The 72,089-nt window shown below is 40.9% G+C and overlaps 3 protein-coding genes across 4 annotated transcripts in view; 2 read left to right on the top strand and 1 right to left on the bottom strand.

Moving 5' to 3' along the window:
* Positions 1 to 17,295: 17,295 nt before the first annotated feature.
* On the bottom strand, positions 17,296 to 33,741 carry adssl (adenylosuccinate synthase, like). The gene is made up of 13 exons (XM_084075065.1): positions 33,429 to 33,741; positions 30,484 to 30,586; positions 30,110 to 30,178; positions 29,955 to 30,005; positions 29,436 to 29,502; positions 28,941 to 29,048; positions 28,508 to 28,589; positions 27,129 to 27,255; positions 26,532 to 26,686; positions 24,571 to 24,695; positions 23,977 to 24,074; positions 19,843 to 19,992; positions 17,296 to 18,092 (listed from the first exon to the last, which is right to left on the bottom strand). Exons 1-13 carry the CDS (start codon positions 33,666 to 33,668, stop codon positions 18,040 to 18,042), a joined length of 1,428 nt encoding a protein of 475 aa, XP_083931191.1. The 5' UTR covers positions 33,669 to 33,741; the 3' UTR covers positions 17,296 to 18,039.
* An 11,173-nt stretch (positions 33,742 to 44,914) lies between these two features.
* Positions 44,915 to 67,033, top strand: kif4 (kinesin family member 4). Of its 2 annotated transcripts, none has more exons than XM_084074783.1 (31): positions 44,915 to 45,048; positions 47,052 to 47,193; positions 47,774 to 47,888; positions 48,913 to 49,103; positions 50,056 to 50,145; positions 50,644 to 50,810; positions 51,211 to 51,305; positions 51,716 to 51,835; positions 52,427 to 52,602; positions 53,432 to 53,493; positions 53,909 to 54,041; positions 54,391 to 54,449; positions 54,699 to 54,804; positions 55,148 to 55,288; positions 55,750 to 55,899; positions 56,240 to 56,334; positions 56,555 to 56,699; positions 57,393 to 57,503; positions 57,648 to 57,731; positions 57,894 to 58,007; positions 58,473 to 58,628; positions 58,916 to 59,010; positions 59,941 to 60,070; positions 60,744 to 60,914; positions 61,459 to 61,569; positions 62,040 to 62,117; positions 62,873 to 62,971; positions 63,182 to 63,334; positions 64,161 to 64,280; positions 65,336 to 65,455; positions 66,567 to 67,033. In XM_084074783.1, exons 2-31 carry the CDS (start codon positions 47,074 to 47,076, stop codon positions 66,687 to 66,689), a joined length of 3,630 nt encoding a protein of 1,209 aa, XP_083930909.1. In that variant the 5' UTR covers positions 44,915 to 45,048; positions 47,052 to 47,073; the 3' UTR covers positions 66,690 to 67,033. The 2 variants fall into 2 exon arrangements, with proteins under 2 accessions (XP_083930909.1, XP_083930910.1); XM_084074784.1 differs by having other exon boundaries at positions 44,915 to 45,066.
* A 3,050-nt stretch (positions 67,034 to 70,083) lies between these two features.
* Positions 70,084 to 72,089, top strand: part of ammecr1 (AMMECR nuclear protein 1) — a 19,661-nt gene continuing 17,655 nt past the window's right edge. Inside the window, exon 1 of the mRNA XM_084075200.1 lies at positions 70,084 to 72,089. This exon is cut by the window's right edge and continues 499 nt beyond it. Within this exon, the coding sequence (XP_083931326.1) occupies positions 72,005 to 72,089 (85 nt within the window). The 5' untranslated portion in view covers positions 70,084 to 72,004.

Raw genomic sequence — 72,089 nt, 5'->3', positions numbered from 1 at the left:
TAACTCCAATTTTTGTTTTGTTTTTGTCATTTCCTGAAAAATGAACATTTTGGAGTTGGCTGGTTTCTGCCGGACAGCAGAGATTCAGCATTACAACATTACAGATGACTTTGTTTTGAGATAAAACCCACCCAGTCTTTTCAGAGTGAGCCTGATGGCATCCATACACAAAACATTAAAAATGCATTCAATGAAGGATAGCGTACACAATTATAAAAGACATGGCACACCAAGGGGAGTGTCTGCTGTGTATATGAGCAGCTTTACATCAAGAAGAGTGAATGAGAATCTCTGATCATTTCATACATTTAGCTTGTTATGGGCCTGTTTGGCTGTATAAATGAAAGGGTTCAACAATGTAAACAGTCTATGGCTATATTTAGATGTGCAGCAAAAGTGAACTAAAAGCATCTTCAGTTAGGGGAAGTGTAAAGCTTCCTATAGCCTACCGGTACATGCTTACATTCCCTTACAAGAGTTCTGCCCAAAGACTTATTTTGTATTTTTTAGATTGCATGGGTATACAAAATAACTGAACCAAATGTAAGCACAATATACTGCAATGCATTTGTAGTAGCATTCCTGTCTTATAAATACATTTATTTTTGCCACCAGCAGTTTATAATTCGATGAATCAAGGAGTATTTGTAATTGGTAATACAATACATTGTAACGCATTTTCCCCTTCTCCTCTTGCAGATATACAGTATTACCTTAACACTATTTGCCGAAAATCAGGATGTGATTTGTGAAATGCACTCACTAAATAAACTATAAAATACACTTTAGCTCCCTCAATTCAATCTGTGTAAGAGCTGCAGTCTGCTAGCAGTCTGCCCCTTGCTCACAGAAACTGAACAGAGTCCAAACACTATGAAACAGGTGTCTTATTACTTTGTCTGAATAAATCACTGTAAAGGCTTGCGCACAAAGACAGTACTATGCACTGCATAGTACTGTCTTTGTGCCATATATCTAGTGCATAGTCTTTGTGCCAGTCTTTGTGCCATATATCTAGTGCATAGTATGCACTAGATATATGGCTTCGGGAATTTCAAGGTAAATAAAACGGACCCAGGGATCGGAAAAGTGAAGATGACACATATCTCTGGCAAACTCCATTAGAATTACAAGCCTAATTCCAATTTACACTTGCCTGCTTACCGAAATGACCCTCCATGATCATCTCTAAATTAGACATTTTGAAACATAACCCAACAATAATCAGATATACGTAAATACATTCAGTCCAAATCATGTCACTAGGGCTTATTTCAGTGCCTTTTGCATTACGCCATGTCCTTCCTTTTCTGATCCGACGCAGCAAACACTTGATGCTGAAATCCCACTTTCTGCTGAATACAGACAGCAATTCATGTAAAGAATTTAGCCAGAAAAAAGTAAACAATCCTTACTTTTTGCTTCTTCTTTAAACTCCATTTGCTTTCTTATAATTCTCTCTGGTTATTTGCCACGATAAAAGGTGGCACATTAGTGGTACAGTAGATCCATGGTAGAGAAACGAGACTGCTAGAGATCAGGGGAACCAAGCAAGAGAAGAGTAATCGACATCTGCACAGGTATAGCCACAATGGAGTGAAACACTGAAATTGATTGGCCTGATGGACAATACTCAATCCATTACATAGGAAGAAGCCACAAGAGGAAGGTGGTAGTAAATCATCAAAACATGAGCAAGGGGGGAGAGAGAGTGAAAACATGAGGATGATGGCTTCTCTTCTATTACAAGCACTTTTGTTTCAATTAAGCCTCCTTGCATCCATCTACTGTAAGCTCTCTTTCTGCGTTTTCTGATGATGCATGGACTTCTGGGTCTGGAAATCGATTAGTTAGCAAACGTCTGCAATTTTGTTAAGTTAACTGAAGATGCACTTTCAACAGCACAATGGAAATGGATGCAAGTGAACTGGGCCCAGGTGCAAAGTGGCCCCTATGTTTTTTAAGCCTATCTATGAAAATCCTGGAAAAGCCTTAATATGGATTTTTTTGTTCCAAACTGGCCTTAAAGACAGCCCTCTCTGTGAAAGCAGGTGTGGGGCGTGACACGTGACTCAGGTACTTCATTCTCATCACCAGGCCAATCACGTCCTCTTCAAAGGCTTGAATAAACATGCCGTGCCTGTAATTCCCTGCTTAAAATTATTTTCTGTACTCTGATTGGACAACAGAGACCCACATGACAGCAACAAGTAGGAAGTGATTGATTGATTGAATATATTAGAAGTTTGCAGAAAAAGCACATGAAAGTAGGTTAGTAACTCCAACAGTGGAGTTGGAACTAGGAAGTAAATAGAGAAGCATGTGAAAGAATCATGGCTCTAGTCAGCCGTCGCTGTGTGTGTGTTCCCTTGCTTCCCTCTGTAAATAACAGATTCATTCCTTTATAGGCCTGCCCGTTCCAGATGTATGCTCTCTTGAACGGTGTCAAATACCGCCAATCTACAAGCTCACAACGCGTCACATCCACGACTCGTTGTGAGGTTGTAGATCGGCTCAATGAACCATGCAGAATTTTCCTTCTAGGCACAGTGTCCAATGTATTATGACACAACTAAGTTGCTATATTTACATTGCAAAAAATATATATTCAAAATGTTGAGCCCTGATAAGGCATAATTGGTCTAATATTGCATTTTGCCATAGTGACAGCCTACATGTGTGACTGAGGATGTGTTTTATGTATCATTATTATTATTAATTAAGTAATTAATGGGTCACAGGCCCAGATAAATGGATATCAGAGGGAGGATTTGTTACAAAGTATAGTTTTTAATCAAATGTAACCCTGATTCTGTACATCTATGACCCTGCAACAGGTTTCTCCAGGGCCTAGTTCTCCTGATGTCATTAAAATAAAGTAAAACAAAGGATATCATTTTATAATGATCAGAGAAGTAAATGATAATGCCTTTCTACAGGAACTCTCTTTTCTAACAGTCATTCTAAATAATTCTAAACACACATCCTGGAACACAATAACCCCAACTAACAGTTCGTCCCACATAATAGTGAATCAATAAGCACGATATAATACAACAATAACATGGGCGCGTTCCCAAGGCATGCTGGGAATCCTTCCTCGGCCAGTTTAGAGCCCGATACGCTACAATATGAGAGTATATCCTGAGGATGTGATGTGGGGGCAGTGGTGTAAAGTAACCAAGTACATGTACTCAAGTACTGTACTTAAGAAACATTTTGAGGTATTTTTACTTTAATGGAGTAGTTCCAAATTTCAGTACTTTTACTTCTACTCCACTACATCTCAAAGGCAAATATTGTACTTTTACTCCACTACAATTATTTGAAAACTTTAGTTACTAGTTACTTTGCAATTATCAATTATTATATTATAAAACATACATGAACCACTTTAGCCCTATTTCATAAATAGGCTATTTGAAAATAGCTGATCTACAAGCTCACAACGCGTCGCGATGCGACGTGTTGTGAGCTTGTGGATCTGCTATTTTCAAACATTTTAGTACTTTTAGTACTTTAAGCACATTTTGATACCAATACTTTTGTACTTTTACTCAAGTACATTTTTAATTCCGGACTTTTACTTGTAACGGAGTATTTCTATAGTAAGTAAAATATCTGAGTACTTTTTCCACCACTGTGTGGGGTCTTATGCCGAATGTCTTCATCCAGCCTGAGGCTCAGACTGCACAGGGCTCCAACATCATCTGTACAGCCTCGGGGCGGCTGGAGAAATTGAGCATGGACCACAGAGGGTGGTGCAGACAGCCCAGCACATCGTCTGTCCCTCCAGGACATACCATGCATATAGCCAAGGCTAAGGAGATCATCAAAGACACTTAGCCTCGATGTGGTCACACTGCTTAGGCAGTCGATACTGCTATGCAGTGTCAGGGACAGTTTCCACAGCCAAGGCCATCAGGCTGCTAAATAGGCACCGTCACTCTTTAACATGCTCCCATTACAATGGCACTATCAGTATCTGTAAGTCCTAGTATTTACACACGTGTGCATACATATATATATGTCGGGTAGAAACCAGCAATCTCCATTTTTGTTATTTAAAAAAAATGTATCGATCAGTGCTATTGAACATCCTTCAGTGTCTGTGTGTGGGCTTTACAAATATTGAACCAATGAAAAGTATTAAAAAGCGCTTCTGACTAAACCTAACTCCATTGGATAGTTGTTTTTTCCATCATGGATTAGAATGACGAAGTCAGACGGGAAAAAACACATTAATAGTCAAAAACCTCCTAACTAATAAGTTATATTTTTTGGACATGGTTTCTGCCCAACAGCAAATATATATGTGTGTGTGTGTGTGTGTGTGTGTGTATATATATATATATACACATTTATATATATATATGTAGCACCCCAACGGTCTATGTGGGGTGTTTGAGTTCGAATAATCTATAGAATACCTTAATGTTTTAAATAATTGACCCAGACAACGTTGTTGAAATTTCAGGGAATCAACTTTACTGAAGGTTTATGTTTTTTGTCTTTTTAGTTTTTATACAGTAGAAATCCCTCTTTAACTTGCAATAAAATAATAAACAATAAATGAAATTAAACAATGAGAAATGACACACTAACAAATATTGGACCAAACTAAAAATAACCACAAGGCTTAAAAACCCTGAATAAGCATAAATGAATTGGCTGTGAGCACAAATACTCAAAAATTACAACAAACCAATTGTCTTTTACCCAAATAACAACACTGGAGCAAATCAATGAATTATACTGCTGAAAAGTATTACATTGAAATTGAAACAAAAATAAAGTTCCCTCAGTAGTTTTCACAAAACCCTGGTTACCTATCTAGTTATTAATTCAACCCTTCTGTAAATATAGCGTCAACTTAAAGTGAAACCATGACCTTAATCCTTAATCAACCATGAGCTTAACAATAACGTCAACCATAAACACTGTGGGCCCACACACGCACGCACACCCATGCACACACACACACACACACACTACGTTGCAGGCCTGTGCGTCGCTCCCGCGATGCGGTGATTCCGGTCCTCAGTGACTCCAAACAGATACAGTTCAACTCACAGTTCTTTGTAGACTCATGTAGAAACAGTTCGTGGATACAGTACTTGGGAATAAGGCGTTTCAAACGGCCACGGAGCTGGACTCCCGGTCCGGAACAGTCCCAGCCGACGTCTCGACTATCACGGTGCTTTCCAGCCGGTTGACCAAGCGCTCCACTCGCAAACACTGACTCTCTTAACCAGTGTTTACGCACGTTACCGTCACGTCTTTCTCACCAACACTTGCGTGTCCAAAGTAAGTGTAAACTGTTGTTTTTAACTTCAGAAACAACTGTACTAAAGCGTCTTCACAATTCAGTCTTTATCTTTCTTCTTTCTCCTTTTTCTCTCTCACAAAATCTCTCCTCGTTCTTTTTCCTCCTCTTCCTCTCTCCTCTCTCCTCTTCCTCACTCTCGCTCCCCGCCTCTTCCTCTCCCCCGCGGCCAATGACCGCAGGTGATACTACCTGGAACCCCTCACATCCAATCCACCCACTCATACCCACATTCACACAACATAAACCACACTCTGTAGTCTTTTATCAGCTAAAGGTATTTGGTTTTTCATATTGAATGTAAAACATGAACTAAGCATTATCTTCTCATAGTTAAAGCTTGAAAGAGTCAAACAGGTTAACCACTTATTTTTTGGAACTAAATTACTTTCAGTTTCCTAGACTAATTTATTTTAACCCTTAAAGAAAGTAGTGACTTATCACCTGGGCTACACTCTCCCCCTTCTAAAGGATTTGATGTCCTCATCAAATTAAAAGTGTTTAACCCCTAAGTTTTCACCCAGGCTACACTCTCCCCCTGCTAAAGGATTTGATATCCTCATCAATTGAAAAGTTTTAGATCCCTGGCCTGAGGAAATTACGCTAAAACACTCAGGACACAATGCAAGAGGATGGCACCAGACTGTTCGGCATGGGTTGCACCTGGAATCTCTGTAGGTACCGCTTCCCACCAACACTTCATGGCTGAGGACCATCAACGTCTGGTTAGAGGGTTCTCCCAGTTCATCATAACACAGTTTTACCACTGGTTTCTTCACTCTCCTTGAGCGTTCAACTGGAAGCTCCTCTTCTTCTGCTAATTCGTCCTCCTGTACACCTGCTTCCCCTGCTATATCACTCTCGGAATCAGAAGTAGAAAGTAGATCAGCATCATCCGAATCGGGAATGGAAATCTGATCAGCATCTGGAATGTCGACAGGGTCTCGACTTATGTCTACTCCTGCTACAGTTCTGGGTGAGGAAGCAACCTGCACTTCATTTGCGACTTGATCTAATGGTCTAGTGCAACCCTCGGGCTGTAACAACCAATTTCTCCACTCTAAAGCTACTGGTTGTGATGGCTCATTATCATCATCATCAGACTCTGACACGATTGCGGCATCATCATCATGAACAATCTGTGCTGGGCTTTGAGCTATTCTCTGCTGTGCTCTAGTCACGGCCTTCGGTGGAGATTCAGGCTCATTACTGTCTGCTGGCAGCCTCACTAGATAACCAATGGGTAACAAATGATTGCGATGCACTGTCTTCACAACCCCCGTTCCCATTTCCGGTTTCACATGATAAACTGGAAGGTTAGGCATCTTTCCAACCACAATGTAGGGCACAGACCTCCATTTATCTTTCAGCTTGTGCTTCCCAGTGACCCCAAAGTTTCTCAACAACACCCGGTCTCCTTCATCCAGGACTTGTTCTTTAACAAGTTTATCATGGGCGTGCTTGTTCCTGTTGTGATTCTTGTCAGCAGCTTCGATAGCAAGTTGGTATGCTTTCTGAAGATCTGTCTTCAACTTGGTAACATACTGCTGGTGTGTCACAACCTTGTCACTCTCCTGAGACACTCCGAAACAGATGTCGACCGGCAGGCGGGCCTCTCTCCCGAACATCAGCAGATAGGGTGAGTAACCAGTTGCCTCGTTTCGAGTGCAATTGTAGGCATGCACCAAGTGGCTGATACTTTGACTCCATTTCTGCTTTTGCTTCGGGTCCAAAGTTCCCAACATGGATAGAAGTGTGCGGTTAAATCTTTCAGGTTGTGGATCTCCCTGTGGATGGTAAGGTGTGGTTCTTGACTTACGGACCCCCAACATTTTCAGGAGGTCTTGGATTAGCTTACTCTCAAAATCCCGCCCCTGGTCTGAATGAATACGTGCGGGTAGGCCATAGTGTACAAAGTACCGCTCACAAAGAATCTTAGCTACCGTTGCAGCTTTCTGATCTCTTGCAGGAAACGCTTGGGCGTATCTTGTAAAATGATCGGTCACAACAAGGATATTCGCCAATCCCTGAGAATCAGGTTCAAGGGACAAAAAATCAATACAGACCAGGTCAAGGGGACCTTTACTGGTTATCTGGTTCAACAGTGCTGCTCTTTGCGGGAGTGTCTTTCGTGCAACACATCGGCCACAGTTCTTGATGTATTGTGCCACCTCTGCTCCCATCTTTGGCCAATAAAACCGGTCTCTTACAAGTTCAATAGTCTTGTCAATGCCCAGATGTCCAGACTCATCGTGTAGAGATCTGAGCACACTGGGAACATACTTCTTTGGAAGAACAAGTTGATGTACTTTCCTACCAGATGGTCTCTCTGTTACTCGGTACAGCAGCCCATCCTCTAGTAACAGCTTTTTTGCTTCTCGCTGCAATAGTGTGATGCCAGGATCCTCTCCCTTAACTGAGTGGATCGGGTGCCCTTCTTTGACTGCTTTCTTCACAGAAGAGATGACCAAGTCTGTATCTTGAGCTTGGATAATGTCTTGGCAGCTTATCTGGGTCAAGCTACCAACATCCACCCGGGTGGGAAACGCATAACCCTCGGGGATGGCATCAGGGGAGACCCCTAATACTTCTGCACAGTTGAATAACTCTACTGCTGTTTTTCCACCTCTGATCGGTTTACATAGTGCTTTGACACTTTCAGGGGGAACATTCTGCCACTCAACATCTGAATCTGGCAAAGGATTGCGGGACAGTGCATCAGCATCTATATTGCTGATCCCTGGCTTGTACTGGAGGGTGAAATTGTATGTCGAGAGTGCAGCAAGCCAGCGATGACCAGTCGCATTCAACTTGGCGGTGGTGAGGATATAGGTTAGGGGATTGTTGTCAGTCCTCACAGTGAAACTCGCTCCATACAAGTAATCATGAAATTTATCGACCACAGCCCATTTCAGCGCCAGGAATTCGAGCTGATGAACAGCGTAGTTCTTCTCAGATGAACTCAACTTCCTGCTAGCAAATGCGACCGGTCTCCGCCCTTCAGGGTGTTCTTGGTTGAGCACAGCCCCTAAGCCCTTAAAGCTGGCATCAATGTGTAAGACATAAGGCTTTGATGGGTCAGCAAATGCTAGGACAGGAGCATTTGTGAGGCATTGAATGATTTTAGTGAAAGCCCCTGTGCAGGACTGATCCCACCTGTCACCAAAGGGTTCATTCACCTTGTAGTAGGTCTTTTCTGGTATCTTGGCTGCTTTCTTCTTCTTTTGGGTTGGAGGATAACCCTGGCAGAGTTCTGTAAGAGGTTTGACTATGATGGAGTAGTTTTTTATAAAACGGCGAAAATACCCACAAAATCCTAGAAAAGATTGTAACGAGGGAAGATCGGTGGGCTGATTCCAGTGGGCTACCGCGCTGGTCTTGTTAGGGTCGGTGGCAATTCCGTTCTCAGAGACAATATGTCCCACGTATGTGACTTGTGCCCTGCAGAACTGACACTTGTCTATGGACAACTTCAGACCCATCTCCTCCAATCTGTCGAGCACCTTGAAGAGTCTTCGCTCGTGTTCTTCCAGGGATTTGCCGAATACAATTAAATCATCCAAGTACACTATGACCTCCAACATGTGCATGTCCCCCACAGCTTTCTCCATCAGTCTTTGAAAAGTCGCCGGGGCCCCTGTAATCCCCTGTGGCATCCGTTCAAACTGATAGAACCCCAGTGGACAGATGAAGGCGGTCTTCTCCTTATCCTCTTCTGCCATTGGGATCTGGTAGTACCCACTGCGCAAGTCTAGGACTGAAAACCACTTGCTTCCAGCCAAACTGTCCAGGGCATCATCAATGCGTGGCACTGTGTACTGGTCTGGGACGGTTCTTCGGTTCAATGTTCGATAATCCACGCACATGCGTAACTGTCCTGACTTCTTCCGGGCGAGAACAATGGGCGAAGCATAGGGGCTCCTTGATTCCTTTATTAAGCCTGCTGCCAGAAGTCCTTGAAGATGTCGTCTAAGGTCATCCAGATCAGAGAGTGATATGCGCCGAGACCTTTCTCTGAATGGGGTATCGTCATTTAGGCGGATACGATGTGCCACTCCCTTGGCCTCTCCCACGTCCCATTCCTCAACCGAGAACACGTTGGACCTCTCAGAGAGTTTCTGGCTTAGTCGTTCTTTCCACTCATTTGTGATAGGTGAATCTCTCAAATCAAACAGTGACACATCCATCTTAGGTGGAGTCACTGCCTTTGTACTGGAACCCTCTGTCACCATATCGGCTACCTGCAGATACGCAATCACCGTGCCTCTGGGAATGGAGGTTGTCTTTAAGGACTCATTCCTCAACAACACTAAAAACTGGTCCTTGTCCATGTTTTTGGCAAACAGGACGGTCGGCTGTACAAACACACTTGGAGGGAGAGCAGGTGAGTGAGCCCGTTCTGTGATGAGGATGCTGTCCTCTACAAGGTGTTTCTCTATAACTCTACATGCAGCTATATGCTCACTGCCGGCAGGGATTACAAGGGGCCCAGGGCCGGACCACTTCACTTCAGCTACGGGGCCGTCCACAGGATGGACTTTGTGAAGCGTGGTGGCAGGTAAGGGATGGTGCTGCCCTGGAACACACACTCTTGCTGACCCAATGTTAATGATGTCTCCAGTGGAAGAGAAAGGTCTGACTTTGTGTACATTGGTCCCAATCAAGACAGGAACGTTATCAGAACAGCGAGGATCTGGGCAAACCAAGGCAAGAACTGGGACTGACTTGGCCTTGCAGGGTGTCTTCTCTGGGATCTCCAATTCAACTTGGATGTAGCCTCTGTAAGGATAGCTGCCCTCTGATTCACTAAGACCCCAGATGGATAAACCACTGACTGGATGCAAAGGTACATGTGACAGGTGCTTGACATACCAACTATCAAAGATTATCGTGACCTGTGACCCACTATCAAGCAGGGCAGTGCAGGTTTTGCCCTCAATTTTCACGCAAGCAGTGGAGGGTGGCCCTACTAGCCCATCTGGCAGACTGTTAGCCTGGACGTTCACAGCACTCCTCCGCACGCTTGCGTGAAGTTGGGGGTTTTCTGCACCGCTATCAGCCCTTGGGTCTTCCTGGTTGGCCCTCCGCGGTCGTTGAGAACGTATCAATTTCTGTATCACCTTTTGGGAATTTTCAGGGGCACTACATTTAGTGGCAAAATGTCCATCTTCACCACATCGGTAGCAGAAAAAACCACTGGAGTCCCTTGGTGTCGAAACTCTCTGTTGACGAAGGGTGGGGAAAGAATCTTGGCCCGGTTGTGCTTGTGTGGCTACTGCAGTAGGTCGGACTGATCTAACTGAGACACGTTTCCTCAGTTTTCTCACCTCCTTCTTTAACGCTTTGATGTCTTTATCTCCACCGGAGTCGTCGTCCTCAGTGTCGACGGACGATTCTGGAGCAAGTCGTGTAGGGGATCTTGAAAAAGGCTGGACTGTTGGCGAGGCTGTCAGCTCAGTGACTTTGGCTTTCAGTTCTTGTATCTCTGCTCTGAGATCTTTCATTTCCCCCTCTGCTGATGTTGTGACAGATTTAACATGTACTGATTTGGTGGGGTTCAACTTGTGACGGGAGGCTTCATACTCCTCTTCAACACGGATCTCATTTAACAGCTGCAGAAAAGTAGGCGGTTTCTCTCTGCGCTCTCTAAGGCGGAGATTGAGGAGCATCATGTCAGACCTAGTGGCTCCTTTGATCAGTTGGTCTAGGCGTGCTTTATCTGCGGAGGAAAGTGGCAAGCCTCCCTTGTGGACGACTTTGTTCAGAGCTTTCTCCATTCGTCTCAGAAATGCTGAAAGCTTCTCACTTGGTTGCTGACATAGCATTCTAAATGTAAAATAGAGTTCTTCACCCGTTTCGACTGTGCCAAATGTGTTTTCAATCACATCTATGTACTCTGTAGGAGTTGCATCAGGGTTGTTGAAACGAACCGCTTGCAGGATCTCTAATGCAGGACCCTTTACACTTTCCATTATCTTCATTCTTTTTTCTTTGTCTGGTCGATCGCACTCCTCAATCATGAGTCGTGCTTGCTCAATCCAAGTGTCCAACTGCTCTTCTCCAGACGGTGTGGGAAGGACACCAGAGAAGGTTCTCAGCCTCCGGTATAAACCACTGTCACTGGTGGGCTTACATGTTCTCAGCATTATATCTCCCACTGCTCTAATAATATCTTCCGGTGTGGACCCTTGGAGTGTAATAGCAGGACCAGTTAACTGTGGCTCTTGGACAGCCTCTCCGGTCAGATTCTCCGCGGAGGGTCCAAAAATCCTCCAGGGCGTACTAACGCCTTCTGGTAACACATCTAACGGAATGGCTTTAGTGTTCACTGGCTCTTTGCATTCACATAGGACAGTTAGTCCTTTACTCTGAGGGTCATACATCCTTCCTCTGACCTTAACACGTCCAAGAGCTTTTATGGACTGCAGTGTTTGTTCAATGAAATCATTCTGTGCGTCTTCTGGAACATCTTTGACCAACATGGCATGCACGGGGTTAAGGCCTTCTCCTTTACACCAGTGCTGTAGTTGTGCCATTGTGTCCTTTGTGTATAAACTGCACTGTACTGCTTGACTGGTTCTATTTTATTCAAGGTTTTAAGTTAAGAAAGTTAAACTTTTTTTATTTTTTATTTTTTTTATTTTGTGTTTAACTTTTTGTTGTTGTCTGGGTCAGACTCTAATATTAAAATTAAATTGATCTCAGCGGTGCCTCCATTTTATGTAGCACCCCAACGGTCTATGTGGGGTGTTTGAGTTCGAATAATCTATAGAATACCTTAATGTTTTAAATAATTGACCCAGACAACGTTGTTGAAATTTCAGGGAATCAACTTTACTGAAGGTTTATGTTTTTTGTCTTTTTCGTTTTTATACAGTAGAAATCCCTCTTTAACTTGCAATAAAATAATAAACAATAAATGAAATTAAACAATGAGAAATGACACACTAACAAATATTGGACCAAACTAAAAATAACCACAAGGCTTAAAAACCCTGAATAAGCATAAATGAATTGGCTGTGAGCACAAATACTCAAAAATTACAACAAACCAATTGTCTTTTACCCAAATAACAACACTGGAGCAAATCAATGAATTATACTGCTGAAAAGTATTACATTGAAATTGAAACAAAAATAAAGTTCCCTCAGTAGTTTTCACAAAACCCTGGTTACCTATCTAGTTATTAATTCAACCCTTCTGTAAATATAGCGTCAACTTAAAGTGAAACCATGACCTTAATCCTTAATCAACCATGAGCTTAACAATAACGTCAACCATAAACACTGTGGGCCCACACACGCACGCACACCCATGCACACACACACACACACACACACACTACGTTGCAGGCCTGTGCGTCGCTCCCGCGATGCGGTGATTCCGGTCCTCAGTGACTCCAAACAGATACAGTTCAACTCACAGTTCTTTGTAGACTCATGTAGAAACAGTTCGTGGATACAGTACTTGGGAATAAGGCGTTTCAAACGGCCACGGAGCTGGACTCCCGGTCCGGAACAGTCCCAGCCGACGTCTCGACTATCACGGTGCTTTCCAGCCGGTTGACCAAGCGCTCCACTCGCAAACACTGACTCTCTTAACCAGTGTTTACGCACGTTACCGTCACGTCTTTCTCACCAACACTTGCGTGTCCAAAGTAAGTGTAAACTCGCTCCCCGCCTCTTCCTCTCCCCCGCGGCCAATGACCGCAGGTGATACTACCTGGAACCCCTCACATCCAATCCACCCACTCATACCCACATTCACACAACATAAACCACACTCTGTAGTCTTTTATCAGCTAAAGGTATTTGGTTTTTCATATTGAATGTAAAACATGAACTAAGCATTATCTTCTCATAGTTAAAGCTTGAAAGAGTCAAACAGGTTAACCACTTATTTTTTGGAACTAAATTACTTTCAGTTTCCTAGACTAATTTATTTTAACCCTTAAAGAAAGTAGTGACTTATCACCTGGGCTACATATATATATATATATATATATATCTTTAGATTACACTCGCATACATTGTATGCATATTTGATATCTCAAATATGCTATTTGATATGTCTAATTGTCTAATTGCACAGGAACTCTTTATTACAAACTTGATGTATATTTGTTATTTTACTGTTATTTAAAATGTAACTCCAATCCATGGTAGCTTGCACTACAAAAATTTCACCCACTCATTTAGACCTGTAAATTTGAGATGTGACGATAAAGTAAAGTTGAATATGTTATTATAGGTTGGGGGTGTTGCAATATAAAAACGTTACTTCAGTTAAGAAAGGTTAATGTTATTACGCACCATACAATGAATTATACTTAAGACACAAGACTGCTAATCTTGTGGTTAAAACAATCACCACCAGACTCCAAGCATCTCTTAAAGGAGATATACCGCACCGTGTTCTTGGCAGAAAAACATTTAGCCTATCAGGTTTTCCTTCAGATAATTTGTCCAAAAGGCCTGACCACCTCCTCACACCCAGAGAGTGGAATACCTGAGAACCCCCCAGCGTGCTCCAACACCTCCTATCGATCTGCCCAAGGAATCACTCTGCACATTAATTTAATCCCTGCAAGCACTGAAAAAGCTTTTAAACCACAGAGGGGAGGTCAGCATGAGAGAGGAGATGAAGGAGTAAGAAAGGGCAAGAAAGGAATTATGAAGGTATTAGCTGACCAGTTGGAGGATGGTGGTGGCGAGGTAAGAGATTGCATGATACACGTGCAATATGCAATAACCCATCGATATGAAATGCTGCGACCTCCATCTTGGAGTTACGTACACAGTAAAGTGCTCAGGACTGTGACGTGTACTGTATGTACATTGCAGGGAAAAGGCCACTTGACTTTATGCCTGTATTACAACTTTACAATTGCAATTTAGGCATTTAGAAGATGCCAAAAGCAGAGTGCCAAGATCAGAGTAAATGGCATGAATCCTAGACCGTCAAATGATAGGGTTAATGGTCACGTAAGTGCAAAGAAAACAATGACTTGCTTCAAAGAAACTATGATGGCAGGCAAACAATAATATCCGTCAAAACAACATGCAAACAGTCTATGTGTTGTTGTAGTTGTATCCAAATATGTGACATCACACTATGTACAAAGTGTCATTAATCTGTCGTATTGAAGACATCTACCTGGCCAGGTAGAGGTCAAGGTGTTTCCAGTTTATTAGTGTTGACATGTCTGCACATACGTAAGCGACTTTGGGGTGTTTTTTAAAGTGTAGTTGCTTATTTGGGCTTGCTTCCTAACGTTTTTTAAACCAGTGGTTCCCACATTTTTTCATATCAAGGACCCCCAGAATAATATGCATTGTCCATGGACCCCCAGCTGCAAACATTGTGTGTCAGGGAACCCATACAAGATTTGTGTTGATAAAATGTTTCAAAAATATTATATATTTTATTTACTTTTTTTCCCCTGATATTTTTTGAAAATAACATATCTACAAGCTCACAACATGTGATGCGTTGTGAGCTTGTAGATCTGTTATTTCCAAATAGACAGTGTAAAGTAGTGAAGTAGTAGTTGCTTCTTTTGGGCTCGTTTTCATAGACCTGGACGCTTGTTTCTCTTGCCAAATCTGGCAACCCATTGATTACCTGCATTACACTTGCAGCCTATTAGGGCGGAAGAGACCAGATATTGAATTAAGAAGCATAAAAGGGCAATGGCGCAGCCCTGGAGAAGGACGCGTTACCTGATTATTGACTAATAAGTAAGCCTTGCCGAGCCATGTGGCCCATAGGGCAGAGTCTATCTCACAAAATGAGTGCTCCCCGATACGAACTTAAAGGTAGGGTAAGTGATATTTTTTGGTTAAAACAAAAAGTATTGTGTTAAAAGGTTAAAGCACTATATTCTGATAGTAATCATTGCTATAGTGTGTTTGTTCAGTAACAGGAGTCTCCCCGTCTCTCCAGCTCTTTAATAAACAGAAAATACATTTACCGGTAGGTGTCAAAATCTCAGCCAATCAGGAGAAAGTACCCATTTTTAAGCTTCATTTGTATAGTGTTCCAGTTCCAATTTTGCCTGCTCATTTCTTAGTGTCATCACTTCCAATTTCACTTGTTTAATCTATATCCTGATTGAGTTCTCTATCCTGATTGGATAAAATTGGAAATGAAACTGAAACTTTAACGAAAATGCATTTTCTGTTTAATAAAGAGCTGGGGAGACAAGGAGACTCCTTTTACTGAACAAACACTCTATAGCAATGAGTACTATGAGAATATAGAGCTATTTAACACTTATTTTAACCACAGAAAATCACTTACCCTACCTTTAAATGACTAGGATCCTAGAAATGAGTCAAATATGTAATAATATAGTATATTTTCCAAGTAAATCTGACGTGGAGTAGGCCTATGTTCAGAGCATGAAATAACCAGCTATCGATTTCCCAGGGCCAACTTCAAAGCATTACATTTGGGAATGATGGCATGTCTCGGATATGATAGTGTTTTTTTTTGTGCTAGGAGTTGGTCTATGTGTGGGACAGGAGAGCTCTTTTGCCATGTGGAAATGGAACATGCGTTGTGTAATGTGTATGTTATGGCCAGTCGGCGACCTGTGCTCAGTCTGGACCTGGGAGGGAAGAGATTGCATCCTTTGGAGATCGTGCCCTAGGCACAGGCGAGACACATGGTGGGCCTGGAATAGACATAAAGGAGGTATACCGCACTCACTGTATTCTTGGCAGTAGCATGGCATGAAAAACATGTAGGTATCAGCTATCAGGTTTTCCTTCAGATACTTTGGCCAAAAGGCCTGACCAAAGCCTCACACCCAGACAGTGTCACACCTGAGAACCAACAAGCATGCTCCCACATGTCCAATTGATCTGCCCTAAGGAATCTACTCTGTCTGCACATTAACCTAATCCCTGCATGCGCTGAAAAAGCTTTTAAACCACGGAGGGGAGGTCGGCATGAAAGAGGAGATGTCAAGGAGCAAGAAAATAAATTATGAAGGGAGTATTAGCTGACCAGTGGGAGGATGTGGTGGTGGTGGGAGATAGAAGGATGCATGATACACTTAGTTTACAATAAATTCCAGCGTGACGAAATGTTGGGACCTCTACCTTGGAGTTACTTAATTGGTATCCTGTATATACATACATTGCAGGGAAAAGGTGACAACCTCGTAGTCCAACATATTTGACATTTACATACTTGCAGTCACCAGTCCCCACCCCCGGGTAATAGGCTCTATGCACAGCAGCCATATTGGAGAGAAATTGGGCCTCTCCCTTACTATCTTCACAGGTGTTACCAATTATTCTAATGAAGGCTCTGTTCCATTTAGTGTAGCACAGTGGTTCTCAAACCTTTTAATTTCAAGGACCACCATCAGAGTGTACAAATACATACATTTGGTTCCATTTGTACGCTCTCAGAGCTACACACCTGTAAGGGGTCATTTGGAACCCCCTCAAGGAACCATGAGGGTACCTGGTCCACACTTTAAGAACCACTGGTGTAGCATAGTGTGTCCAGTGAGCCAACATGCACAATATCAGCACCCTGACTGTTTGACCAGAAAGGAACAAAGCCTTCATTAGTATCATTGGTAACACCTGTGAAGGAAGTAAGAAGAGGCCCAATTTCTTTCCAATATGGCTGCTGTGCATAGAACCTATTCTAACTATTAGGAGCAGTGAATAGTGCAGCACTCAGGGAGCAGTTAGGGGGTTAAGTGTCTTGCTCATTGACACTTTAACACAAAGACTAGGGCTGGGGGCGTGAACTGGGCACCTTCGGTTTCCCAGACAATCCCTTTTATAGCCGCTAGTGGTCCGTGGACCCCATACTTAGAACCGGTGCTCAGTCTACGTATAGTGTACATTTGCAAAAGAATGTTGTCTGAATACTGACTAATAATAATAAGTTAGCTATACATTGCTGAAAGAAAGAAACTACAACTACTAATAATGAACAACAATTTTCAGAACACATTTATTTATTTTGTTTCAGTTGAAACAAGCAAAGGTTATTCATTGCTTTGAATTATGAATGGAATGCTACGGGGCACATTTGGAATTGTATGGAAGCCTACAGTATGTACATAAACGAAAACCCTTCGGCTCCCGACGTATTATATAAAAGAGTTTTAAAATGTTGCATCAAATGACAGCAATTTTAAGCTGGTATTGGCATGTATATTACACAGTCAAACCTGGAAATGTTGGGACATTACACTTGTGAGTAAGGAGAGGGTCCATGTGCACCAGCTCTTTTTATATTTTGATATTTGCAACCCACCAGATTTAGTTTAGCAAACAACAGCCACAAACTGATGATTGCACGCGTCAACCCAACTGGGCAACGCTAACCCCAGAGCTGCAGGGTCATTAAACACAAATTTAGACTAGGTGCTGTCAAAGCCCGAATGAATTTGCACCAACTATTAAAATTCAACAGCCTAATAAATATAGAAAAGATTCTGTGGAATGCAGCATAAATTGCATCTATGAGGAATTATTGGAAATGTGAACCACAACAAGCCATTAAAATGTGACAAGTAATTTTGCTGGTGATGCGTTGTTCTTTTGTGTAGCGCAATGGTTCGGACTTTTAAACTCGCCATGTTATTAGGGGTTGAAACATACAGTTCTTGTCCGGGGCAGCTGTTCTCATCACGGGAAAGACGGAGAGCTTCCCCGATCCCTGTTCTTCAAATGACAGATCAAAAAAGCTTGATGATGCTCTCTCGGGATTTGCCAACTCCGACCCATTTCACTGAAAACAGAAAATGATAAATACGTGTTCAACTCCATATAAAAGCATCCTACCGGTGGTCTGGCATGTTTAGCCCACTGACTATGACTCGTGGTATTAGAGCACGAAGGATTCCAGACTTTTGGTCCCATAGAATCCCCATTTTGGAGAGTCCTAGTGCAAAGTTTTCTAATCAATTTGAAAAAATTACATCTTATTCATTTTAAGATTTACTTATAAAACAAACAAATTAAGTATAGAAAAGGTAATTCATTATTATTAAACTAAATTAAACTTTAATATAAAGACTATTTAGGTTTAATTATACAATTAACAAGCAAACAAGTCAATATAAAATACTTTAATATAAAAAAAAATACATATATAATTTTCTTTTTAAACCTTTGAAAATGTTTGAGAATGCTCAATAAAGTGACACCAAAAGTGTTTAATGGGAAAGTGGCCTATGTTTATTTATGATCTAATATAGTACAGTGTATACGTATGCATGTATTGATTGATTGGTATGGTCCTTTAATGTAACAACACCACTTTCAAGAACATAGTCACGGCAAATACCATGCACCATCTGCATTAAGTTAACCTGAACAAGATCTTTGAGGGTCTTTCTGGGGTGAGAATTCTCATATACACACACGACTAGGGATGGGTATCGTTAGGATTTTTACGAGTCCGGTTCCGGTTCTGCTTATCGGATCCGGTTCCTATCGGTTCCATATTTCGGTTCCAAAATGGTAAAAAAATAAGAGGTCAAATGTTTATTTAATAGAGATGCACCGAATGGAAAATTCTTGGCCGAAACGAATACCGAATACAGGAAACACTTGGCCGAAAACCGAATAGCCGGAAATTATTAATTAAAAAAAAAAATATATACATTTTTTTAAAAGTTTTTTGTACCATTGCTGCCATGGCTGTGCCTCTGTTGTAGAGCTACATGATTATGGCAAAACCTATCATAACTATAATGGGTCCATATTGAGATCAATTATTTAAAACATTTATTTATTGTGTAGAATTATTGATTTACTATTGTATAGTAATAAAATACAATATGCCTCAAAACATTACACTGCCATATTTAAGAAATTAAAACAAATATTGAATAGCCTAGCAAAAGGCATTATAATGTCTGCATTTGCATTATTGCACACACAGCCAAAATGCATTAATAATATTAGGTCTGCCATTCCTTCCTTTTGAAGAAGTCACTTTCAGTTTCATTTTTGAAAGACACACACACACACACACACACAATCAAACAGAAGCGTTCACAGCTGGTGTTAATTATTTAGCCCTGCGCGAGTTCTTAACTAGCGCTGGTTTTCCAACTAACGTTGGGGGGCGATGCGGGGAGGAATGAGGCTGGGCTGAGTGCGCCCGTAGAAAAGCAGCAGTGTCTACTCTTCCATACGGAGAGACGCTACTGATCTATACTTCTCCATACATAGGTGTTTTACCGGATATGTGATTTTTGCTCAGATTGTGCTGTTTGTGTAGGACTTCTAACGCCTTTGTTTGAACGGCTTTTAGCGCATCTAGGAACCGATATGCAGAACCGAAATTACATATTTTGTTTGGGTACCCGGTACCGACAATTTCTTTATCGGTTCCGTACCGGAACCGTATTTCGGTACCCAACCCTACACACGACACACCATGGTATATTGTGATAATATCAGGGTAAGCTTTTTTTCCCCTTTTCTTCCTGTAATGACAAACCGAAAATAGGAGTGTAGTTTTCACCAACCTGGCAACTGCAGGAAATCCTCGATGAAGCGGATGTAGTTTTGCGCCTGGGAGGGCAGGTCCTCAAAGCTCCGCGTTCCCTCGGTACTGCAGCACCAGCCGGGTAACGTCTCATACGTCACCGATACCCGGGTCAAAACATCCATGTTGGCTGGAATAGAAGCACATTGTAAATGGTGATAAACATTTTGTAGCCTGTAACTTTGTCAAACATTTTGAATTTTTGCCAAAAATGGCAAAAATCTACAAGATCAGATCTACAAGCTCACCACGCATCACATTGTGAGCTTGGCGATCTGCTATTGCACTTCAATACATTACAAATCTGACGCCTTCCCAGTATTATTTAAAACATTGCCACAATTAGCAAATTGTACATTGTATTACTATTGAAAATGTATATTTCTGTGATGAATTCTGCAGCCCTGCATGAATTCTATTGGATTAGTGTCAATGATATTCTTCACCGAGCTGTACTCCTTTTCATTAGGACAAAGCATATTTATACCACCATATTTAACCATTTAAAGGGGCATGATAAACTCCAGGCTGATTTTTCTGTAGATTGTAACCTGAACTGGAAAACATACTACAAAATCAACTTGGGGTTTTCATCATGCCCCTTTAAGTGGTTTAATATGGTATCAGTTGAAAGTATCCTCATAAAAATGAATACAGCTCATTAACCCATTAAGACCTGAGGCCGATTCCACAAAATGTCTTCCAAATCATTTTTTGGAAAAAAACGTATGTTGCTATGTCAGTGGTTCTCAAACTTTTTCATGTTAAGGACCCCCAAAATGATGTATTTGGCCGCGGACCCCCATGTGAAAATATTGTGTTCCAGGGACCCCCAGAAGCAAAGATTTGAGTAAAAAATGTTGGCTTTAAACAAATATATATTCAAAGACTAGCACAAATGTTCTCGATTTTACCCACAAATAATGCTTTTTTAGCTCAAATCAAAAAATGACACAGATGCGTTCCAGGTCTTAATGGGTTAACACTAATCGAATACAATTCATACAAGGCTGAATAATTCATCATAAAACTATTACTAAACGAGTGCTTTCCCTGTACGGGTCTGAAGCATGTATGTAAATAGGATGAACCCGATTAGAATCTGAGTGGACATAATGAGGAAGTGGCTCCTCAAAGTGAATCTTGTGTGTCATGTCCGATTCGACCAGCCTGCGGCAACATCAGATAAATTTGCAACATAACATCCTGACCAGCCGGTTAAACAGCAGACAGCACAAATTATTCACACACAAAACTCCATGTAAATTTAATGGCCGTGTGTCTCGCTGTAGAAGCTCACATTTTGCAGTAAATTGCAGACAGTTACTGGAGTTCACAACACGTCAATGTCACACGTTGTGAGCTCGACTGTAATGATCTGGTATATTTTCACAATTTTTTTTAACCTTTTTTTGTTGTTGACATTTTTGAAAATGTTCATCTCTACAATGGCATGCCCAAAATAGCAGAGAACTTGTCCCTTTAAAAACCGCCTTGTGCCACACATTCCCCTCCCGAAATCAAACGCCCTTCCACCCTTTAAAATCTAGGTCAAGTCAGACTTGACCTACTTTTCTACGCTCTTGTCCCCATTGTAGTGGCATTTCCCACTTCCCCCATATCAGATTGTCTACGTTCAGAGGAATATTTTCCTAGAACTACGGATCTTACTTTGTTCTCCTTATTTTCGGCTGCTTATAATGATGGGAAAACTGACCATGCTTCAATGACTGTACTAGAACTAAAGCTTATTCTACGGTGGCACTAAGTTATTCAGCATGAGCACATCAACTAAATTCTTAAAATGGCAGAAACTGTTGGCTCAAGTTAAGACTGATATATAATATAATATCTAGAATATTTGAACCGTGGTAGTAAATGTGCATGCCTCATTTTTGATAATTATTTATAAGATCTACAGAGATATTTCAAGTGTTGTCCTAAAGAGTCAGTTCAGCCCATTTTGACAGTAGAAATTAGGTCATTTCGATCCTCATCTTGCTTGTACAATTATTGGTGCCTTTATTTAATCTCACATTCACAAATCATTGTGTGTGTTTACATTTCTGATGCTGTCTCAGTTGCTGATCAGCATCTACCTACTTTTGTTGCAGTGATTTGTTTTACCATGTTTACCATCACCCACTGTTCCACTCACTCCTTTCATTTATTTCAAAACATTTTGTGCATTTGTGTTCAATTACAGTTTTTGTTTTCTCATACAGCCCTGCATATTAAAATAGTTTTTAGACCGAGTAAAAACTTGAAGGAAACTGAGTGCTCATTCATTTGTAGGGTTGGGGACCGAAATCCACAAATTTTATCTAATTCCGGTTCCGACTATCGGTTCCTAGACGCGCAAATTACAGTTCATAAATGCTAACAAAGGATACAATATCTGCAAGGATATATGCAGCCATCAGCAAAGATCTGTCAGTGGCTACCTACGTCACGCATCAACAAAACAAACGACATGTCCACCCATTAAGATATCAGCAACGAGCTTCTGTGTAGCATGCATGGCTAATGTTAACAGTGTATAGTCCTTTTACTACAAATGCAGATAGCCTACTGCTCTCTCTAGCACTCTTCAGTGTTCTCTTTGGTCAGCTTTCCCTTTATTACCTGGCTCTACTGGAGGTGCTAGTGAGATGCTAACATTGCCGCAACACATTAACTGTACACTCTTTCATATTGATGCCGTGTCCACTCATTATTCTAACCACCAGCCATGGTGTTGAAAGATGCAGTCACTAAGTGCTAAAATAACTGTTCCCCATACCGATGAAAACGCCTATGGTGCATGTATATATGTGCATGCTTGTGCACGTGTAAGGAAGCGTGATTCATTTAAGGGTCCAGTATGTTTCCTACATACAAGACTTAAATAATATAAGCATTTTAGAACAATAGAACGTATACAATTGGGGTGGTAGTATTTGGTCTTCCTCCTCTTCTATTGAGACATTTAGATCTTGTCTATAAGTTGGACACGACCCTGTTCCTGTTTGCGCTTCATTACTGCACAATGGAGAGACACAGTCAAGACAGTGAGCGACCATATGCAACACGACACCAGTCTTGGAAGGGATTCAAACCACCGACATCACAACTGGGCTTGTGCATACATTATATCTCTGCTGTCCAGCGCAAAACTGCTAACTCCAAAACGCTCATTGTTCAGGAAACGAAAAAACAAAATATACGTTTTTCAGAAAATGAAGAAAACCTTATATTTTTAAAACAAAGCAATACTGCCTCATCAAAGTTGGTATAGTGACTGTATATATTGTGAGATACTTGCATGTGTCATTATATTATCAACACTTTACCCAAATCGCGAGTAAATCAACACTTTACCCAGCGCGAGTGGTAGTAGCTCCACTCGCTGCTGAGAGAGGTTTCAAAAGGGTATAGATTCCCAAAAGCTAACAATGGATCTCCAAGCTCACAATGCATCACAACAACGTGTGAATTAATGCCCTGAATGATGCTTCATGACACTTATTATATAGACCTACAATAATAAACAGGACTTTAAATATTACAATAACTTCTGCAAAGACGTAGTAGAACACTAGCGCGACAGAAATGCTATGAACGCCTTTCTTCTTGTCACATTGCTCTCCTCATTAAACACTTCATAGATTTTAGAAATATAATTACTTGTTTTCATAACATTAGCGTCAGTGCTAAGTTTGATAAACAGATACACTGCATAGTTTTAACAGACTACGGGGAGTCTGTTTACGTGTTCCTCCTCCTCGTTCACTGCGCAACGCGCTCTACTCATGCTGTTAAAAGGCAGCGCTGTAGAGGAGAGGGGGGAGTTGTTTGTTTTTGACGGACAGTTTGAGGATCCAATGGAGTTGGGAGTTTTCGTCTGAGGCGCTTTTTAATACTTTTCATTGGTTCAAATGTTTAGATTGTTTACACAGATGTGAAGGGTGTTCAATAGCATTGATTTATGAAAAAAAAGAGATGAAAATGGAGTTAGCTGGTTCATCCTGGACACCGACGATATTATACACGTAGTCACATACTAATAAAATGTTTGTGCAACTAGACCAAACCATGTCTGTTACACCCCTACAATGACAAATGTGTTACCTACCAGGAAAGCTGGGAAGGGGTTTGTCATCTACGGTGTAGGCCACGCCCACTTTGATCTCCTTGAGCGTGTCCAGAATATCGAGCTTTGTTAAAGCGATGCTGGAAGACAAAAGAGAAACCATCAATTTTTTAGGTGAAGTTGTAGGCAATAACATAAAAGATGCATCATAGAACGGTGAACCTTGCCTTTTGTTGTCACCCCTTTATGCAGTTTCAATGCACCCTATGCATATTGCCATATTGTGAAGACATTTACAGGTTTTGCTAATGATACTAATGAAGGCTCTGTTCCATTCTGGTCATACAGAGTCAGGGGTTGCTGATATTGTGCATGTTGGCTCACTGGAAACACTCTGCTACACCAGTGGGTCTAAAGTTGGGGTCCAGGGACCCTCATGGGCTTCCAAATGGCCCCTTGCGGGTGTGTAACTCTGAGAGTTATGGGGGTCGTGGAAACCACTGTGCTACACTAAATGGAACAGAGCCTTCATTAGTATCATTGGTAACACCTGTGAAGGAAGTGATAATATGGCTGCTGTGCATAGAGCCAATTCACCATTCGCAACAAATCAAGTCAAGATGACTGATGACTTACGCAGAGAAGCCGTTGACCATGTGTGCGTATCGGACAAGGATGAGGTCCAGCCAGCCACACCGCCGCCTGCGGCCGGTGGTGACACCAAACTCTCTCCCCTTGGTCTGCAACAGTTCCCCGGTTTCCTAAATGGCAGAAGACAATGCACACAGTCAGCCATATGCATCGATCAATGGGACTGAGTAATTCATTGATATTAAAAGCCGCAATCCGGAACATATTTTAATGAATGAAACTTTATTTTAACTCTTTGCCTGCCATGGACGAGCGCCAAATTCTGCCAAGGCTTTCCCTGCCAACTGAGTTTGGACGAGTTTGTTTTCAGTGGTTTATTATTATTATTATTATTATCATCATCTAGAGTGGTTAAAGGCGGTCTCTCTACTCTTCTATTGAGAAATGTAGACACTGATGTCAGGTAGGGCACCACCTGGATGACAAGTAGCCCTGCCTGAAGCTCAAAAGTTAGAATATCTACCCTGGCCAAGCAGGGATTCCTTGCAACAGTGACCCTCTTGAATGAGGGGTAAATGTTACTGTAATTGCAACAGTGACACCCGGGTTCCCCTTACTTCTGTCTGTCTGTCTGGAGAGGACATAAAACTTACGTATTGTGTATTTAATTCTGAGTTTTGACAAAAGTATAGTACCGCTAAAATCAAGATGCCATTTCAGACCTACGACCCAGGCAAATAGAAGACCTGGGCAGCTTCTCGGCCCAGACCAGAAATAACCATATTTAAACATTAACAACCCCATCTACAGACATTGACTGAGTGGTTTTGTGCATTGAGCGTTATACGTTAAATTTAGAAGGTTTTTTTGTGTGTTAAAATATTAATAGAATAATGGAAAACAAGGCAGGTAGTGCCAGCAAGGTCTTGAGACTTGCCTGCACAAGGCCCTGTGCAACGATGAACATTTGGTAAGCTAGGCTAAACAGGTTATGACCCGTTGTGAAATTGCACATATGCAGGATGTTGAGAGAAATAAAAGAAGTGCTGGAGTTTTCAGAATGCGGTCCTGAAACTCCAGCCTTTGCTCCTATCTGGGGCTGGCTCATACGTCAGCAGTGTTGTGAAACTGCCTGGGCTGTAGATTTGCCTGTACTTCAAGTCTGATGCCCTTTTCTCACTCCAAATGGCCTAGGTTCCTAAAGGCAAACAGACCCTCCCCCTTTGCCTCCACTAATCCATGTAAAAGATTGCCTGATTCATTTGCTTACTCCTTCCTGGGGGTATGTCACACTATAGACCAAAAAGTTAACCTGATTTGAGTGGGACCTTTCTCCGTCAGGCATTAATCACTTATTAACGTATATATACGTTATAGAGTACAGAAGTCCTGACGTCACTCGTCCATCCCCTGGTTCGTAAAGTAATTTCGCTATGGAGAATAACATTAGGTCATCTTAGAATCGTCTCATAAAATCCCAAAAGTAAACAAACTGTCTCAGCGATATTGTCAGGGAGATTACTCTGTATCGTTTATGATAGTCAGTCACTCATATTTGAAACAGTCTGTTTCTGGCGAAAATGTAACTAATTCGTCGGAAGTAACATTAGCGTTTTCTCACCGTCAGTTTGATGGTTCATATCCATAAGAGTCAAACAGCCGGGGTCATTTGTTTATTTCTGGAACACAGTTCTTATTTGACGTGATATTAAACATGTCTATGGGAATTCAGAACGGGGTGGGGGGGGGAACGCGACCCAGGTAGGATGTGTAAATTACGACAGACTTCGGTGCTCTATACTTTGCCGTACAGCGAATAACGAAAATAGCAGCTCTACAAGCTCACAAAGTGTCACGATGCGATGTTGTGAGCTTGTACAGAGCTGACATTTTTGCAACTTTGGAAATATTATTGCCTAAAATGACATGCCCAAATAGGGATGCCAGGTTGAAAGTGGTTAATGAACGGACAGTCGGACACTGATCAATGTGGTCTCTCTACTCACGTTGACCTGCTCTGTGGGGAACGCCCCAACGCCCACCCGGGTGGTGTAAGCTTTGACTACGCCGTACACTCTGCCCACATGGGATGGTGGCACACCTAGCCCAGTACATACTCCGCCCACGGTGCAGTTTGATGACGTCACAAAAGGATAAGTCCCTGGGAGAGAGAAAAAAAAAAGGGCACAATGTTATAGCAATTCAGTAAAGTTCAGTTTTATGTCTGCACCATAAGTTACCATAACTTTGTTTTGCCTAACAGTTAGGCAAACATGAAGCAATTCATTATTACAGTCTAAATGTGTGTATTTATCAGCTTGCCCGGTGGCTGGCCCAAAACATCCGAAGGTTCGTTCATTATATTGATTATTTACTCATTTATTTTTTGCTAGCGATCCAGAGAGGACAGAGAAATGGTCTGTGTGCATGCACGCATGTGTTTGCAAATTAGTGGATTATAGGCGGGCTCTAAACCGGATCTGAGCACTGAGCAGTAGTAAACCGGGCTTAACACGTGCAAGTTTATTTATCTCTAATGGCACATCATCCCCCTGCCCCGCCCAAATAAATAGATAAAGAGCGATATCCCACAAATCTCTCACCAAAGTCGATATCCAGGAGGGCGGCATTGGCCCCCTCCACCAGGATCTTCTTACTGGGTCCAGTAAGGGCTTTGTGCATGAAGTACACTCCATCGGTCACTAGAGGACGCAATCTCTCAGCATAGATCTGTAGAAAACAGCAGAACCATTCCATAGGTTAGTGTGGTATGTACAACATGGCTTCAATTGAAAATGAATCAGCATTTTTTCTTACTGCATTTATGTTTTTGGGGGGGGGTGATGAAAGGACATAGAAAGGGAAGTCTGACAACCCCAAGGGCTGATACAACAGGTTCAATCAGTCAAAGCAAAAGTGCCACCGAGCCGAGGCACCGACCGTGCACTTAACCGTCATTGTGAGACACCTCACTGTGGAACTCGGCATGTCAAACATGGCTGCCACAGTTGCTTTTTTCACTTTGTTTTTATGATTTAATAAGACTATGGGAGTGTGATAAACAAATTATCAGCAAGAACTAGGGCTTTCACAACTAGTGATTTTTTCTAGTTGACAAATTTGACCCACTGGTAGTCGACTAGTGGAGGTTTACCTATTATGTAATAATAAAGACACTCTGGGGCACACCATTTCGCAGCAGCTAGGTTGCCATGACGGATATACACAAACAAACGCACGTGTTGAGAACACTGCAACAAAGAACAACATTTCACAATTGCCACAATCCACATCCATTTTAGCTGCTACAATAAGGAATGGACACTGGACTCACCAAAATGACTGTATCTGCAATTCTGCAGTGTCTCTCGTTAAACAAAGTACACAGTAAATCCAGCTGTTGGTCAATAACAAGGCTAGACTACTCTCTAGCAGTGTTGCCAGATTTTGCGATGTTATCCAACTGGGTGAATATCCAACCTGAAACCAACTTCACCGCGGTCATTACACTATATGCTCCGTTTGTAATTTTAAACAGAAAAACTGTACAGGTGACTATAGTTGAAATTAGCTTGCTACCTTGTAGGACTGCATAAAAATATACTATTTGACTAGTACCAACAAGGTCGAGTGGCTATACTAGACGACTAGTTGGTTAAAGCCCTACCAAGGACATTCACAGTTGCCCTTGGTCGGATAACCTCGGGCAAAGACGAATGCCTGGGCCATTATCTCTTTTTATGGCCCAAATGTACTGCACCATATCACCATGGCTCAAGTTAATGCATTTCACTATGCTAATTGAAAAACATTTTCTAAAGGACTTGAAAACATGTCCAGAGATATTTTGCTGGGTTATTTATTAAAAAAACAAATGTTGTGAAAGAGCTCTATATTCAGACGTTGAAGATACCTGGTCTACTGTATCTTTACAGGCACAGGGAAAGTCACATGTTGAAATCACATGCTGAGCTGCACTCACCTTCAGCTGCTTCAGCTCACCATCAATGTCCACATTCAGATTAGGGTACATTGTCAGGAAGTGCTCAGCCAACACACGGAACCTGCATTAAAAAAAAGGGGGGGGACCGTCTAAGCAATCTGCCCTTCAAGATAAGAACTCATACTTCCTACTGAACACAAAAGTGGTTTCATTATCGTGTTCCAAAAGTATTTGTCCTTCCATTGTTTGGAAATGTTTAAACTTGAAACGGGGAGCTGCGTACTGCACACAGTTATTTCTATTTTCCACGATGTCTATGTCTCCAGTTCGATTCCAGGTCTCTGCTTGCTTTCTTGTCTCTACACTACCCTGTCTTAATACATATCAAAATATTTAATTCAAGCATATTCAATATATTTGGCCATTGTCCGAACCCCGAACCCAACAATCACTATAGAATCAACACACTCACTTCTCCTCGAAGACCTTGAAGTCAGAGACAAGGTCACAGACTCTCAGACCGTTCCGAGCTGCTTTCGAGGAGTAGGCGGGGCCAATTCCCTTCTTGGTGGTTCCCAAACTGGATCACAAACGACAAACAAGGGACACAAAAGATCTCATCAGCACCCATGCATATTTGTCAAGATTTAGGTCAGATAAATTAGCAATTTCGTGGTACCAAAAGTTTAATGAATACAAGAAACAAACCAACTCGTTCTACTCAGGCAAGTGAAGATCCAGACATACAGTACCTGAACCCTAGCATCCCTATTCTGGGGATTACAGTCGGCAAAAACAGCAGTTCTACAAGTTCACAATGCATCGCAACACAATGCGTTGTGAGCTTGTAGATTGGCTATTTCCTACTAAGATTATTTAGTTGAGAGGGCCTAGTATTGAGTGCTTGGAAATCTGGTCAGTTAAGTATAGGGTTTAAGTGGTTATGTTTTAACTGTAACAGGCTTACTTTTTTCCTGCCTGTAGCTGTCTCTGTTGTTCCTGGATCCCATCCACAGCTTGGTGGAAGTTGAACACTGCGGAAAGGAAAATCAACCGCCCATCAGGAAAAAAAATGCCATTGTGACAAAGAATGATTATGAAGTGGGCATTGTGGACACAGACTTAAGTCAAGAGCTGCTGAAGCTGATTTGAAGTTAATATGTCCCTAGCATACTCTAAGCAGGCTTATTTGTTTTGTTTAACATTACTACTATACAGTATAATCTTTACCATGGCCTTTGACCAAGTTTTATCCTTGTTTATATTATACCAGTGTGTGTGTGTGTGTGTGTGTGTGTGTGTGTGTGTGTGTGTGTGTGTGTGTGTGTGTGTGTGAGAGAGAGAGGGGCTTTGCGAGGGGGGTTCCTCTTATGCAATATTTATTTATATTGAAACTCGCCCCTTTTTCCACATCACATGATGTGGAGAGAGTCTGCAAGAGTTTCCCAACATTTGAGATATGCAGGGCCGTACAAATAATTCTTACCAATGTGAGCACGATCAGAAATCTTTAACCTCTCCTCCCATCCTTGCAGCGCTGGACAAGAAAAAGCACATTTCAAACATGTATTCCAAATGATGTAATAAACTAAACAACAACACGGCATATTGACGGTTTCCATTTAATCACTCGTGGCGTACCTTTGCCTTTCTGCAGGTTCTTCTCAGCCTCTTCAAACAGACCAGGTAAGTGTATCACCACCCCATTACCTGTGTCACGGACAGAGAAACTATTACTGAAGCAGCCTGCAACAACCCATTATGCATGTACACTGTTTATGCTCTCTTCATAAAAATGGACGTGTAAGGTTCCACTTGGTTCCATTAGTACACTCCGAGTTAAATTAGCACTGGGAATTTTACTGTGCACTGGCGTACAGTCAAGGTCACAATGCACAGTGTGTCACTGTTGTCACAGGGCCGAGAAATCCAAGGGACTTCCCTCCTCCCCGCGCTACTAGAACAAAGGCAGCTGTGAAAGAATTTTTTGTGACCAGCAGCGTGACATTACATACCAATGAAGGACAGTGCCTTCTTGTTGAGCACGCCACTTGGCAGCAGGTGGAAGTCATACTCCACCGAATCCACCACCACGGTATGACCGGCGTTGTTGCCACCCTGGACAGAAAACATTTAAGTATGCATTTAGTTGTAGTGTGACAATGTAAATACCCGTCCAGCACCATTCAAAAAAGGGGAAGCGAGCCATCATCATGAGACGATAAACTATGTAGAAACTTAACCCATTAAGACCTGAGGCGATTCTTGAAAATGTTTTCTAAATCCGAACAGTTTTTTGAAGAAAAAGAAAATCTGAAAAATATTTTTTCAAGATTTTTCAAAAATAGCAGATATACAAGCTCATAGCGCGGCAAATCTTAAGTGACACAGATGCGTTCCAGGTCTTAATGGGTTAAAGGTGCAATCCGTGACTTTTATGTACTACCTCTGGGATTTGAAGTGAACCCGGATTTGTCGTCTGGTAGTTTTCCTACTAGACACTACACAGGGTCTACATTTCTCATGGGAAGAGTAGGGAGCCACCTCCAAACACTGAGGGTGTGCTAGGCATTGTGTTTACATACTGTACCATACATATTGGTTAAACTAACGTTTCATTCAATAAAACAAGTTATGGCCAGCAGCATTAAACAGGTCAGTTTGTATTATACAAACAATTATCTGCCACCTTGCTGAATGCATTTGTTCACACTCATCGACTCAATTACATGAACAATTGGATTTTATTTAATTAACCACTCTGTGGCTTTAAAGTTGAAGAAGTTCTCACACTACAGGAAGTGCTAGGGCTGCTGTAAAGGCCTTGTTGCACAGATGAGAGCCTATGACTGTTATATCAGTGTTGCCAGATTTTGTGAGAGAATTAAGCAACCAGCCAGGTCTAGGAAAACAAGCCCAAAAGAAGTGACTAGGCCACTTAAACCCTATATACATGGCCTATTTGAAAATAGCCGATCTACAAGTTCACAACGCGTCGCATCTTGTAGCTTGAGGAACAAAGTGACAAAATTTGAAATATTTTAAAAACATTTTAACAATACAAATCTGGTATGGGGGGTATGCCAAAATATTTTCAGATGGGGGGTGGGGGGGTATGCAGACAAATGCATATTAATCTGGGGGTCCTTGCAGGGGTCACCACCATGCCAGCTTGTGATGGACATTTTGATCAATATTACATTTTTGTCACGGACAAACAAAATAACTGGTCAATAATTTTACCAAAAACACAAATGACTAGCCCTAATTGTAAACTAAACGCGTAATGTGGCATAGTGTCTATGACACTAGTCTCATTTTGGGCATTAGATACAAATCTACATAACCATTATCACTACAGGACTATGGTCCAATACAAACATTGAGTAAATGTATTGAACAAATCGACAATTGGAGGTGCCATCATTTTCTTCAATTAAACAAAGGCAAAACTGAAATAATAGTTTATGGAGCCAACAGTCAAAAACCTTGGTGATTTCCGTTCCTCGCCCAAATAAGCACCTTACACTTAGAAACAAGCCCTGAAAACCACAACCCAGCAATGTCTACAAGCAAGCAACTTTAGAAAAACGAGCCCAACTTCGCTTATAATAAGCAGACATGGCAACACTGATAGATCCCTGAGGCGGTGTCATGGGTTCTCACCTCATCACCATCTGGACATCAACCACCTGATTTCACACGTTAAAACATCACATACCTACTGGTACCTACGCACGCGCTAGCTCACTCACGCACGCACACTCACACACAACCAAGCTCACAATGTGTGACTCAGTGACTGACCTCGTAGATCTGCTATTTTCAAAGGATTTTAGACAACTTGTCTAAAACTTGTTTAACGGGACGTTCTTGCATAATGATGCAAAAATAATTTGAAAATAGCCGATCTACAAGCTCGCGATGCGACGCATTGTGGATCTGATCTTGTAGATCTGCTATTTTCAAAAGATTTCTAGACGTTGGTATTGATTGGTACTTTTACTCAAGTAAAAAAAGTGAGTACTTCTTCCACCACTGCGCGTGATCGATACTGTCGTACGACGGAGCGTATAACTATAACACACACAGGGCCATTTTGTATCCAGGTCGCTAACACTAGAGAGCCTCAGAGCCCTGCCACACACACACAGCAATGAATATGTGCCATCTAGCCTCTGATCTTCTAACAACCAATCCGACACGTTGGGATCCACAGTATTCCCCAGACTGTAACGGATTACATCATAACGGTATCGTGTCTTTATATTAGCTGTAGAATACAACTCTCGTAGACGTATTTATGATTCTGACGTTTTCAATCTACCAGAGTTGTAGGGTTCACCCCCCATGGACACAGGGACTTATAGCACTATACCCCGTAGACACTCCAAACATGTACAAATTGAAAATAAAGGTGCTTACCCCCACGCCCCAAATGTAAACTCTCGCTACGGGGTAGTAGTTTAATGTAATAATTCATATCTTTCAATAAAGAAGTGTTTTAATGCCGTCAGTGGCCGAACGCCATTTTTTAACTCTCGTTTACTTCCTGTTTACATTGAGTGTAATTCCGGGTTTCACCAGATGAGCGCGTCACTACCACCCATTGGGAACTTCCGACAGAATCGGCCACAGACGGCATTAAAACACTTCTTTATTGAAAGATATGGATTATTACATTAAACTACTACCCCGTAGCCAGAGTTAACATTTGGGGCGTGGGGGGTAAGCACCTTTATTTTCAATTTGTACATGTTTGGAGTGTCTACGGGGTATAGTGCTGAACGTCCCTGTGTCCATGGGGGGTGAACCCTACAACTCTAGTAGATTAAAAAAGTCAGAATCACAAATACGTCTGCGAGAGTTGTATTCTACAGCTAGATCCGATCCACAGTATTCCCCAGACTGTAACGGATTACATCGTGACGGTATCGTGTACCTTTACATAAGATCTTACCTGACACCTGCACACGATGTCCGCGTCCATGGCGAGCAGGTCGACCACCTTCCCTTTGCCCTCGTCGCCCCACTGCGCCCCCAGGACCACCGTCACCTTGTTGCGGGGCTCCCTGGGCGCGCGGAGGGCCTCCTGGCTGGAGGAGTCCCGCGGCCGCTTGGTCGCCGGCTCGCCGTTGAGGGAGGCGGCGGCGCTGCTGGTTGTTTCCTGGCCGTTGGACAACATGGTGTTGGACGCCATGCTGCTCTCTAGTGCTGTGTGTGTGTGTGTGTGTGTGCTGAGGAGGTTCAATGGCCTCGCCGCCGGAAAATGCTTTTAGCGCGGTTCTGGCGTCACACGGCGTTGCCAGATTCCGCGAGAGAAACAAGCCAACCACCGGGGGTCTGTGAAAACTAAAAGCCCAGAAGAAGCGACTCTCTCACTTCAGGCCAGTGGTTCTCCCCTTAACTCTGTCTCTGACAGTGTAAAAATGGAACCAAATGGACCCGTTAGGGTCCATTTGGTTCCATTTGTACACTGTCAGAGTGGCTGGAACCAAACCAATGTACACTGGGAAAAAAACGCAACCCGCAACTACCAATATTTAAAAGAGACTTTACAGGAAATACAAGCCCAAAGTCGCTTATAATAAGCGGACATGGCAACGCTGGTGTCAGAGGAAGTGCATTTCTGACTTCTCCCAGCAGATGTCAGTGTTTTCTTCTGAATGCTATTTTTGTAACCCTCCCCCCCACCTTTAATACATTTCTTTAATTATTGTATTGTTTTCAATAAACAGACACAAAACAATCACGTTATCATACAACATACATAATACCAAAACAGTACAAAGCCACAATTAGTCCCAAAAGTATACAGACATGCTCTCTATTAGCTATTAATTACACTGTCCATTGGCATTTCCATAGAATCATTATAATGAGTCAGGTCATGCTTGTGTACTGCAGGCATGACTGCAGGACTGACTGTTCTGCTGACCTTGTGTCCTCTCCCCTAATGAATGCTTTCACAATATGAATAAAGGTCCCTTTATTAACTCATGTCTATTTCAAAGACTCTTGTTTCCAAAGGCCTTTTTTATTCTAATCTAGATCTTTCTTTTTATGTTCTGTATGGTACAGACTAATGAAACTCTGTTGCTATGTCGACAATGAATCAGTCTATGTGGTTAAAATGACAGTAAAGAGGTGTGCTGTCCCCCAGAAGAGAGTCACAAGATGTTTTGACATGATTTCATTAGATCCAGAACATCTTCAATAGCGCTGTTATTCATATTGGATCATGGTTAGCAAAAACAAAAACTCTGTCCCAGTGTGAAACCACTTAACCCTCTAAGTCTTTGAATCAGGGCAATTAAGAGGGCCCTTAGCCAGCCTAAACCAATGGGTGTCAAAGTGGGGTCCGGGGACCCCCAGGGGTCCAATGAGGAACAGATTAATTTCACCAGAGTTAGCCCAGTGAGAGGATGTATGAGAATGACTATTGTATTCAAATCATAGGCTACACTTTCTCCACTGTTATCTCCCCACCTACAGTATAGTCAGTTATAATATTCTGTACAAAATCTAATCTAACAAAATAATCTCTTTCTGGGGTCCCTGGCACCAAATATTTTAAAATCAGGGTCCATGGTCTAATACGTATCAATATGGGGGTCCTTGACATGAAAATGTTTTTTATTTTGATGATACCTGGAAGTCAAACCGATATTGCCTGAACTAAAGTGGTTTAACTGTACAATGTTGCCCTGAGTCAATGACCAAAACATAAAAACATAGCTTTGGTATATAAATAAAGTATTTAAACAATCAAACATTCTTCTTTACGTACTCATGCACAACATGAATATAATTATGCATGTGCATAACACGTCCCTAAAAACAATTAAAAGTGATATTTATCTTGCCAATTGGTGGCGCTGTGTCCCATGCGGCTTTGCTTCCAGAAAGGACTTCCCTCTCCACCTTCCCACCAGACAGAGGGTCAAACACTTTTCATTTGATAGGACACTGCCTCTAGCATAGAGGGTTAAGAATAAACAGCTTTAAACCTGACCTTGATCTTTCTTGTTTTGTATTTTGTATCTACTCTTCTCCTGCTGGAATGAAGCACATTATATAGAGAGCATGAAATGACACTGGTCTCAAGCCATCTAGTTCATCTTGTTGTTGTTTTTATTGCTGAAAAACTACGTATTTTTTATTCCAATCCTCAATGAATCATCTAAATGTTTGAATAAGTAAGTACTAAGTAGCCTATCTCCTTCTGTAGCATGAGGCAACCTAGCTAGGATGTACAAGTACACAACTTATGTCTGAGGGACTTACCCCCAATCCAACCCTTGGTGCTGAGTGCCAAGCATGGAGGCACAACGTACCATTTTTTTAGTCTTTGGTATGACCCTGACCTCCCAGTCTCAGTGTGGACACCATAGAGTTAAAAATAGGTGGACACTCTTAACCACAAGGCCACTGAGCTGGAATGAGAATTTAGAATACCTAATTGCTAATTAAGTAGCTGATAGTTGCAATCCTGCTGCAAGTCCAAAATAAGTTTCATCAAATATACAGTATTTCCTACAATTCCTCATCCATCGTGTGCACTGTTAACACAAAACCTTTTCATGTTAAGGACCCCCAAAATTACATGTATTTGGCCACGGACCCCCCCATCTCAAAATATGTTGTTCCAGGGACCCCCAGAAGCAAAGATTTGAGTTACAAATGTTGACTTTAAAATATATATTCAAAGATTTGTGCATATTTCGCAAATCTGCGATTTAAAAAAAATAGCAGATCTACAAGCTCATAGCGCGGAACTCGGTGCTGCGCTATGAGCTTGTATGTGCTATTTTTGGATAGCCAAAGTATAATAATGGTGTGGTTAAAATGATTGTGACGCGATATTAACTTATTTAGCGGGGGACCCCCTGGTACCCCGCCAAGTACCCCTGGGGGTCCCCAGACCCCACTTTGAGAACCAATGGCCTAGAGAAGACCATTCTCTGAACAGTAGACCAGAGCACTTCTGTTGCCTTCAGCAGTATTTGGGAGTCTGGTTAACATGTGACCTTTTAAAGCTGCAGCGTCATCAATGCAGAACTGAAAGCTGGCTTAGTGGTTATTGCTTTTTGGTGCAAATATGTTTACATACAGTACATGTGATTAAAATAAGAATCCCCACATGTTTATGTGAAGCTTTGGTTAATGTATAATTTGAGTCTTCATAAATGTGGTAGTAACTTTGCAGTTTGGAATTAATTCTCAAAATGGACATACGTATGTCACATTTACACAGTTGTCTTAATTGTTGTATTTTTTCCTAAATAAGTGTGTCTAATGTAGCTTCTTGAGTATGGACTTACTTTATTTACTGAATGTATTCTTGTTTAAATACATTACATTAATGTAATGTTTGTTCATAGGCCAAACAGACTCAGCCACGCAGAAATATTTACTCCCAGTTTTTATTTGCAAAAAAATATATATTTTAAAAGTATACAACCTTTTTTGAGGGTTTATTGGCACTGCAGATACAACCATAGTCTCACCTTTCACATTATGCCAGGCCTAAGGGTTCCCAAACCTTTCCTTGACAAAGACCCCCAAATAGCATTAGCCTCTGGCTGTGGCCCCAATAGCGGACAAAAAAAGAAATAGCTCTAGATCTGTAGAGCCTCTACCCTTGGGCCCCCTGGCAGTTCCCTCCTTGAATACATGTGACATACAGTATTTCCTTGAAAACATGTGACATACAGTATTTCCTTGAAAACGTGACAGTATATCACCAAAGCTTCCTCGCTACACTGTACATTTGCTGCATATGTTTGTAGGCAAGCTGAGCAGTGGCCTACAAAACTGACAGGCAGCCGTCATAAAGCATTGGCTGTCAATTCATAGGTCATCCCCCAGCTTCCTATTCAACGCTGCCCACACTATGACATTCTCAATGTCTGAATGGATGTTGTGTCAGAAGTAAGTCCTGCATGTCACTGTAGTCTGGCACTAGTCATGCATTAATCATTTAATGTTGGGTTGTGTCACAATGCCAAAGCCTTTTATGAAACTTTTATGAAAGCATTTTAAATTCTGATTATGATGGACCGTTTACCACCTCCCTGGATGCATAAAACTTTATTGAATGGTGAACTTTGAAGCCATCTACATCTCTCCTTAACCATGCTACAATATACAAGTAAAGTTTATTATTCCCTCTTTTTTTCCCCTCCCCACTTCTCTCTTACTTGATCATTCCTAGATGACCGTAATATTATTGCCATTATGCGTAACTCTGACCCAGCCACGGCTTATTTATTGAAATGTTGGTGACCAAGGTACCACCTAATTCTACATTTACATCTGTTGTAAGTCACTGTGGGTAACCCTAACCCTAACCCTAATGTAAAAATGTTCCATTTATTTTCTCGTTTTGTGATCTTGCGATCCACCTTGGATCTACACCATCCACTGTGGATTGACATTATATACACCCACACTACTGGGGGCAGATTGTCTATGTAAAGTTTGACTATGTTTATACCTGTTACAACCACTGTTAATATACTGTTAATATACTACTATTAATAATAGTATGCTTTGACCACATTTATATCTATACCTGCTAATAGCTCATACACCAGTCTTTAAAAAAATATATATATCATTATCACAATTATAATGTTTTGCCCCTAGCTATATCCTTGTCTTTACTGTGTTTCATATCTGCGGTATTGCCATGACTACTGAATTTCCCCTGTGGGATCAATACAGGTCTATCTATACTGTGCACAGAAAGGAGAAGCCGTCATAGAACTACAACGATGCAGTCTGACAGAGATAAGATTTTACAGGTAAAATGACATGTCGGTTACAACGCGTCCTCGCAGACATCAGGTCAAAGTGTTCTGCTGTATTTATTACCCCACGTCTTCACAGAGTGAGTGTCACGGTTGTCTGCGGTGGCTCCTTGTAAGTAACAGCACTTCCACTGGAACAGAAGCAACTTCCACATGGAGTTGCTGTTACATTCAGGGAGCGCCAATGACGTCCAACCCCCACAATACACGGTTCCTTCCTCTGTGTGAGAGACAGCACCGCAGTAGACAATGGGGTGTGTATGTACAGTGTGTGCTGTATATCACACTGTCCCCCCTTTCCCGCTCAGAGGTAGTAGCCGGTGCTGGAACATCTGAAACGCAGAAAAGCAGAATAGAGACAACGTTAGCAAGAGTAACTGCAGTGGTGTCAAGTCAGGACTTGGACTCTGCAACAGAGACTTCAGTTTATCTGAGCAGCCTGGAGTTGTAACTGACTTTGACCCATTGATTTCCTCCTCCCAGTTTTATGACTTGAAATGGACAGCATCATCAGTAACACTCCTCCAACAGGCTGGCCAAAGGGCCAAGGCCTGTGCAGATAACACAGGTTTTATGGTGCTAGTCAACACGAGGGCCTTTTCAATGTGTGAACATACACTGGGTGTGTCTGACAGTTAGCGATTAAGTTCTGAACCTCTCATATACCTTATAATCGTTTTCCTTTACTTCATAAGTCCAAAAGATGTGTTTCACATTTTGAAAGTTATGCTGTCAGTTTAAATCTAGTTTAAGTTTTATTTTTCTTCAACTATAGTTTTATTTTGCATCCCTTTTAAACCCTCTCTCTCTTCATATCTGACACTCCCTGCTGTATCTCTGTAGACTTTGCCTGGCAGTAAATCTCTGTCCACCTTCCTTTGCACCTTCAGAAAAACAAAACAATAAAGCAATTAAAAAGGCACAAGCTGCATCTTGTCAACCAGCCCGTCTTACCTTTAGTTAAAACTTGGCAGTGTGATTTATTCTCCTTCATATTAGTTTCAACTATAACTACTTCAACTATATCTCATCACTCCCCACCTCTCTATCTCTCTCTGTCCACTCGCTCCTCTCTCTCTCTCTCTCTTTACTGTGTGTGCTATACATGTGCATGCTGGTTTAGCATTATTATTAGAACTAGGCCTACTCCATATCACGTTCTACTAGTGCCAAACAACAACGGCGAAATAGCCTACTATTTCCTACATTTCAAACAAATCCAATCACCAAATTATGAGATATATTAGCCATTATGGGTGAGTTTTTTTTAAGCTGAAGCACACACTGAACAAGAAGGCTAGTCTTCCTCAAATATTACATTATAGCCTCTTAGGGAAGTGAAAGTTTAACCCAGGAAGTAGTTTACTTGATACAATAAGACATACTAGACATTGGATTATGCCGTACATGTGAGGAACTGTACCTGAAATGTACTCACCCTCAGATGCCATTATGGCCCAGTGGATCTCTCAGGAGGAGCGGCTGGGGGGCCTCGACGCAGACACCATTCAAGGCGATAGAGCGGCATAGCAGACATGTGGAGACACATTGCAAGACAGCACTCAAGACCATAAATGCAAGAGCAAGACACCCAAAGGCGAGAGATCCCCCACCGAACGATATAACAGCAGAGAGATGAACGTTTAGGGGTGAATATGTCAGCAACGCAATGGGCCTGAGAGGCAGAGCAGCCAGTTTTTGAGATCAGGAGTTGAGGAATAGTTAATTATTAAACATCCAGTCAATATTTAACTGGTCTGACGCCCTGCCCCTCAATCTAACATCCTGATTCCATACTGACACTGAGGGTAGGGCCTCTCTACCTATACAATGTGAATAAAATACATCTCAACAGGTATATAAGTGTGTTGATCTACTGTATCATCGATGGGTACTATCTGCTATTTGTAGTCTACTGTCTGTATGTTCCGAAATAGCAGTTAGTCTGCTGTCTGTGGTGAGCCTGTGTTAATTGTTAAGATTATGAGTTGTTGCACCACAAGTGCCAAACCAAATTCCTTACATGGACCTCAGTTTAGTTTGTGCTCTTATTCAGTGGCAAAAAAAATCCCATCAACGGTATATCCTATAGTATGCAATGATTTATGTATTTATTTACAGCGTGATTCCTAGAGGCCGAGCCATCTTACCCTGCGTTTTAACAGCGGGCAACTCTGGGCGACGTCGTCCAAAAATATAATGAAAGTCTATGAGAGCCGGCGATCGGGCGAAGTGGGCGGGGGGGCGATGAAAGATGGATTTCCTTTATCTTTTTGGGCGATATCGCCCGGCATCGCCGAGAGTTGCCCGCTGTTAAAACGCAGGGTGAGGGTCTGTCTGTCTTGAATGTGTTTCAGCGGCTAATCTCGGAAACCAACTGGACTGTCCAGCGGCTAAGTTCTGAAACTTTGCCCAAATATGGAGATGACTGACATCATAGTACTGCCATCATAGATGGCTAACCTCATAGACTGGAAACAGAAAGTCTGAGATCCACCCGCCCTGTCCTGTTTTCATTGCAAATGACTGCAAATTAAGACACCCTTAAGACAATAATGAATAAAAATGACCGACATTTTGGAATTTCAAATCAATTAGGATTCATGTTGAGACTCTGATTGTAAACATAAGGTTTTACTTATTACAGTGGTTTGGCATAATATATTGTGGGCTTTTATTATTTTTGGTTATCTGCGCACTGCTATTGAGCACAGCAGGTAACCAGTGGTGGAAAAAGTACTCAAGTAAAAGTATCAATACTGCATAGTAGAAATACTCTGTTACAAGTAAAAGTCCGGAATTAAAAATGTACTTGTTTAAAAGTACAATAGTATTGGTATCAAAATGTACTTAAAGTACCAGAAGTAGAAAGTACTCAGTATGCAGAATGTCCCATTTCACAAGTTTTCAAATGCATATAATGTAGTCGCATCGCGACACATTGTGAGCTTGTAGATCGGCTATTTTCAAATGGCCAAAATGTATACAGGGCTGAAGTGGTAAATGTATGTTTTGTAATAATAATCAAAATCTACAAAGTAACTAGTAACTAAAGTTGTCAAATAATTGTAGTGGAGTAAATGTACAATATTTGCCTCTGAGGTGCAGTGGAGTAGAAGTAAAAGTACTGGAAATTGGAAATACTCCAGTTAAGTAAAAAGTACCTCAAAATTGTACTTACGTACAGTACTTGAGTAAATGTACTTAGTTACTTTCCACCACTGCAGGTAACCTAATCTTCCATTTGAAGTTGTATTGCACAACCCACACTTTCGATATCGGTGGGGCAAAGGCCATTATTAGTTTGATCTGATTAAGATCCACTATGTATTTTAATGTAGTTTGATGCCTAAATAAAAGAGGAACTGTGGATTTCAGGTGTGCAGGCTCTACTTTCATGCAGTGCACAGCTCGCACCTTCATGCATAGTAACATGGCAGGAATAGACGTGATAATAGTAATAGTTAACCATGTATACTTGTGTGTACAACAGATAGCAGATCTACAAGCGTTCTACAAGTGTTGCTATGAGACTTGTTGTGAGCTTGTAGATCTGTAGTTTTTGAAAACTGTGACATCATAATGACATGTCCAAAATAGGGATGCTAGGCTGAAAGTGATTAAATGTAATTTATGCTTCGTCGCTAAAAATAAGAGATTTTGGCGACACCATTGCGCGACAAATGTTGTGTAGCTATACGCCACACATGCTGATAGGTCCACTTCATTACACACACATTAACTCACTCTTTCGCTTGCACACACAGGCACACACCCACATCCAGATCTAATTACTGGAATAAGCAAATATGAAGTGCTATTAAGCAATAGCCCAGAAGGAAGGACAAGACTCTGGACTCTAGTCACCAAACATACAATAAAGAGTCTTATGAAGAAAAGGTTTTGTGAAGAGAAGTTCACGTCTACATTATTATGTGTACGGTCATATGAGATCATACAGATTGCATGGACTAAACATGGCAAATGTGCACTCAATATTTGTTTCCTTTTTTTGTAATAGATATTTATATGGTATGCAAACATAAATCACTTTTGAATGTAGAAGCCTTTTTTTTTAAACAAAACGCTTGAACTGGGATCCTTCAATTTGAGTGTAGACTACGTAGAACCAAAATTATTTTACATGAAGGATTTAAAGAACACAGAGCAACAACAGGAGTATCACAGAATGAGAATGAGAATGACTATCACAAAATGCAGAACACAGCATCTTTTATTTATTAGCTAAGTGACAAATTGGTGATGAATATCTGTTTACACACACACACACACACGCACACACACACACACACACACACACACACACACACACACACACACACACACACACACACACACACACACAGAGAGAGAGAGAGAGAGAGAGAGAGAAGACAGCCACTTTAAATCAGGCAACCTTTTGCCAAAAAACATGTGCAGCATAGACAAATGATCCTAGAATAATACATGCAGTACATATAAGGTACCATTGTTCTTTAAAAATGCTGGATTTTCCCAGTTTTACTCCGATCTAAACCAATGTGCTGTGCAGTCTTCCCTTGCCGGGTAGTAAATCAAGTTTCATTGCTTTCAAAGCTGAGATTCACTGCTTGTAAAATGATACCCACTACCTCAATTAAAAGCATAAAGGGATGCAGTATTTGAGTGTATTACTGGAGTCATCTTATCTCTGAAGTTCAAGGGATTGGTGTGCTAGTGTACAGAGTCCAGTGTCACCAAAGGAGAGCCACACAGAGAATAAAAGGTGCAATGTATCCAGAAAGCAGATAAAGCGTGTCTCTTACCTTTGAATTGACTGTACCTCAGGTGATAACAACTTCAACCGTGGTTTAGATGAGATAACAGCAGCAATCAGCTGCACATGAAATAATCTCGTAAACAGATGCAGGGTCACATGCGATCTTATAATCATTGGAGGTTAATTTTATGACACAGTGAATCAAGACCTCAGATGACACACAGTATCAGTCTATCATAAACTGCACATTGCAGTTTCTTTAGGAAGAATCGCCCATCTAGAAGCTCACGATGGTCGCAATGAGATGCGTTGTTGTGAGCTTGTAGATCTGCATTTTCACTGAATTTGCGCTTATTTTCACATAATGTTCACCTAATTGTGCCAAATGTTGACCTATTATGATATGTCCAGAATAGGGATGCTATGGGGTTAAAAGGAAAGCCAATGAATACTGTTAACTTAAAACCCATCATTCTGTTGAGTCACTGAACAAGCTCCAAAGACAATCACATGATACAGCAAGGGCCCATTTTCGCCAGTACCTTACCCGTTATCCCTAAAGTTCTTTGCCATTTTTTAACTATTTTAAACTACTAGCCGATCTATACATTAGCGTTGTGAGCTTGTAGATTGGCTATTTGCAAAAGGTTTTTAGTAGTTTTTTACTTTAAGTAGTAAAAAAATGTCAAAGAAGTTTAGGGATAATAGGTAAGGCACCGACGAAAATAGGGCCCCAAGAGTATTTTCCCTCCTTCTAAGTTCACATTTTACAGTACAATATTGCTCTGTGAGCTGCAGTGGTGCTTAACATGAATCCAACACTGATGATAGTGCTGTCAAACAAGTCTAATGAAGCGATCTATGAACTCCTTGAAAACGTTCAATCTACAACACCATTTTATACAATATGTAGTGGGGGTCCCTGCTTCACCTCTCTCTCAGCGAAGGGGTCCTTGGCCTGAAAAATGTTGAAGACTCATATTTTAGTTTTTCTTATTTTTCAATGTGTAAACTGTTTATATGATGTTCTGCATATAGTAGTGTATGTCTGTCATTTAATGTCACTATGAATTGAGTACTTGGGGACCCCATTTGAAACAAGCCATTAGGCTTTCATGGGCTTTTCAATCCTATTTAGTTGACCTTGTATTTAAACTGTACTTCCATGTGTTTTTTTCTGCACAGACATTTCTAAATAAAGTATTCAATCAATTGATCAAAAAAGAACTCCTGGCCTACACCGTTGGTTCTCAAAGTGGGCTCCGGGGACCCCTAGGGGTACTTGAAGGGGTTCTAGGGGGTCCCCAGCTAAATGATGGATAGGAACCAAATGGACCCTTATGTGTCTGTAACTCTGAGACTGTACAAATGGAACCAAATGGACCCGTTTGTACAGTCTCCCCACTGTAAAAATCTTCTCTTATGGGGGTCCCTGGCTTATATTTTCAAATGGGGGTCCGCGGGCTAATAAGTGTCAATTTGGGGGTCCTTGACATGAAAAAGTTAGAGAACCACTGGCCTACACTGTCTGTAACTCATTTTTTTTTTCTCTAAGCACCCAATAACTTGTTTGGCCTTTCTGCTGTTCTCTTGTCTGATCTCCTTCCCACTTACCCCCTTCTTCTTCTCCCTCCCCCCCTCTTCTTTCTATGGAAATTAACGTTGCGATGGGAATGATGTAAAAAAACGAATTTCAACCACTTTTTTACCTTGTAAACCTGTGATGTGACAATAAAATTCTGATTCTGACTCCACACTCCACACCAGTGGGTGGCAGTAAGGCGCCTTTGATATTCACTCAAAGCGGAAAAAGGAAGGCGAGCGCACTGAGCGGAAATGGGAGGAGCTTGGATTTTAAATCTGGCGGGCGGATAACAAACAATTCTTTCAGGCGGATTCTCATGAAGACAAGAAGAGAGAGACTCTAAATAAGTTTTTTTTTCCGCCAATGGTGCTGCTGTCGACCGTTAGGATTCCGTAGAAAACGTTAAGAAGCGTCGGACTCTGTAAGTTGCCCATGTTAGGTAAATGTTAGCGGACTTGTCACGATGTGTAAGAGTAAAGCTAACTGAGCGTGTTGTTTTAGACCGTGCTGCTGATGACAGTTGACGTCAACCCCACGTTAACAGTATTACTGATGGTCAGTGGTGGTGGTAAAAGTACTCGCATGTTTTACTTGAATAAAAAGTATCAATACTGCAATGTAGAAATACTCTGTTTACAAGTAAAAGTCCGGAATTCAAAATGTACTTGAGTAAAGGTACAAAAGCGTTGGCATCAAAATCAAAATGTACTTAAAGTACCCAAAGTACTCAATATGCAGAATGTCCCATTTCAAGTTTTCAAATGTATAAACATCTTTTGAAAATAGCAGATCTACAAGCTCACAAGAGGCATTGGATATTTTCAAATGGCCGAAATGTATGTGGCTGAAGCAGTGCCATCTAATAGAAGGCTCTGGGCTGAAGTGGTTAATGTGTGTTTCGTAATCTAAATCTACAAAGTAACTAGTAACTTAAGTTTTGTATAAAGTACAATTTTGTCTCGGAGATGTAGTGGCGTAAAAGTATTGGAAATACTCAAGTAAAGTACAAATACCTCAAAGTTGTACCGAAGTACAGTACTTGAGTACATGTACTTAGTTACTTTCCACCTCTACTGGTGGTGCACATTTTGTTGTTCTTCATATTTGAGAGAAGTTTATTGATATGGGTAAATACTATGTTAACGTTTATTGCTTCTAAAAACTGTAGACACGCTAAACAAAATATATATATCTGTTGGTAGCCCTGTTAAACAGGGCTTGATTGAATACTTAACAGTTTGCAAATAGTACAGTGGTAGAATATACAATGGTGCTAAAAGGATAAATATAAGGCTAAAACCCAAAAATCCCTGAGGGCTTATTTTCATTGTGGTGCTGTGTATTCAATTCATAGACATTTAAAGACATACAATAATATACCAGACATCATCAACACTAGTAGCAATAAAACGTATATGTACAGTAAACATTTGGGGGTGGGGGTCATTTCTGGTGTTGAGCTTAGACGTTAATAGGACCATGCAGTTGCCATTTGGGCTACCTTGTTGGTAAAGTTATTGTTTGGGGACAGACGGCAATGACACCGTTGTGTTGGGGAGGGTACAGGTCACTCTGTATTGTTATACTTTTTTCCATGATGATAAAAGTATTACATAATTTAAGTTAACCAAATGGGTACAGATCATTGCAGTGTTTAGTAAACGTGACTCGGGAAGCAAACCAAACTCCATGTGGAAAATATATCAGTGATTCTCAAGCATTTCTATTTATTTAAAAAAAAAAATGTTTACCTCAATCTACTGTTACCTACTGTTAATTTAACTCCACACTTGTTCTTATGTTTGGGTTCACTAAAATGATGACGTTAATCATAGTTTAGTTTAGGGCTAATCAAGTATTTGTTAGATTTGATTTTAAGTTGATTAAAATGTTGTTGGTCTGCCATGGTGGATTGGCCAGTGTAAATAAACAGATGACTGATGATACGGCTATTGAACATTTAGCTAATGGATGCACCAGGTTAAATCAGCCACCCACACGCATACACACACTCAACAGAGTGTGTTGTAATTGTATCTCCCGATTGGCTTTGGATATTTTGTGGAGGATATATATCCTCCACAAAAAGAGACGGTATGCTGACCATCCTCAATATCTGTTATTTGTTTCTATTTGGCATTATTGCGTCTTAATGGTGAAAATATAAGAAAGTTAGTGCTGCGAGTAAAAAAATGACACTCTGTCCTTTTGGTGCAGCGAGAGAGGGACACATTTTTAGCCCTTTGATTCCGTAAATGTAGACATGTCACGATGCGGCTCCTGTTTATAGTGTAAGATGTCCCTCATTCAAAGCCATGTACTGCACCTTCACTCTTAATTCAACAGCATTACACCGTTGTTGGCTGATAATAGTCACGCAGTACAACTTAATTATCAACATCCTTTGGTTGTTTCTGCTCCCAGCTGATCCACAGCCGTTTGCAACATGACAAACGAAGATAAGCTGATTCCGGTGAGGGTGGCTCTGCGATGCCGTCCACTGGTACCTAAGGAGACCAGCGAGGGTTGCCAGAGCTGTCTCACATTCGTGCCTGGAGAGCCACAGGTCTGTCATGCGTTAGGAAACGATCCTCTTTTGCCTACTGACCAGTGACCGATATGTCTGACTCTGCATTTATGTTGTATAAATTCAATGTATTGTATGATTCGGTAATTGTTTGATGTGCTTTACATTCTGCAACTAATAGTAATTGTAGAGTTGGATAATGTAGATATTATTTTTTGTTTAACTTAAGCTGATGGTTCAAATATTTTTGAACCATCAGTTGGCATAGTTTTGTTTAGTCTTTTCCCTTTTCTTTTTTTGTCCTCGTTTAGGGCCATGACAACTGCAAGGGGAAAACGCTAAATAAGATAATTAGACTATTTGCACAGCATAAAGTAACCTTATTCTGAGCTGAGCTCTCTGTTCAATGCAGACATACACAAGCAGACTGACATCTGGCATCCCTCTATTGCCATATTTGAATTGCATTTGACTGTTGGACACTAGTGAATATGATTCTTCCCGGTTTAACAGCAACAATAAGGTTGCCTCCCCCATCAGTCACTTGTCAATGTCATCCAATGAGTCATTAGAATTTATATGAATTGACTACACTTTAACATGTGTCATTTGTTTTAAGGTGGTTGTTGGCACAGAGAAGACCTTCACGTATGACTACGTATTTGATCCAATAGCTGAGCAAGAAGAAGTCTTCATTAATGCCGTTTCACCCTTGTTGACTGGGCTTTTCAAAGGTACAGTAGCTCTAACCTGCAGTAATGCTTTCCCTTGATTGTTGTTGCTCTACCTGTGTTGTTGGTTGTGTCTAACTTGCACTGTTGCAAAAGCCACCGATTATACACTATGTCATGCATCCTTGTTTTGTGTCCTCGTCTTGGAAGAAATTATGTCTTCCATATACGCATCCCTACTTCTCCCCTGTCCCTTACAGTACTTGTCCAAGCATTTTACACTGACATAGTCGTTCTAGGATCATGTTACGTGTGGTATGGTTCTTACCCTTGTAGTCCTCATTACTGGTTGCTTGTTACCAGTTGCTTGTTATCAGTGAGTGAAATTGAGTATTATTCACCATTGTGGTTATTATCCACTTTGGAATTAAAAAGCGCAAATCATATAGCATGTGGAAGTCATTCTTGAAACGGCTCATTGAGCATGTCGCTCACCAGTGATCTATGAATGATTATTCTACTGCTGCAGCTAAACTGCTCTGGATAAGAGAGCTACTGCCCTATAATTTAAATGTGATTGTTATGCCTACTAGACCATCACTGCTCGGATAATAAATGTATGTCAACATTTATTATTTGCTCAATGGCATACATTGACACAAACTAATAAAGATCTATAGCAAGAAATAAATGCTACATTATTTGCTCAATGGTATACATTGACACAAACTAATAAAGATCTATAGCAAGAAATAAATGCTACATTTAATAATAATAATAAAAAATAAACTGCAAACAATAATTTGTGCAGATGAGAAAGAAAGGGGTTTATAACAAGTCAAGCAAACGCAACTGAATTGAAAATGAAATGCAACAGAATGTCATGGTGGAAAAGGTCATAGAAATAAGTAATGGGCCACAATACTGTTAACAGAAACGTCTACTGATGCACAACCTTGGACACATCATCAGTCTGGCAACAGACACCCTCCTCCAGGTGACCCGAACCGATGCAAGTGATAAAGTGAATTAATGGATCGCTGCATACAGTGATGAATGTTTCTTTATGTACTATGAACACATACAGGATACCATGCAACTGTTCTAGCCTATGGGCAGACTGGCTCAGGCAAGACCTTCTCCATGGGTGGCACCTACACGTCTGCTCAAGAGAATGATCCATCTGTTGGAGTCATTCCCAGAGTCATCAGACAGATCTACGAGGAGAAAGAGAAGAATGGAGAGCTTGAATTCTCTGTGACTGTATCCTACCTGGAGGTTTGTGGGGGGGGGGGGGAAAGCATTTCATCGGGGCACTCTTGGGTGGCGTAGTGCTTAAGTACCCGCCCACCACCGTCGAGTCTGGGGGTTCGGATCTACCGCGGAGCGAATAATACGAATACAACTGGCCCATGTTCAGGGGAGGGAAGTCGGCAGGGGAGGATGATATTCGCCGCTACACGTACATCTAATCGGGGCTGCACAATTACTTATGCTAAATATATATCGTCATTGAATGTTCCACAATTGATAGTTAGCACAGTATAGGCATTGTACCAACAATACTGAAACATAATTGTATTACAATGTAGGTAATAAACTAAGTCAAAGCCATTAATGACTAATCACTAAAAATGCCATATTTGGAATTGGCATTTAGCCATAATGGTCTACTGACTATAATTGCTTTAGTCTTTTACAGTGTCCGATCGATTATGTAGTACTTCATTTTACGGTGACTGCCGAGATTAAACACGTTGCCGATAGCATAACTGAATTGCCAATAATTCAGTTATGCTTTAAAGGTTGTGTAAGTGATAATTGTGTATATATGGTGTGGGTCTCTGTATATAGAGATTTCTTTTTTCTCAAATGGCTATATATTAGGTGAACATTGCAATAAGTGTTTGTTCTGTAACGGACGTATCCCTGTTCTGTAAGACAGGGTTCCCAGCTCTGTGGAAATGGTAGTCACGAAACCAAAAAATTAGCAGATAAAATTGAAGCAGATAAATGGGTTATCTCCTCTGATTGGGCGAAATTGGTGTCCAACCTGAAAATATATTTTACGTTTAGTAAAGAGCTGGAAGATGGGGAAACTGAACAAAAACTATAGCAATGATATTAGAATATAGAGCTTTAACCTTTTTTAGAAACTTTTTGTTTTGGCCAAAAAATATTTTACCTTTTAGCTCATTACACACATGTGTGCTTTTCATCTTAACCACAGATCTACAATGAAGAGATACTGGATTTACTGTGTCCTTCCAAAGATAAATCCCCCATCAGTATCCGTGAGGACCCCAAAGAAGGCATCAAGGTGGGAGATTATTTTGGGTGTGTGGCACCATCACATATAATGATGCAGAAGAGGTTGGCGACACTCTCAGCCGGGTTCATTGGTGGAGCGATGTTTTTGTGATTACATGTCCTTGAATGTAGATATTTGAGCCCTAGTGAATGATCCTAATGAATTACATCCATCCCTAACCCAATAGCTCAGTCCTCAGTGGTGTCGTTTTAACTATGTCTTAGACAGGTTTCGTACAGGTGCAAACAAATATTTTTGAAGATCCCTGATTTTCTTTTAAATGTTTTAAGGAAAGTACTGTATTTTGAATGAATTACTGGAAATGCTGGTATTTATAATAGTTTTAGGTTGTTATTGTGAGATGGCTGGTGCATATTGTCTATCCTGATGTTCTAGCATAGTAATGTTGATTTAAGGGTGCTGACTCTTTCTTTAAACCGGTCGAAACTATGCTTACCATTTGCTAGCTTTTTATTTGGCTTTAAGAAAAGTATCCACTCCTCACAGATTGTAGGCCTGACGGAGAGGCAGGTGTCCTCTGCCCATGAGATGGTTGGCTGCTTGGAGATTGGAAACTCTGCTCGCACTGTGGGCTCCACAGCCATGAACGCTGCCTCATCACGTTCACATGCCATCTTTACAATTACCCTGGAGCAGCGCCACGGGAAAGACAAGTCAGTCACCTCATCCATGTTACCTTCTCTTCTTTGAACATAATCCAGAAATCACTTTCACCCAGCAAAATGCATGGCTTAAACTACAATAAAAGTTTTATATCGCTCTTCTGGTTTTTGGTTGAAATTTCTCAATAAAAAGAATAGGGAGACTGCCTCCAGCCCATAGTTGTTTTGTAAAATCAAAACCCTAACATACAGACTGGTTAATATGTCTTATTCTTTCAAATACGTCCTGGATTGTAGCTTAAGTTTGCTTGTTCAAAAATAATTAAGCACTGCTCTCCTATCTCACTGTCCTGTTACTAGGTTTATTTATGGTGGTCTTTGGTTGATGACTTTACTGCATGCTAAATTCTTAGAACTATTGACATGTTTTTAATTTAATCTCATTTTGTAGAACTGACTCAGTGGTTTCGAAACTCCACCTCGTGGATCTGGCTGGTTCGGAGAGGCAGAAGAAGACAAAAGCAGAGGGTGATCGGTTGAAGGAAGGCAAGCCAAATCCTAAGTCTGATTTATACTTTGTTTCACTTTGTAAAATATGAATTCCACCTCGCCCACTTCAAGCACACGTTTCAGAAAGGCTGCAGCCATTATTCAGTGCCTTACCCAGTACACATTGGTACTGTTGGTGGCCACCCAAGATATCTAAAACTCAACCTGCCACACGTATTGTAGTAGACAATTTCTGTCATAGCTTATCGGGAGACTCGAGAAACATCAACATTAACAGACAATATGCAACACGGTTCAAGTTCCAACAACAAATCATGTATATTATATAACCAAAGTAAAAAACAAATAAAGGTGGTGTGCTTTGAAGTGTAAGTAGATATACAGCTTAGATTAAACTGTTTTGACTCCAAATAAAAATCCTTCATGAACACTTTTGTGTCCGCCAGGCATCAGCATCAACCGAGGACTTTTGTCTCTGGGTAATGTGATCAGTGCCTTGGGGGATGAAAGTAAGAAAGCCACCTTTGTTCCATACCGGGACTCCAAGCTGACACGCCTGTTGCAGGGTATGTATACATGACAAAACATAGGGTAAAACTGTCATTATTTATATAATCATTATAATATGGCTCTTCTGTTGGGTGCAAATGACAAAATTGTATTGTGTTCATATTCCATAAGAAAAAAGTAGTGTCTTTACTGAACATTTGCCTTGAAATTTCAAGCCTTTCTTTTTTTTTAAAGTAATGCTTGGGACATTTTCAAGCCTTTATTTGACAGACAGTAATAGTGGAGAGAAACGTGAAATGGCTGTAGGTGATAGTGGAGAGAAAAGGGAAATGGCTGTAGAAGAGAGGTGATGGTGGAGAGAAACAGGAAATGGCAGGAGAGGGGGATGGGCAAGGGCATGCAGCAAAGGGCCTCAGGTCCTCGGGCCGAGTAAATAAATGAAGCCCAGAATTCCAGCGAGTTTTTTCAGGAACCGAGATACAGAATATTTCCCAAATACTTTAAACAGGAAGTGAATGGAGCAGTAAATCTTCGGATCATGTTATCTCCTTGTTCTGTGTCCTCCTTGGCAGTGAATTAGTTAATGTTATGCGCTCTACCAAGTGAGCCTGAAATTTAAATCTTTTTGCATTAACTTTTTCCATCAGATTCTTTAGGAGGCAACAGCCACACGCTGATGATCGCATGTGTAAGCCCTGCCGACTCTAACATGGAGGAGACCATCAACACGCTGCGCTATGCCGATAGAGCTCGCAAGATCAAGAACAAGCCTGTGGTCAACGTTGACCCCAAAGCTGCAGAGCTAAAACGGATGAAACAGCAGGTAGGGTCATTAAATCGCACTGTCGTGTCGTGGACTAGGCCGGGGTTTTGACCACATGAACCCCTGGCATCCCTCCCTACTCTGTGCATGTCATAGGCAAACATGCTCTGAAAATAGGGGAACATGGGGCCAAAATGGCTTCACTACATGCTCACAATGCATTGCGACGGGTTGTGAGCTTGCAAATTGTCTATTTTAAGCGAAACAATTTGTTGTAGAGGGGGAAAAAAGTAGGGAAGTAGACCTATCGGGGACACTGGTCAACAAAGTGTATATAGGGTGGTTATGCTGTGACAGGGCCCCAAATTGAGATGTTCTGGACAAAGTACAACTGTAACAGAAATATGAATAGTACATTACATCAGATAATGGGTCGTGATTCCATAGTCGGGCCAATATAGCTCCTCTGAACTAGTTCACATGTAAAGAGAAATTGCCATTCTTCCTCAAACCTCTGTTCATTGTTTGGACTCCATGTTTAAACATTTTACTCCAAAGCTTGATCCTGATATTGTGTTTGCATCTAAGCATATGCAGTCATATATCACTTACAAAAAGGATGCAAAATATTCTACTTTGTACAGGCCTACATGGATTATGTCATATATAAATGGGTATTTTCAAATTGTTTTCAATGAATGGAATTAACAAGTTGATTTTGGTGAGTTTGAACGCTGGTGTAAGATTTCTGTGCTGATATCTAATTTGGACTGATAAATAAGTCGTACAGTAAACTGTCACTAAGACAGTTAAGTTTACTGTACGGCAGCTATTGTAATTATCTTTTATTAAATAAAGTAATGGCGTTTCTGTTCCTATTGGCCCATAGGTTCAGGAGCTGCAGGTGATGCTGCTGAATGCTTGTGGAGGTGTGGCTCCAGTACTCTCTGGGTAAGGCACTAAAACATTCTCTAGATTTCCTTCTACAGTTGCGTGTTTTGTGGTTAAAATAAAGTATTATTATAATGGGTAGATATTGTTATCCCAATTACAGTATCAGACTATCTGTATGCCCTGTTTATTAGTCTTAATCATTTGGCTGACAGAATTATTTTGATGCAGTTTTTGAAAAAAAAAAAAGAAATCAATTATACGTAGGATCACGTCCCAAAAAAGGAAATCTGTGCACAGTTTTATAATTATTTTATAACACTTCACAACAGATGTTTAGACACAAATGTGTCTTCATCAGTCAAAACACTTTGGTGTTTATAATGTTTTTTTGTAAATAACTTTGTTTTTTTCCATGTGTAACCAAATTCCCTCACAAAATCCCTTAAGCCTAAACATGGTCCCTTCCCCACAGGTCGGAGCCAGCTGAGAACGTGACAAAGCTTCTGGAGAAAAACCGTGCTCTGCAGGCCGAGAATGGCAAGCTGAGCAAGGAGCTGAGCCAAGCCGCTGGCCAGACGGCCATCATGTTTGAGAAGATTATTGAGGTAAACTGGAGTCCTGTTGTGAGTGTAGGGACCAAGTGTCTAACAACACTTTAGTTGAAAATAAGTACATTTTGTTGAGCCACACTTGTTTTAATGGTCAGATGACAAAGTTAACTAACCACTTAAGCCCTATTTTATACTTTTTTGCACAACAGTGCAAGCTCACAACATGCCGCAACATGTGCCGGAATACATTTAGTTCAAAGTGTATTAGCCAGATACAGTGTTTAAAGTTTAATCACTTTCAACCTCCAAATGCAAATGCAATTCTTATGTCTGCAAACTGCAAAGTACCCATTTTCCATCAGTTACTTTCATCACAGATTGTATTTCTCTTGTTTCCTTGTAGACGGAGCAAGTAAATGAGAAGCTTCAAAGCAAGTTTGAGGAACTGCGGCAACATGAGGCGTAAGTTTACTAGTAATCTGATCACAGACGGTGAAAAGTAGGCTGTGATAAACCATACATGCGAGCCAGCATATTCAAACACTTCATGTGTTCAGTATTTTGATGCTTGTTTTGGTTCGGTTTTGCATTTCATTTTGGGCATCAATTTTGAAATATACAGCACTTAGACTAGTTAGCAATTGAATGTTCTGATTTCTGCATGTGCCTTTTGAAATGCATGCCATGGTTATTTTTTATTTATTTATTTAGGTGTAGAGTGGACCTTGAGAACGTGCTAGAGACCCTGGAGGACCATGAGTTGAAGGGCAAGGTGGAGCTGATGGCTAACTTGCGGGACATCATCATGGAGCTCCAGGTAGGGAAACTTTGAAAGGTCCTATATGTTGATAAAAGGAGATGTGGTTGATGTCGAGAGCCTTCCATTTTCTAGTCGGACAATAAGAGATCACCACGTACTGACAAGTCTCTCTACGTCGTCCTCGGATAAGCCGAGCTCGTCATCTTATATGTCTGGTGATCTCTAAATTCAAAGAAAGTGCTAAAAGAGACCGGGACTGTCGGATTTTGTTGCCTTGGAATAGAAGTTGAAGACGACCCATAAATTGAATGAAAACAAATCCTGTATCGCAAAGCTTTCCACTAAACCGTGTTACTCGAAGACATCATGTTAATCTATTTTCTCCGATTTTGCTTCTCAGAACGAGAGTGCCTGCATTGCTGCCTCTATTGATGCTCTGACCGCAGGAGAAGCCGCGTCTTTCAATTCCAGTGGAGAAGGAGCAAGTGCAGCTCCAGGATTGGGGAATGACAGTGACAGCTCTTGCAAGGACCAATCATCAGTATGTACTGTATTAACCACTTAAACCCTCTTATGTTAGTAAAACAGACCTTAGTTGCAATTGTACTTGGACCGTTTTTTCGTCTACTCTACACCAAATCTCTTTGCCAAAAAATAGCCGATCTACAAGCTCACAGCGCGTCTCAGCTTGTAGGTCTGCTATTTTTGACCAATACCCCCCCTCCCCCCAGAATACGGATGCTGGGATTCAAGTGGTTGAATCAATGGTTCTCAAAGTGGGGTGGGGTCCAGTAAGGGGGTTCCAAATGGACCCTTACCTGTCTGTAACTCTGAGAGTGTACACATGTGTTGAATACATTTGTACACTCTGAGTTATGGGGTCCTCCTTCAAATTAAAACGTTTGAGAACCAGTGTTCTTTCATGTTTGCATTGAATGTGGTGGATTTTGTTAGATTCTGCACAACAACTGATGTATTCTTCCCCTTCACCTCACTCTGCAGGAAGCCTTGGCTGATACTACCAATCACGCTCTGCGCCAGGCCCAGATGTCTAAGGAACTGTTTGACCTAGACAAAATGTTGTCTTTGAAGGAGGCCTACATTAAGAAAATGTGTGAAAACCAGCTGGAACCTATGCAGACTGATTCTCAGGTAGAGCAGTGTTTTTTTTTAATTTGCTGTAATCTTTGCTTTTACCAGTATAGAGACTGTGTAGCGAGACAGGAAGTCAGAGAATGGGTTGAAGTGTTGCGAAATTCCAGGAATATTCAAGGTGGAAGCGTTTCATAGGAATTAACAAGAATGTATGCGTGTGTATTTAGTTGCGAAGGTTAACGTGTGCATTTCATGCACATGTTTTGAGCAATTTGCTGAGTGAGATCAATATAAAATTCCATTGATCAACTATCCAACAGTCCTGTTGGATGTTTCACTCATACTGTATGTGCCAAAGTCACACAGTTGGGTTTCTAAGCAGCATGTCATCCCACAGAAAAGCCTGCAGTCTGCAGTGGATTTGCTGCAGAAGGAGAAGGAGGAGCTCACGTTGGCACTGCAGTCTGCTAAGAAAGACACCAACCAGGCCAAGTAATGCCAGTTAGCTTTACCTTGTATATCGAATACCTCATAATGACTTGAATTAGGGCTAAAATGTGGGTTAAATTATATATTTTAGCCTCACTTAATTTGTTGATTAAGAAATACATTTGGTCTGAAGTACATTGTGAAATTTTCTTTTTAAACCTTACACAAGCAGGGTTTTTATATTTCATTACTTGTATTAATATACAAAACTATTATTCTCCAGGCTTAGTGAGCAGCGGCGGAAGAGGCTACAGGAACTGGAGGCTAACATGTCAGACATGAAGAAAAAGCTGCATGATCAATCTAAACTCCTCAAACTTAAGGAGTCGTCTGTCCGCAACGTCTCTAAGCTCCAGCAGGAGATACAGGTGATCTTAACGGCTTCACTCTACTCCCACCACCATTTTCCTCTTATGTTACTGATATGTATATAGTTGTATGTTTTTTTTTGTACAGATATTTTTGGGCATTTCTTTTCTGCCTTTTATTAGTATACAGGAAATGGGAAGAGAGATGGGTAGTGACATGCAGCAAAGGCCGTCGGCAAACTCGCAACATGCTGTCAGCAGCCTAGGCGCTCGGACCGCTACCCTAGCTGTCCGGGCCTATAGTTGTATTTTTATGGACAGATGTGGCCAGTTTTTCTGTGTGTATCTTTCAAGACCAGTCACATGACCATTCTCCCATCTATTTTTGATGCATCACTAACACATCTGTCAGTACATGACATTATTACCAGATTTGGTTGTTTGCAGTTTCAGGTACAGTGTACCTAATTAAGACAGGCTTGTCCTTTGTGTCGATTGAAGGCCACAGATAGATACCAGGTACCTCATTAACCACTTAAACCCCAGCATCCTTATTCTGGGGGAAGCTGAAAATTACACATTTACAAGCTCACATATGTGCGCAGAGCAATAACAGAAAAGTCGCTAGTATAGAGCCCTGAGGGACTCCGGTCAACCAATTAAAGGGTTTTATGTGGTAAAACAGGCTTGTCATTGTAGGATTTGAAGGCCACAGATATCAGGTAACTCATTAAGACAGACCTTTCCTTGCAGGGTATGAAGTCACAGCGCGTGCGTCTGATGAGGCAGATGAAGGACGACTCTGAGAAATTCCGACAGTTGAAGACCCAGAAGGACAAGGAGGTTCTTCAGCTGAAGGAGAAGGTCAGTGGTCTATTGACCTTAAATGATTTCGACTGAATTAGCATGACTTGGAGTTAAATGATGATAAATATCAAACCAATGCTGGACATCAGTGAATTCCAGTTTATAATGTTTCTTGGGCTATAATATTTGTCTCTTTTATAGGATCGTAAGCGACAGTACGAGTTGCTGAAACTGGAAAGGGACTTCCAGAAGCAGACTAATATCCTTCATCGCAAAACGGAGGAGGTCAGGCCTTTTCTAATATGAGTGATAAAAGTTAAAACTGCTTATACCACGGTTCTCTGATTTGCTTGATCTTTCTCCCCCTCTCTTGCTCTGACACATGTACTCACTTGAGATGACAGTCGTCTCTATTTAAAATGTTGATGACAAATGTTCTCCCCTCAGGCTGCCGCAGCAAACAAGCGTCTGAAAGATGCCCTGCAGAAGAGAAAAGAGGTGGCTGAGAAACGCAAAGATGTCCACAGTAGAAAAATGGAGGGGGATGCTGGTAGATTTAAGGTAATAAAGCTTTTGGGAGGAATTTCCAATTCTTCATTTATTATATTCAGTTCCTCCTTTGGATACCATGTTTTACAAGTGCTACGAATGTCATGGTTTGTTGCGGACACACTATTTCTCCCACCAAATTGCGCACAATGGTCTCCTGAGTCATGTGACAATGACGGCCAAACAGGGTTCTGATATTCCATACTGTTTGCCTGTAATTTGCCTTCACAAATGTGTGGGTGTGGCCTATTTCTTACACAAAAATTATCATGAACGCAACATCCAATCATAACCAAATTGGTATTGCGTGCCCTTGTTTCTTGTGTGAGGTTTTATTGTGAATATATTGCATCTGGGCTGTTTTTAATTCTCCCACTGTCAAAGTTCTGAATGTGGGGACCATAATGGTTATATAATTTGCGCTTTATGTGCCATTCTATATTTATCTGTACCTCACATTGCATTTTGTGTGGCCAGGCATGGTTCCTCAATGAGGTTGAGGTGCTGGCGAGCACAGAGGAGGCACGACGGCACCTTAAAGACCTGATGGAGGACCGGAAGATCCTGGCACAGGACATCAAGCAGCTCAAACAGCAGATTGAGGCAGGGGGAAGACCTGCTACCAAAATGAGGGTGAGGCGAAAGTATACCGCTGTTCAGCAAAGCGGCCTCAGGTCTTAATGGGTTAAAAAATATATATCTGGTATCATGGTCTGTTCAGTTTCATCCATCATGGATGAAACGGAACAGAAGTCCACATGGATTAGTACATGGATATTGTCACATAGTTTTTTTTTTTTTCTGCCGGTTAGACTTAATCCTATACTGTCACCTGTCTGTAACCAGGATAAATAACTGTCTAAACCAGGAGAAATACCACTGTGCAATAATCCTGTACTGTGGCATTGTCTCCCATGCAGCGCAGGACACTGCTCCAGTCTGAGATGGAGAATCGCGCGATGGAAGTGCCTCTAACTAAACAGGTGGATCACCTTGAGACAGAAATGGCATTACGGTGAGTCTCACTTGTTTCAAATGAGGTTCTCTAGAGGTTCTCCATTTGGAATGGAGTGAGGTCTGGCAACGCAAGACTGTTACTCTAACTTCAGGTTTATGTAAGTGTGAGATTATTTGCTGTGCTCTTGGAAAGGTAACCAAGCTCTGAGGGAGTGACGATGCGAAAGAGTTTACCAAATGGTGTATGGCATGTAGACATGTTTGTCTGTCTGGTGATTGTGTGCTTTTGTGTCGACTGGTTGACATCCAAGACAACATGGTTAAATATCAACCATAGTAGAACTTTTACTCAAGTGACTTTATCATCAATCGTTTTAAGACGTGTGTGTGTGTATATAGTCAGTCATCTGCTACAGTACTTTATTATTTGGCTACGCGACCTCTCAAGTCTTACATCCTGGATATATGCAATCTTTTATCAGGTGTGAAAGAAAACACGCAGGGCATGCGTGTTTTCTTTTTACTTTGTTCCTGATGTCCTTGTTTCTATTGTTCCTGATGTCCTTGTTTCGTTTGCAATGCTGAGGCATACTGTTTGTCCGCTGACTAGGACTAAGATGTTAAAGTATTGAATCGATCTTAATTTTGTAATGCGTGAGGGGGGCAGTTACCTTATTATATTTTCTATAAATGAAAACGTAATTGGAAAAAAACACCCCCTCATGGATTAGAAGGCCGATATCGGTCACCAGAACCAAGGACTGGTGTTTTCAATGTATCTAATGGGTTTAAAATAGATTTGAAGTTGCAATGGGATTATATAGGAAGAGCGTGTCTGATCAAATATCTACATATTGAATCAAGCAACTTAAATACTGGGTCCACACACAAACCTGAGTAGATGTTAGAGTGATAAAAATGTTTATTTGTATTCCTGTTTTTAGAGTGCAATGTACATAATATGTTGATTAAATGGTCCTTTTAACAGGAGCGCCCAGATTGCTGATCTTCAACAGAAGGTTCTGGATGCAGACAACGAGGGGCGCCTGAAGCAGCGCTGGGACAGCATCACATCTATTGTCGATGCAAAGCATGCCCTCAAGGTCCTGATGTCTGAGGTGAGCCCACCCGCTAAAGCTATAGGGTCTACTGTCTGATGTGAGCCCACCCGCTAAAGCTATAGGGTTTACTGTCTGATGTGAGCCCACTTAGCTAAAGCTAGGATTTATGAGATGACAGGATTTATTAACTGTATTTCACCACCGCCAGCAGAGGTTATGTTTTGTCTGTTAGCAGGGGGTGGCAGCGGCTCAGGAGGTAGAGGGCCTGTCTGGGAACCGTAAGGTACCCGGTTCAACCTGCCACTCCACCTGGCTTTGTGTGGAAGTATCATTGAGCAAGAAACTGAAAACCTAACTGCTCTCAATGAACAAATTGCTGCCTCTGCTCTCGGTGTGTGAAACGCACATTTTAAGGCAATAGGCTTGCTCGACAAGTTGTTTTTGCGTATGTGTTCATTACGTTTCTCGTAATACATCCATTGTACACTACAGCAGACGTTGCAGGGTGTCATTTTTGTTTTGATCAAGACTGTAACGCAATATGTACGCATGCTGCCACCTCGACGCATCCCATTGAGCTTGTAGATCTGCATATCAACATTTGTCTTCATGGAAATGATTATGCAAAATATTATTGTGATTTCTCAAATAATTGCAATTATGTTACTATTGTGACAGGCCTACACACAGTATGAAAAAAACATGTAATTTGTTGTTTTTCCTTATCTAGTTGGTGACTACTAAAACGGGTAACGCTAAGCTTGAGAGTGAACTCCAGCTGGAAAAGGCGAACTTGCTGGACTTGGCGAAACGGTTGGGTGATGAGAGAAACGTTGTATCGACCATGGAGATGGAGCACCAGCAGCAGTTGATTGAGATGGAGCAGACGCATCAAGAGAAGGTATTTATTTATTTCTTTATGAAGTACTTTGTAACACTGCTTTTGAAGAGTGCTAGGAAAAAAGGTTTTGTGTTGTTAAAGGTTAATTCGGTGGCCATTTAGCATTGTCGGAATTATGAACAGTTGGGGTTCTAACGCATGGAAAATAACAATAGCCCAAATGTCTTGGGAAAAGGGTACGGTTCCTGGAAAATATTTTGAAGTGATGACTACTGATCGGGTTTTTGGGAGAATCATTTTCAGGAATCGGTCAGGGTTTTCAGCTGCACGATAAAAAATAATCCAGGGTTTTTTGTCTTTTCATCCAATGGATGAAGGCTAAATCGTGAAATTATCTGCGTGTTTTAAAATGACGCAACTGGTTTGCCGTCTTGAACGCTTCCACCTGTTAGAACTGTTGTGTGACTACGCGATCTAATTTGTTCAGCAACAATCTGATTTGTTCAGCAAGATGATTGAACTGTGTGTGAATGGATGTCTCCTTAATGTTATTCAATGTTATGTTTTAAGCATCTTTGTATTTGTCTTCTGTCCCTTCTTCCAGGTCCTATACATCCTTACCCAGCACCAGAACAAACAATCTGATGAAACAAGCCAGGAAGTGGACGAGACCTCGCAAAGCAAACGCGAACTTCTGCAGCGCATTCAATACCAGGTTTGTACTTTTTTATAAAGAGGTGTTTCACCCCCCGCCCCCCCCCCCCACCCCAAATGCAAACCTCTTCCATCATCCAGGAGGCATGAGCCAATGTGTGACAAATGTATTGGCATTTCTTTCAAGTTAAAACTTTGAGCTCTTCAGACGATGCAGACTTAGCATATGGCCCAGAACACAAATCTGTCTTTTTAAACAACTGTCCCTCGTTGGGCTATTTTGTAATGTTTTTAAGAGGCAATTGGAAATGCGTTAAATCAGCTAATCTGTAAAGAAATGACAGACCTTCGTTTCCCAGACTTAACTGTTGTGTCGTACACACAAGGGGGTGTAGACTTACTTGCAAGTCTAATATGCAGTTATAAGATGCATTATGAATGTAGTCCAAACAATCTACACATTCTTGACTTAGCCTTAACAGTTGTGTTGGAGTAGAATTATTAAACTAGTTGTGTATTCAACCATTTTAGGAAGAGGAACTCTTGAAGATGCAGGAATTGAGTGATAAAAACAAGGCGTTGATGGAGGAAGTTGAAGAATATAAACAGGTAAGACTGGTAATCCATTCAATGGATGAAATGATGGTTTTAGTCTACTTTTGCACCTTCATTTGATATTATTGTTGAATTTGTCTGACAATGTTTAATCTAAGGAAGAAAATCACTTGTATGAGTAACGCCTTAATGTGACTACAAATTAGCAAAATGTCTTTAGTTAAAACAACCTCAACATTTACAAATTAATACTTTGTACATATGATTCAGAGGTAATGTAATACAAAATTCTCTCCTCAACTTTGTCACATCACAGGTGTAAAAAAAAATCAAAAGTGGGTGAAATTCTTTGTCATACAAGCTCCATTACAGACCTTAGGCCGATTCTAAAAACCTCTTCTAAATCCTGACCTAAGTTTTCTGAAAAACTTCAGATTTTAATTAAAACATTTCAAAAGAAAAAATGTTCCTATACGTGTGTGTGTGTGTGTGTGTGTGTGTGTGTGTGTGTATAGCAACAGCTAATGTTACCCAAAGGTGTTGGTTAAACCCAGGTCTAAATGGTTAAAGAAAGGTGAAAACAGAAAAGTGGATTAGACAATAGAAAAACAGATTGGGCAATATTAGCAGTGTGAAATGTATTAAGGTCCGTGGTTAAAAATAGAAGTGGAATGACGTAGCCAGACAAATGGCAGATAATATGTTCATAAGGTGCATGGTTTAAGGAAAATATATTCTGTTTGTAGATATTTATCTTAGACTGGGTTATACTGGTTATGTTGGCAATGCTGTATTTTGGTTTGTTACAGAAACTAACGTTGCTGGCCAGCGTGCGAAAACCCCCAGCACCAGCTAAGGCGGAACAGAGCCTGAATGACTCTTTTGAGTTCATCCCACCACCAGTAAAGGTGAGCCATTTCTTTCACCTGGCACTCAGTACTTTATTTGGAAAATCCAGATCAAATTGTATTGTACATGATTGTGCAAAAGTAAGGGTCTCTCTAATACTCTCTAATATTGGGACACTTGCATGCATGATGTTTCAGAAGTAAAACAGAATTTTACTGAATCAGGTGTACTTGGTGTCACATCCATACTGTTTTCTCTGCCCATTGCAGTCCAAAAAGGCAAAGCACAGCACAGCCTCCCATACGATCTGTGTGGAGGATCTCAAGTCTGCTTCTGAGGAGGAGGAAGATGAAGAAGAGGAAGACTTGTGGCGTCCTAACCCTAACAACAAGAGGAAGACGAAGTTGAAGAAGTTAATTGGAGTAAGATTTTGTTCCAAGACAAAATGTGTTTTGGAGGCAGATATCAACATTTTTGCATTGAAGCTGCCTGCCAACAGCCATAAATTATGCTGAATATCTTTGTTTACTTTATCATTGTCATGTGACACAAATACTGTCCATTGAAGTTACCACTGGGCGATGGTGACAAAATCAAATATCACAAAGTTATTAACCAAATAAGACTGTTGATAATGTAATATTTTGGTTATGACTCAGCTTTCACAAGGAATGTTTGACTAAGGTAAAAAATATGGCACACTCACGCATTAGAAGGACTATCAGCCATCAGAACCAGGGATGTGTGTTTTCAATATGGCTAACGTGGTTAAAATGGACTTTGCACTGAAGTTACAATGGGTTTATATTGGAAGGGCGTATGTCTGATAAAATGAATAAAAAAAATGAATCTAAATATTGAATCAAGCTACTTAAAAACTACATTGGGTACACACAAAACCCCTAGTGGGCGTTTAAAGTGAAATGACCCAGAGAAAATTATGATTTACGATGAGAAGAATAAAAAGTAAGTTTTCTTTTTTACTCTAAGTCAGTAAGCAGAGTAAGAGTATTGTTTGAGTAAGCAAAGTATCTGTACTCTAACTACTTTTTATTCTTCCCATCGTGAATCATTTTCTGTAACAGACATGGAGACCCAGGACTTGATGTACTTGCTCTGACCTGTCCCTACAATGTATCTCCCAGCACTAAGTGGAGGGCATATACAATAAGATTCTTATGTGTGCTGCCAGTCCCTGGGTAGCTAGTACACGCCGATGATACTGTCACTAATGCCTTCTCTCCTCAGTGTGCCTGTAAGGGTCGCTGTTTCAACAAGGTGTGTCGTTGCCGCAAGGGGAAGGTGTCATGCGGAGAGAACTGCCAGTGTGATCACAAGCACTGCCGTAATCGGGAGAACCCAGATGAGGTAAGTTGGTGTGTGTATATATATATATACTGCACCTGTAAAACTAGAAGAGGGCCTTTTTTTTTTGGGTCAATTACATGGGCACAAGCAATGAAATGTGGGTGGAATATGTTCTGCAGGGACTTAACAAACCCAACAATACAATATTACATTATGAATGAATAAAGATTAGATGAAAATACATTTTAAGTATAGGTATAACAGCAGGTATGACAAACCTATTCACAGCAGTGTCAGAAGGTACACATATTTTTGGTCCAGACCATTTGGTTCCATTTGTAATGAGTTTCAGACCTCTAAGGGTTAACTATCAGTAATTTAGCTGGGGACAACTTGGTACCCCCTCAAGGACCCCTGGACTTTGAGAAGCACTGCATTAATAATAAACTTTATTTGTATAGCACCTTTCATGACATGAAATGCAGCGCAAAGTGCTTTACAGAGCAAGAATACAGTTACAACCAATTTAACAATGAAGCAAACAAAGATAAAATAAAGTAAAAGCATAAAACAACATTAAAATAGGCAATACAGGACCTGTGACTGACACACACCTGTGACTGACACACTCCTCTACTTGTGGAATGGTGCTTTTTTTTGCCTGATTTGTTGCGTTATTCAAAGTCACTGTGTCCAACTTCAAAACTGACTGGGCTAGATGAAAATAAATACAATCCATGTATTTATTTTGTAGTATTAAGCGCCTTTCCATCTCACTCAGGTAGAACGGGACATTAATAATAATAATAAAAAAAATATTTGTATTTCACTTTTCATTCACAGGAAATCTCTACTCTCTATTCTGTTACTACACACGTTAAAAACATCAAATCAATCACAAAAAGTAAATAAAATAAAGTCTCAACAATATGATGGTTGGGGAAACATTGAAAGGATAAATCAAGTAGAGAGGTGTGATGAAATGACAACCAGACGGATATAAGGCTTTGACAGAGCAAAAAATGTATTGGCATCTCTTGAGAGTGACCAGACAAATTGCTTAACCAAATGACCAATAAGCTACCTGGACCTTTTTAAATCTTTCTCCATTTCAGGATCTAAACCGTCCTATGGAACTCGGTCGTCCCCAGACACCCGACAGTCTTCCTCTTCCAGATGACCCCACCACCCCAGGAGGTGGATTCTTTCCACCAGTCAATCCATCAGCTAAGACGGTAAGCAAACGTGGGGATCCATATCTGTGTGCATCTCCTCGCTAGTCAGTGAAACCATTGATTTCCTGTCCACTGTCAGACTGGAATCATTTCCACAGACTTGACTTCCAATCAGAGGAGTCGGGTCAAATGGTGTTGAACATGTTAATGTGTGGTTTCTAAAACAAAAGGTGGAATCGACCGACCATTACCAAAAATCAGTGGTGGAAAAAGTGCTCAAATTTTACTTTTACTACTTAAGTAAAAGTAACAATACTGCAATGTAAAAATATTCTGTTGCAAGTAAAATCCAGAATTCCAAATTTACCTGGATTTACCTAGGCTATTTACAAATAGCCTAGGTAAAAACAGGGCTAAAGTGGTTAATGTATGTTTTATAATGTAATCATTTATATCTGCAAAGTAACCAAAGTTTTCAAATAATTGTAGTGGAGTAAAAGTACAATATTTGCCTTTGAGATGTAGTGGAGTAGAAGTAAAAGTACTGAAAATTGGAAATACTCCAGTAAAGTAAAAGTACCTCAAAATTGTACCACAGTACTTGAGTAAATGTACTTAGTTACTTTACACCACTCCAAGAAATATTGCCTTATTAAATGTAGTGCTGTCCAAATGAGACAATGGCATCTAGTGGTCATTGCCAAAGACGGTGAGCCATTCACGAGTTAGAACTGTACAAAGTACAGCAGCACAAGATTACAATTGTATCCCCTAAATAAACGCACACAATGTCTGCCTACACCTCCAGGAATGTCATTACTTTACTTAAAGCAGCCAATGACCACTTATAGTGGCATTATAATGTATTACAACCATAAGAATAATGATGCACTATAATCCTTGCCAAAGCAATGTCTGAGAGACTTGACCTTAAGTCATTTTAAAAGGCTTTTTGTATAGTTTTATAAATCGTTAGGAGCATTTGATTGCTTATAACTACTTATAACTACAGTTAAAAATCAGAATATAATGCATTATATGTATTTCATAAGGCGGCATAGAAATGGGCTTCATGGGATTTTTTTTATCTTTCTAAAGTTCATGCACAGAAATGGTGTTGCACTGAGCTGAGAAATAGTGCAATCCTAAATGATGTGTTATATCATTTCAGGATGAAGAAGAGGAGGAGGAAAATGGACTAGACAAAATGACGACCAGCTTTCTGAAGAAGAAGAAAAGACTAGGAAGTACTCAGGATAGCTTCTTCTCTGGTTGTACGCCAATCAAGGAGTAGTTAGCCCAGTGGGGCCTTCTAGCGTACTCCTTCTTACTTGTCTTGTCCATTTAAATGTTTTTGGAGAATGGGTAAACGATCCCAAGATGTCTGTTTATGTTCAGTGATGATCATGGACCAATGTTCTGCTTTGTTGCACTAGCTCATCATCTCACATTTAGGAGTACTGTACAATAATTTTAGACTTTAAGAAACTACTGTAGATATTTAGATAATAACTCACAAAATGAAAACTGATTCGTGTCCGTTTTTAGATATTCTGTCTATGTATTTTAAATTTTCACTGAAATTGAAATGGGTATTCTGTAATTGTTATGTTTAAATTGAATAAAAGTTGTTTTGCTGTATAATTTGTGTGTGTGTATAAGTTTGATTTGAAAGTCTTACCCTTAGTAACAAAGTGATGAGTGTTTGTTTAGTAATGGCATTGAACGCTGCATTTGACAAATCCCCACATGGCTGGTTGCTTTCTTTGATATCTTCTGTTGGACAAAACAGAATTACTGAGAACTACACTTTTTTGTGTGTGCCACTCATGGAGCCTGGAATTCCAAACGGCTTCCCTGCCTTATGTATTTCACACATTTATTGTATGATGACACATTTTATACACTTTTTAAGCCATTCAGGAGAAACTATATGAGAAATGAGATATAAAATGACAAGAATAAAGATATAAGACTGTTGTAGCTTTTTCTACTCAGCCAAGTTGCACGCTATCTGCAATACACACATCAGTTCTATTGTATTATGTAATGTAAGAGCATTTATCCTGTCCACTCAACATGCAGAACTTGCCATGGTGTCATTACTGGTTTTGTGTCCAAAAAATGCATTTGTTTCCAGAACATATTTTGACAGATCCCTCTGAACAGAGTTTATGGTGCTTTTATGGTTGTATCAATTATATTATGTGGTGTCCCAAACATTATCTATTCCCTGAATATTTACCAAAAATGTTCTGTCCCCCTGATCTCTTTAAACGTACCCTGAACATATTTGGGTTGGATCCCATGTTACATGCAGCACACCTTTATTCTGGGGTTCCTTTCTACCTACAACATGATACTCAATCAACAATTCATATCTTAAAACTAACTTTTTTCAGCAATTATGAAGGCTGAAATGTTAAATCATTGGCAAAAATGAAGGTTTTTTTTGCCTTGATCTTTGGTACAAGTACAGTTGGAAGAAAGCTTCTGGTGGATCACCAGAATCTTTCTTCCAACTATACTTACAGTATGTCATACTAAAGGCTGCCTCACCACGTTTTGTTTTAACTCTGGGAACATTCGTTGACCGGTCCCAGATTACCTGAGATGTCTACCCTCAATATTCAACCCCAGCACTTTACTTAACTTGAGTATTTCCATTTTTTGACACCTTAATGTGTATTTTCAGACATTTAACCACTTAAACCGTCAAAACAATAGTAAACCTGACCTTTCACTCTGTCTGCTCTTTTTTTCCCTCACACCAAACCTCTTTTCCAAAAAATAGCAGATCTACAAGCTCACAACGCCTCGCAGCACGAGGCGTTGTGAGCTTGTAGATCTGCTATTTTTGGCTAAAGTTCTCCTCAGAATAGGGATGCTAGGGCTCAAATGGTTAATGTAGAAAAGAATGTTACAAAGATTTGGCGGCCCCCCTGTGGACTCCCTGTGGAAGACCCCTGGTGTAGGCTACATTCTAATGTTTTTGTTCTTAAAACTATGTGTGAACAGATAGGTCAACCTCAACCCATATTTATTTTTATTTGGGGGATAGGATTTTATAGTAGGAGAAGGATGTCAGTTTAGATGTGTATATGAGGCTCTTTGCTACCATCTACAGGATAGTGGACAGACTTGAATCAAATATTTTGGAAAAGCACTATTTTGTTTCCTACCTTTTCCCCACCTTATGTTAAATTCTATTCAAGCAACAAGAGTCATAGACTAAATTAAGCTCATGGTACCGAAACTGCTATGCCAATTTGACTCTTGATGCTTGTTTTAATGCTTCTCAAGGTTTTTCACTACATAGGATAGTATTTAAATGTATAACATTCTCTGTTCTATTCTCCCCTTTGCTAGGCCTATACTCTTTCATAATCACTCTGCTAATTCAATAAACTAATATGCAATAACGCATCAGATGGTATCCACAGGAAACAAGCAAATGCTGTTGATCTTGTCAACAAACATCTGACAGAATGTGGTTTCTAAATGACTTTAATGTCCCGTAAAATGTGTATTTATTTATTTTGTTTGTCACTTTTCCAAATAGTTCTTAAGAACTTCATTTTTTTCCCCTGGTATTCTGGTATATTTAACATGTTATGTCAGTTTGATGTCATCAGTATAGGGCACTGTCTTTCAAATCTTATATTCAGTTTGGAATATTCTAAGGAGAGGCATGTTGCATTTCAGTGCTGCTGTGACTAGGCACATTTCACCACTGCAGGGTTTAATAACAACATGACAGATTGCTGCCATTCCCCTGGAGTGTGAAAATGACAATTTTATCCAGAAATATCCAATTAAAATCCAATTAAAATTTTGTGAATGCCATGTTTTTTTTCTTGGAAAGGGAGAATGAAACAGAGGTATGGCGCACTGGTTTTGTAACAAATGCTCTAATCTCTAATAATTAACTGCTCACTTCAACATTGAGAGTGAACGGCAGAGCACACATCTATATTTGGAGTAACCAAATGGGAAAATCAAACTTCTGTTTTCCTGGTTTTCAGGCCTGCAAAACCAGATGCAAATTATTACATTTGGATAATCTAAATCTAACAATAACAATTGAGGTTTTGATAACACAATTTACTCCGATATGATCATCTTGATAAGGTGGTCCAGTGGTCTGCAAAACAAGTTTCATTTTGTGAAAAACTTTATTAACAAAAACATTGTAATAGACATAGACATAATTCAGATGTCACAGTTACAACATGCTTGTTACCCTATACCCTATGGAGTTATTATTAACTACATAGGGTGCCTGCCACCAATATACAGCTACACTAAATTTGAAATTTGTAGAAGACAGTCACCTACTTTCAGCATCTGCTGCTCCTAGAATAATCTTCTTAAGTTCTTACCACTGATATTTATGTTATAATCCCCCTGAGGACACCCCCCCCCCCCCCGCCCACACACACACTACATTATAGAGATGAAAAAATAACAAATCCCATATTGCTTTGTCATGTAATTGTCAAAATATATGTACAATTTTAGGGGAATAGCGTAAGTTAAAAAAAAGAACAGCCAATACCAATGCCTTGCATGACCCCACACAGACATGTCAGCCAAAGCTAAAGTTAGACCTATATCAAATGTTATGCCAATGTCGTGTTGCCATATAAGAGTAGGCCTATGTAATCAGAGCCAGCACTAAGAGCAAAGCTTTAAAGTCTAAATTCAAGGATGGTTCTAAGAGGAATTACAACTGAAAAACATGACATTATATGACCATGTAGCTATACTGTATAGTGATCAGTTATAGGCATAACAAACTTTTCATCTAATGCGGAGAAGAATTTTGAAGTGAGCTATAACTAGAGTACAATAATGTAATTTTACTCTACTCATCTCTAAAGCTCTGGTTCTCAATGAGGTCCTGGGAAGCCAGGGGTCCTTGGTCCCATAGAAATGATATATATTTAGGAACCAAATGGACCCTTAAAGATGCCTAACTCAGAGTGTACAAATGGAACCAATTGTACCATTGTACAATCTCAGAGTTGAATTAACAGCATTTTATACCGTGTAGGACAGGCTACTGTAGATCCACTATTGGGGTTCTAGTGCTAAAAAAAGAAGGGGAAACATGTGGTCTAATGCATATCAAATTGGGGGTCCTTGAAATCAAAAAGGTTGAGAATCACTATACTATGAAGGATCTCTGTGGGCTACGTGTCGTCTATCTAACACAAACATGTCGCCTCTATATCTATGATCGTCATGCGTGCACGTATAGTTTATTCTGGGTATTCCTCACTTCTTCCGAATTACAAATTTGATGACAACCCCTCTACGTCTACTACGCATTATGTGCAGAGATCGGGCGCAAGATATTTCCCGAATCGCAATTCGGCGTGGCGAGGCGGACGGGGAGCGATGCGATGCCTGACTGTGCGCCTACGGAACGATTACAGGGCTTTTCCGGGCAGCAATACTGAGACACGGCTGCGGAACGAGGGTTGTGCCAAACAAACCCGGCGGATCGCCTCTGACGGATGATGGAACAGAATCCTCGTCTGTTATGTATCCCAATAAGCGGATGACAACAGCCTCCAAACAAAACCTACAGAAAAAACTTCCACTTCTCCCCGTATTTGACGCGGGGGTGGTGGTGGTGGTATTGAGAGATTTTCTAACGACCTAAAAAGGTCCAAGATATCAGACATGATGAATGCAAGGTGCATCAAAGTGAAGCGGTTGTTTGTCAGAGGTTAATGTTAACTGAGGTGATGACTGGGGCGACGCTGACGCTTTTCATTATGTCAAGCCGAACCTGCATTGTCAGATGCCATTTTACTCCGCAGCGCTTCTATCCCGGCTGCGCCTGGAATTCCAACATACTGGGCCTGGTCGTCTCTCTAACTAGAAGTTCGCCAGAAAGTAGTTAAACAACTGGTGTTATAATAAGAATAAGCTCCATTGTCCGATGCATTGTGCACTATTCGTGCTGAAGCTTATGGGTCCTGCGTACTCCAGCTCCCGGCTCCCACACAAAGCGGTGTGTGCTGCAGCCTGGTCCAGTACTGCTCTCACATCTGGACTGCCTGGCCATAGTTGATCTGTCTGTTCTGTTACTGCGGCCTTGTTTGTTGGATCGTGAGTTTTTTTTTGCCTGAACTTGTTGGACGGCTTATTTAGAACACAAACTACTAGAGAAAACCCCTTTACTGCATCGGAGGGGATTCGTGTCACGAAGAACCTTGGGTTTTTAATATTTTTTTTGTTGGCGTGGACGTGTTTTGCGATCCATTTAAAAACCACCGTGGTGGTTCCGAAAGAACGCTGGACTGCCTGGTTGTCTCATAGTATCATAGAGGCTAATCGGCTGTGGATTTTAGTGCATAAAAGGCACGCATTTTCTTATTTTAAAGGCAACGGTTAGGGTGACATTGCAGTCTCTTGTCACGTCGGGTTATTTTCGTCGTCCGACATAAAACAGTGAAAGTGGAGTATAGTCCGTCGTACGTCTCAACGCAGTGGGATTTGTACGTGTGGTCGGCGGCGGCGTTCCCCCCCACCACCACCTCCTCCTCCTCCTTCTCCTCCTCCACCCCACCGCCGATCCCTCCCGCGGTGACGGTGATGGGTCGGAAGCGGTGTGTCGGTGCAGATTGTTCCAAGATGGCGGCCGGGTGCTGCGGGGTGAAGAAGCAGAAGCTGTCGGGAT

Source organism: Gymnoscopelus microlampas (assembly GCF_963454915.1).
Source record: "Gymnoscopelus microlampas genome assembly, chromosome: 12".
Classification (NCBI taxonomy): domain Eukaryota; kingdom Metazoa; phylum Chordata; class Actinopteri; order Myctophiformes; family Myctophidae; genus Gymnoscopelus; species Gymnoscopelus microlampas.
This window is presented reverse-complemented; position numbering and strand designations above follow the sequence as displayed.

Bases quoted from the DNA above. Each gene is read 5' to 3' on its own strand.
- adssl (XM_084075065.1), bottom strand. From the start codon at position 33,668: ATGGCGTCCAACACCATGTTGTCCAACGGCCAGGAAACAACCAGCAGC. The intron at 30,006-30,109 runs GTACGCCACGAG...TTTCTTGTCCAG, and splicing joins GAACCTGCAGAAAGGCAAAG to CGCTGCAAGGATGGGAGGAG. The intron at 24,075-24,570 runs GTAAGTCATCAG...TTTGTCTTCCAG, and splicing joins ATGGTCAACGGCTTCTCTGC to CATCGCTTTAACAAAGCTCG.
- kif4 (XM_084074783.1), top strand. From the start codon at position 47,074: ATGACAAACGAAGATAAGCTGATTCCGGTGAGGGTGGCTCTGCGATGC. The intron at 47,194-47,773 runs GTCTGTCATGCG...ATTTGTTTTAAG, and splicing joins TCGTGCCTGGAGAGCCACAG to GTGGTTGTTGGCACAGAGAA. The intron at 59,011-59,940 runs GTGAGTCTCACT...TCCTTTTAACAG, and splicing joins GAGACAGAAATGGCATTACG to GAGCGCCCAGATTGCTGATC.